This window comes from Cryptomeria japonica, chromosome 1 (genome assembly GCF_030272615.1).
Source record: "Cryptomeria japonica chromosome 1, Sugi_1.0, whole genome shotgun sequence".
In the NCBI taxonomy this organism is placed as follows: domain Eukaryota; kingdom Viridiplantae; phylum Streptophyta; class Pinopsida; order Cupressales; family Cupressaceae; genus Cryptomeria; species Cryptomeria japonica.
Window position 1 is genome coordinate 508,784,919 of NC_081405.1, and position 72,089 is coordinate 508,857,007.

Sequence of the window (72,089 nt, forward strand, 5' to 3'; positions counted from 1 at the left end):
TATTGGGATAAGTTCACCAAATTGCTTAAATATGTACCTATGTACCAGAAAGATGAAGAAGGCCAAGAAAGGAAGTTCATTTTGGGGCTAAATACCAACATAGGGGCAGAGGTTGACATGCATGGACCCAAAAACATGAACAAAGTACTTGAGAAGTCCCTAAGGCAAGAAAGAAAGATTCAAACATTAGCAGGGCGGAACTATAATGGGAACCACTCATTTAAAAGGAAGTAGGAATTCAATGGGAACACTAACTTCAACAAAGGTCAAAGAATAATTCTTTTGAAAGAAGGCCACCCCCTAATCAATATTAGAGGAATGGAAATAATAATAATAATAATAACCGACCAATAATAACAGAGGCAACTACAACAGGAATGACTAGCAGAGTAGGATAACTTATCCACCCAGGGCCAATGAAACAAGGAATGATCCTCCTAGGAACCAAGGCATGAGAGGTCCTCCAATTGGATGCTTCAAGTGTGGGGGAAACCATTTTGCTAGAGAGTGTCCCAGGATGCAAGGTCGGACTAGGGCCAATCAACCCCAACAAGGACCCCAACAAAGGATTCATGCAGCATTTAGGAATCGAAGAGGAAGATACCAAAATGTTCCCGTGGAAACTATAGGTACACTATTTGAACAACCAATTTCAATTCTAATTGACACTGGGTCATCTGAATGTTTCATCTCACCTGAATTAGTAAGCAAATATGCATTAAATGCTAATCAAATGCAGTCATCATGGACTGTTCAATATGGGGATAAGGCAACTAGGGAAGTAACTAAGTGTTTGCCAAGGGCAAGGGTACAATTTCTTGAGTTTGAAACAAGGGTGGATCTCTATGTGGCACCCCTAGGATTATATGATGTAATTATTGGAATGAGTTGGTTAACAGACCATCAAGCTAATGTAGATTTCTATAATAAAGTTGTTGAATGTTTGGATGATGGGGGAAAAAGGGTCAAAATCCAAGGAAAGTTTAACCCCATTAGTATAGAAACCATATCAGCCGCAATCAAAGAAGGAAAGAAGAAGAGGAGGCCTAATCTATATGGTTGAAATTGATGAAGGAAAAGAGGAAAATACCCCAACCTTTGAAAATACCCCTTTCTTAGAAGAATTCAAGGATGTATTTCTAGAAGAATTACCCGGCTTACCCCCCAAAAGGAAGTTTGACTTTTCTATTGACGTACTACCAAGAGATGAACCAGTATCATGGGCACCTTACCAAATGAACACAACTGAATTGCAAGAACTCAAGATGCAATTAGAGGAACTCTTAGCTAAGGGATTAATAAGGCCAAGTGTATCGCCATGGGGAGCACCAGTCTTGTTTCTTAAGAAGAAGGATGGAACCTTAAAACTATAAATCGACTATAGGATGTTGAACAAGGTCACAATAAAGAATATGTATTCCTTACCTCGCATAGAGGATCTTTTGACCAAATGAAAGGAGCAGCAATTTTCTCAAAGATAGACCTCCGGTCAGGGTACCATCAACTTATAATTAAGGAGGAAGACATTCCGAAAACAACTTTCAGGACTAGATATGGGCATTATGAATTCATAGTAGTTCCTTTTGGTGTAACCAATGCCCCAGCTGCATTTATGAACCTAATGAATAGTGTACTCCATGACTACTTGGATAAATTTGTTTTGGTATTTCTGGATGACATATTGATTTACTCTAGGAATGAGGAGGAACATTTAGTACACCTAAAAATTGTTTTGCAAAGGTTGAGAGAACATAAGTTATATGGGAAACTATCAAAATGTGCCTTCTTCGAGGAAAAGATTCACTACCTTGGGCATATAATATCTAAGGAAGGAATAGCAGTTGATCCAGATAAGATAAAGGCAATAGTAGAATGGTCAATCCCTAAAAAATTTTCAGAGGTAAGAAGCTTTATGGGGCTAGCAGGTTACTATAGGAGGTTTGTGGAAGGGTTCTCTAAAATAGCAAACCCCATCACCTCATTACAAAGGAAGGGTAAAAGGTTTGTGTGGACCGAACAAAGTGATAAGGCATTCCAAATCTTGAAGGGAAAAATAACCTCAACACCCATTCTAAAAGTACCAGATCTGAATGGACACTTCATAGTCATAATTGATGCTTCTATTGAAGGTTTAGAAGGAGTACTTGTCCAAGATGAAGGGGTAGTAGCTTATGAATCCAGAAAGCTAAAGAATCATGAAGTTAATTATGCACCCCATGACTTAGAGTTAGCAGTGATTGTGCATGCCCTACAGAAATGGAGACACTTCTTACTAGGGAAGCCCTTTGAGTTGAAGTCAGATAACCAAGGACTAAAGTACATCTTTACCCAACCCCACTTAAATGCTAGACAAAGAAGGTGGTTAGAGTTTCTAAGTGAATATGATTTTGAAATTGAATATATTAAGGGGAAGGAAAATAGGGTGGCAAATGCTTTGAGTAGGAGGAGACACTTGATGACTATAACAACATTCAAAACTTCTTTCAAAAAGCAAGTAATGGATGAGTAGAGTCACAAACCATGGTATGAGCAAGTCAAATTGACATTAGAACATGATCCAACCGATCCTAAGATTGAAGGGTATACATTAGACGAAGATGAGTTGCTCAGATACAATAATAGAATCTATATTCCTAATTCTAGAGACTTAAGGGAAGTAGTCTTGTCAGAGGCTCACAATGCCCCTTATTCAGGGCACCCGAGGGTTAACGAACTTTATGCAAATCTAAAGAAGTTATACTTTTGGCAAGGGATCAAGAATGACGTAGTCAAATATGTGGCTAAATGTTTGGAGTGTTAAAGAGTATAGGCAAAACATAGACATCGAGTTGGATTGTTACAATTACATGATGTAACTCAACACAAGTGGCAAGTTATTAGCATGGATTTTGTGCAAGGGTTACCCACGTCACCTTCTAGACATGATACAATAATGGTGGTTATTGACAAACTCACTAAGTTGGCAAACTTTATACCAGGGAACTTGATAGATGATGCACCTACCTTGGCTAGGCGTTTTGTTAAGGAAATAATTAGGTTGCATGGAATACCAGAGAAAATCATATCAGATAGAGATGCTAGATTCACTTCAAGGTTTTGGACCACCCTTCAATCAGCTCTGGGAACTCAACTAAATTTTAGCACTGCATACCATCCTAAAACCGACGGTTAGACAGAAAGGACAAATTAGATTATGGAAGACCTACTTCGCATGTACTGCATGGACCAATAGAAGAAATGGGAAGAGTACCTACCTCTGGTAGAATTTTCTTACAATAATACATATCAAACATCTTTGGGAATGGCACCTTTCGAAGCATTGTATGGTAGACCATGTCAAACACCTTTGAGTTGGGATAGTCTTGAAGATAGAGTAATTGTTGGACCAGATATGTTGAAAGAATTGGAAAGGAAAACTAAGGAAATTAGGCAGAGATTGAAGGAAGCCTCGGATAGCTAGAAGAGTTATGCAGACAAAAACAGGACACCAAGGAAGTTTGAGGTGGGAGAGAAAGTCTTCCTAAGGGTTAGGCCACACAAGAGTTCCATAAGGTTTGGGAAAAAGACCAAGCTTGCACCTCGTTATGTTGGGCCTTTTGAAATATTGGGAAGGATTAATCCAGTTGCATACCAGTTGGCCTTACCTCCCCAGTTCAGTCAAATCCATGATTTCTTGCATGTATCTCTTCTTAAAAAGTATGTACCTGATGAGAAACACATTTTGAATTGGGATGCTTTACGGGTCTAGGAAATGGGAGGAATAATGATAGATCCATTCAAAATCTTGGAGAGGCGCCAGTGCCAATTGTGCAATAGAGAGGTTGATCAATGCAAAGTACAATGGAACCAGTATGATGAGAAGAATGCCACATGGGAAGATACTAGAGAGATGCAACAGTTGTTTCCTTTTTTGTTTTAATCATGAACTATAGACTCTTTTGGATGTGTTCAATAAGTGCATCGGTACGATGCACAAATTAAGGGGGGGAGGATGTCACAACCCTCCTCTAACACTTTTTGATTTAAATACAATTCTATTATGTTTTTGCTTAAATTACTTAAAATGATTGAATAAATGTTATAAAAGAATAAAATGAACACACACACACACACACACTTCGAGAATATAATTATTTTTATTTATTTTCCACTCCCAATTATGGCACATGTTGTAGGAAGAATAAGAAGTTTCTAGAGGAATCTCCACCACTTTGCATGTAACTCCCCCACTAAGTTTAATCAATTTGCATGAATCCAATATTGGAAAAGAATCTCCTTTTTAATAAAAAATTTCTAGATAGTGGAAGGGAGGGATTTTTCTTATAAAATGATATCCAAGTTTGAAAGTAGGGAGTTGATTATGTTTTGAAGGAAATTTCCCAAGTTTTTCTTTGGTAGTCTCATTTTTGTTGTAGGATTTTTAAGTTGTTGTTTGAAGGATCTCTCTCAAGTTGCAAGGAAGGATCAAAGGATAGCTAGAAGATTCAACATCAAGCTTCAGTAAACTAGGTTCTCTCCTTTTGTCATATGAGGAATTTGTATTTATCAAAAAATATATATAGTTTTTAGATTCTTTAGTTGAATATAGTTTTCTGAAAGAAATCATTTTTTTATTTGCTAGATAGGAAGAAAATCTATTTGTTTTGTTTAAAGAATTGCAGTGATATAATTCTTTCTCTTTTTAAATACAAATGCAGACTTCTCTTGCATATTTTATTTAATCTATTTAAAAGGTAGAAAATCAGATTTCTGCTTTTCTGTTTTCTCTTGAAAACTAGACATGATATTGAATATAAAAATAAATAAATCTCTCTCTCTCTTTGTCAATGAATAAATAAATCTCTTCTTCTTATTTAGGAATAAAAGGTAGCTCTATTATTTATTTTATTTAGGAAATATTCACATAATCTTGCTTTTTGTTTTTCCAAAGATTGTAGATCTGTGCAAAAATCATATTTCCTTTATTTTTAAATCTCTTTTTTGAGATTAAAACTCTTCCCTATATGATTTGAATCTTAATCCTTATTTCTTCCCTCAAAATAATTTCTTTCGCTCTTCGAATAGAAATTTGAAAGAAAATTTGTTTGTGAATATCAGTTGAAATTGAAGAATATATCTCCCAGTGAATAAACCTTTGTGTTATTCATCCCTGTGAATGAATCTCTACTCTCATTTGATTTCATGATTATTTTTATATGTAGAAATAAACCTCTTTGTGAATAAGGAAATAAATCCCTCTCTGTAAATATTAGCTCCAGAAATCCTTCCTTTGAAAGCTTTGTTTAACTCAGCATAGTCATCTATTTTTCAATTATCTCTACATTGCTGGGAACAAATTAATCTCCTTGGGTTGTTTTTCATCTCTGTGATTAAATTCATATTCACATAAAATATTCCTTTTGTTATATTTATATCTCTCTTATATTGTAAATAGACTGGAAATAAAACAGAAATATATAACCACATTTAATTATATATATATATATATATATATATATATATATATACATATACACATGTATGTATACATATTATTTCCAGTCTATTTACAATCTAAGAGAGATATAAATATAACAAATACATACATATGCATATATATATATTATTAAATTTATATCAAATGAAAATGAACATATTAAACATTGCAAGAAATTTTAATTTTGAAATCACGTCATTCAGAATTTATGAGTATCGGGTAGCGTGCAAGTTAGTGGAGGTGGTTTAGTAACCGTCGGGGAAGTGGTACCCTCCACTTCCCCTGCGGTCACTGTCACGACGGTGGCCGCAGGGTAGTGGAGGGGACCATGGGGTCCCCTCACCACTGTGGGCTTGCTTCCGTAGTACCCACAGTGGTGATGGGACACATGGGTCTCACTCCCACTTCCTCACTTTCATCTTTTTTTTTCTCAAATGCCATTTCAATTAAATTCGTGGCAATTTGTATAATGTTAATTTTTTTTTATATATAAATTTTAGTTTAATAAAAATTTTAAACTTAGGTAAATTTTTTAGATTTATAATTAGTTTTAGCAAATTTATAAATTGTAAATTAAATTATACCTTCTTAAGATCCACTTAGCAATTTATCCATGTCAATATGATTTGAAGCTAAATTCTATTTTTGGGACTAGTGACTTTATAGGTGATATTGTTGCATGTAACTTACACTACCTTCACCTCATGCAATTTCCTTACATTGATTACATTTATTGGCGTTTCCATCTCCATGCAAGTTACACGTTTAATTATTATTATGCAAGTTATAATTCAAGTTTTGAATAATAAATAATTTTAGTTATGGTTTTTATTCCATGTAATTCATCAAGTAGTTAATTCAATTAATTGAGCTTTGCAATGTCTAATTATATGTGTTCAATTCATAATTATTTCCAAGTATGATGTTTATCATAAGTTAGAAACTTAAATAAAAGATGTTGGGAAACCAAAACCTAGCAGCGTTCGATATATACAGTGCCTCTGGGTCACGCTTATAGGCAATGCCATCATGTTGAACTACTGCACTTATCGCCTAATAAAGCTGCAACAACGATGTTTGTGGCATCGTCCCTATAAATTGTCGAGGAGTAATAAGGGACACTTGGAAGTTAAAATCCAAGGGTTGGGTAATCCCCGTTGGATCAATAATTTAATAAGATAATTTTGAAATGATCTTTCATCCGCTGAGTTAACCATAGTAAACCCCTGTTAGGGTTGATTGAATGGAATGCTTTTATTAAATTGATTTAAGTTCAAAGAATTGTTGTTGATTGACAATTGGTTAAGGGTGATGCTTATGATAATAATTAGGATCTAGTTGTTTTAGGCCACAAGCAATAGGCCATCTTAAGCCTCTGCTTAAGTGCTACCATCATGGGTAGCAACTACAGAGAAACTGTCTAGGACATTGTCCCTAGAAAGGGTTGCGTACCCACTAATCAGTTTACATCAAACCTTAGAGTAGAAAATAGAACTACATATTCTATGCCTTGATACCGTGCCGAAATGGGTATGTAGGCAGTCTTGGAACGGAGTTGTCCCTAGTACTCAGGCATTCATGGGTTGGGTCTAGGTTTGGTAAAAAGAAGGATTGAGTAAGAATCCCAATTTGAAAGATAAGTATAATAAAATGGAAAAAGTAATTCAATGCATACTCAAAAGGAATCCCATATGGATTTGCTTGACTTCCCGAGGCTTTAAGCCAAATTCCAAAGCGGAATTCAAGCTTGAATTATGTTATTTAATTACTCCTAAGGACGGTGACCTTGGTGCACTTCTGTTAGAAGAGTGTAGTACTTAGTGAGTGGCTCAGGACCCAAATGGTCCTGATGAGTCTAAGTCTCTGGCCAGAGCACCTCCTATCCCAATTGGATAGATGCCTACCCCGTATGTGCAGATGCCTATCCTGTATTGGATAGATGAAATCTTATGTCTCGTATGGACCGATGCCTAACCCATATGGTTAGATGCTCATCCCGGATGGATGAATGCCTAATCCAAATGGATGGATGCCCAGAGTATGCAATTAAATCAAACACAATGATTAAATTAAATTAAAAAAAATGGTCAATTTTGTTGAGTTAATTTATGGTGGGTTATTACAGTGTGTCAAAAAAAATTTATATGTGCATAGAGGTTTTCAATGGTGTTTGGTATTTTTTCTTCAACATTTTTTTAATGAATACAGTTGTAAGGCCTTGGCTACAGTGACACATCATAATATTGAAGACAAAATATCAAAAACTTGGATGCCTTCTTAATCTTTGATCATGAAATCTCATCAAGTGCAATGCATACTCATGCATTTGTACTTCTCTCATTCATGGTTTCATTTGTAGTGTATTTCCATCTGGGAAGAGAGTTGGAAATGCCATATCAAGAAAACCCTCAATATTGTATTCATTTATTGGCAATGAGTCTATTTCAGGCCAATAGATAATGTTATTTGTGTTGTCCTCAAGTTGTAGGGTTTGCATAATAATTTATAATTCACAACATCTACATGGAAATTTAGACATAAATGATGATGTGTAGGCTGTGCTATTTTCAATTTGGTCTTCATTTAAGTCCATTTCATTATTTGGTATCACTATGTCTTCATCTGTTTCAATGGTGTGAAGCATGCTTGAAATATCCATTCTTGTTTCATGAATTTGTGCTAAATATCAAACATTTATGGCAACATCATTTTATATGGGTCATATTTGACTTTGTATTGCAATGCATCTATAACATGACTTCTACTCACACAACAATCATAATAATAACCTTGTGTATGCAATCTTCAAGCTATGAGCATGTCTAATTGTTATATTCTACATGGAAGCACCTTTTCAATTCTCTTAATGTCTTGTGCGAAACTTATTGTGTGACCATTGTATTTATATTGGCCTCTAAGAGAATGGGTTAGTTGTAATACTGTGTTCACTCTAGCAATGAGCATTTCTTCCACCTAGGAGAGCCGTTTTAACACAATAAGTTGTTCCCCTAGGTCCATGTTGTTCAATGATGATAATCGATGTGTTCCTTTCTCGTGGAAGCATCTCTTGCAAGTAGAATTACTATTTAATGAATGAACAAGCATGCCTAGGTAACATTCCTTGCTTATAATGCATGTTTGTAGGTTCAAAAGTGCATCTATTCATTTCCAAAATTTTCTCAATGTTGTTATGAAGTCAGGATTGTTACTGAATGGCATTGAATGTTCTATTTGTTGGTTTTTTGGGGTACATTGACTTTGGGATGTTTGTCTATCTAAGTTTCTAGCATGTCACTTTGCATTTATTTCCTCTTTATGGTGAGCATAATAGGCTTTGCTTCTCTTACAATGTTGTAGCAATTGTGCTTTGATTTGTTGTAACTTTTTAAGATGCATATGGGTAGCTATTTCCTCTTTATGACGGGCATAATAATCTCAACTTCTTTTTCAACTTTCAAATCTTTTATGCTCTATTTGTTGGACATCAACTTGAATTTTTTTAGTACAAGCGTCTGACATCTGTATTTTGGAAATGTTAGGCCAAATAACTAATAATCATATGACAAAATTATAAAAAACAAATATAGATGCCATCAATGCAATATAAGTGAAACATGCAATTTTGAAAGAAGACATCCAATATTGCAACCAGATAACTTAATATTTTATAACACAAATTCTTTAGTGCAAAAAAATTTTAAATCATTGATTGTTACAAATTTAAAAATTTAAGGTAATTATTTTTAAATATTATAAATATTAAATGAATCATTTAAATATAAAGTTTTCTAATAACAAATATGAATTTAAAAATTAAAACTTGATTTTAATATTTCTAATCCTATATAATATAATACGAATGCATATAGCCTAGATTAGAGTTAAAAACGTCATATTAAATGACAAGAACTAACATAGAATAATATTCTATTATACTATATCAATGTAAGATAATAGAAAATAATAAATAAAAAATACCATATAATAAATATTAATACAATTTAGTTTGAATAAATAATTGTTCTTACTTTGATCTTTTGTCTACAATAAATTTAATATTTTTTTAAGTAAAATTTTGGTTTTGATTTATCATTTATTTAGCAATCACATTTTCAAATAAATATTAAGATTCAAATTATGTAGGTGACTTGGAAGATGGAAAATCTATATTTACTTTCTTAATACATCTTGGGTCTATTGTCATTTCTTGGAAATCTAAAAAGCAACTAGTACCAACCCTATACTCTGTAGAAGCTATATATATGGTAGCCTCTGAGGCAACTTAGGAAATCTTATGGCTACAAATAATTTTTGAGTATTTTTAAGAACAACAAGTTTCTTCTACGCTATCGTTTCTTGAGAATTAATTTGCAATCTAAAAATCCAACCTCTCACAATCGAACCAAACACATCAACACCGAGTTTCATTTGATTTGGCACCATGTGAACAGGGTTATTTGTTAGTCTCTATTTTTAGTTTTGTCTTTCAATTTCGGCAATAATTTTGGTAGTTTTGTTTAATAGTTGAACTATTTATTGTTGCATTCTCTTTTTTTATGTATGCTTCTTTTACATTGAATAAACATATAATTTAGTTTTTTTCCATTTCTATTTTCATTAGAAATCTTTGTTTAACACTTTATATCTATCTTTATCTCCTCAACCACCTCTCTCTCTCTCTCTCTCTCTCTCTCTCTCTCTCTCTCTCTCTCTCTCTCTCTTTCTCTCTCTCTCTCTCTCTCTCTCTCTCTCTCTCTCTCTCTCTCTCTCTATCTCTCTCTCTCTATCTCTCTCTCTCTCTTCACCCCTTCTATATCCCCCTCTTTATATCCCTTTCTCTCCCTCTCCCCCTCTTTCTGTCTCCTTCTCTCCGTCTCTCTTCTTATTTCAAACATAACATGAGCCTATTCATAATGGAGCTTAAATTATATTCTTGATTTAGATGTTTTATTTTGTTCATATTTGGATCCCTATATGTGGATGCATAGTTGATTTGAAATTATTACTTCTCTAAAAAGACCTTTGTTGCAAAAACAACATCATTTTTTAAATGGCCTACCAATTGACATCACATTCTAAACAAATGTATGAAAACAATAGAACAAATTTTTCCCCTATTGACATACCACACATCTTTGATGTACCCATTGCACACTAGAATGTGATTGCTAGTTTGTATTTACTTACATTTTATGATAACAATTGACATCAACTTTATTATCTAAACTAATTATTACTTCAATAATTTCATTTATTTAATTAATTTACTCAAAATAATTAATTAAGATGATTACACCCTTACAAATATAATGCACAAATAATTGTATCATTATTTATCATAGCACTTAGTAATATAATATTTTAATTGATATTATATCATAATTGGTAATCTTGATGGATGACATTAACATATAATCACCATTATCAATTGTACTTGTACTCAACTAATAGAAATACCATCCAACTTAAAGGTGCATATACCTGAGTGCGTGGATGCTGGATAGACCAGGGGGGAGATATTTCCGTAGATATTTTGACACACAAGTAATCCGATTTAAGTATGGGGGAGATATTTCCGTAGATATTTCCGTAGAAATTTCTATGCAGGTCGAAATCGGTTGACAGAAGATCGAACTATTTCAAAAACTTCAGTGAAAAGCTTGAGTGAAAACCAAGAGGATTAGGTATGGTTTATTAGCAATTCTAAATCAGCAAACTGCGTTTTCAGGTGATTCCATCCATGGATGAGACATCTACAAGTAATCCGATTTAAGTATAGAGTGTCAGTAAATTTTGAGTGATTAGCATTTTTAAATCTAGAAATCAAAGTCTAGTGTGTAATTTAAGTCATCCGTGATAACACTATTTAGTCCATTTCAAATTTTTTTTGTCTTGATATTGTAATTGACAAGTTGAAGATATTTTTAATTAACTAATTGGATGGGATGCCTAAAAGTTATAAGCTTTAATTGATCTTAATACCATTATGAATAATGGTTTTTTAAATGTTCTTTATTGAGAAAATGTTTGAATTTGTTGAAGAAAGTATTTAACACTAGCAATTGCACCTTGGTGTGCAATGGGTATGCCGAATAGAAGAATATTAGTCAAAATAATAAACATTGGAAAATTGAAGAATATTGGGAAAAAAAGAATTGATAAAGTGACATATTGTAAATCGTAAATTTTTAATAAGTTCAACGAGTTTAATAATTCATCATATAGAGATAATTCATTTATCACCAATAAAAGGTCATTGAAATAAAGGATAAGAAGAATCATACGTTAGAACTTGGTAGTATATATAAACTTGAAAAAATGATCAATGGTTAATAGTGTTACAAGCAAGTATGCACACTATAATAACAAACACCATGAAATTGAATACATGGTTTACATTATCTTTGCTTGAATATAATCATTTGGAATGTCCTTGGAACCTCTCAAGCAAATGCAAAATCAACATGTGTAGAGAAGGTCCTAATTTTTTTTGCATATCTTCACCATTCAAAGGTTTTGTTTCAATTGTATTTTGATTCTTGCAAGACATTACATAGTTGCATAGTTGATTGCAAACTATAAAGAAGAATAATAGCCAAAACAATAATTGATAAAGTGATGTAATGCACATTTTAATTTTTTGATGAGTAACCTATAGAGATCATTCAATTATCACCAATATCGGGTCTTTGAAATTAAGGATAAATCAAGGATAGAAAGATTCATATTTTAGAATTTTTTCGTTTGTAAAATATGATTAGAACCAAAGCCATTCTTTTAAACACTTAATACATGGTTAAAAAACACCAAAAAATTGTCATATATCTAGTTCGATAAAACATCTTTCATATAATTACAAATACTATGGAATTGAATATATGGCTTACATTATTTTATATTGAATATAAGCATTTGTTTTATCAATTGTGTAAATGATCTAATTGCAAGAAAATTATATGACATAAATTAAAGAGAAAAAATGAAGTTTTAAAAGGATAAGAAACATCAATTTATTTGATCTATTAAAAAAATTCAAATCCAATTTCTTGGTATGGTGGTAACATTTAAAGGGAATAAAATAATCATTAAAATATTTTCTATTGAAAATTTCCCATTTGCATAGAAAATTTTAGATGTGCACAAAACTGATCATTAAGAAAGGAAGGCTAATTTAAGGGCTGCCAATACTCTCCAAGGCATTGATGAAATCGATTTCCAATTTTGATCTCCAAATATTGACTTGCAAACAACGCATTTATTAGTAAAACAAAATAATGTTTCAATGCAAGAAATTGAAACAATTGTGCAATATGCCCAAAATGGGTAGTAATATATATTCATCCTAAGGAACATCTGCTAATTTGCCATCATAAAATCTATGACAAAAGGAGGACCTACTGGTAGGGCATTGTTATGGAGTTATCTGCAATAGGAATAGTTGGTGATGATTTAGCAAATTGCTAGGTAATAGTTCTTTATGATAATTCTGTAACCATGACTATCAGTATTAAGAATATCATAGATTTTAGAATCGCTCGATCCCAGTATTTACCAAGAACTAGACTAAACCCTAGCATCAATTTTTAATTTTGGAACTTTATTGCTAGACATTTTTCTCAATAGTGACAACTATGCATTTTTTAACATCACACATTAGGAAGATAAATGCATACTCAAAATTTGTTCATTGAGTGTAAGAAGATTCTTTTGTCTTACAATTCAAACTTTATTTGATTTGATTTGTCCAAAGATCATTTAATAGTTACCCAAATGAATATGAAAAATATATATAATATTATCTAAAAACTGAATAGGGCATCATTCAGGCCTTGTATAAGGCTGACTATAGTTAGTCAAACCTATAGTTCATACGTAGTCCATTCGTATTGGCAAGAAATGTAGTTTTGGAATGAATTTAAATGATCTAGATTATATATAATTTTCTAAATAGGAAATAAAGAGTATTACAAGAGTGGCCTGCACATTGAATAATTTAGCCATGAGAGGAGCATGCAATAAGATTGTCGTTGTGTATGGAATAAATAAACATGAATTCATATGTACCAAAGATAATTTAAATGGAGGAATATAGTCAAAGTTCAATTCGGAGAAAATACCACTGAAGATGTCTTAATGCGGCATGGTCAAATGTCAAATGAATGAATGATGTTAATAATTTTTATAAATGTAAGTTTTGGCAATGAATTTGTGTTGTGAATTATAGGACTAAGGCTGAGCTTCATCTGAGTTAGTCCTAATCACCATCTGTACCGCATGTCCCTAGTCAAACTACAATGAGTTAGTTGCCATCTTTATTAAGCCTACAATGAGTTGGTAAGATGACTGCTTTCGTGTTCCAATCTGCACTGATTGTCCTTGAAGTGAAAGACAATGTTTCCACCAATGCGATGGGCCACTCTAATACCTATAATATATTTTTTCATTTAAATTTAAGCACATGATATTGTAGATTAAGAGTATGTATGTTCCCTGAAATCATGTCAAGGCCACACAATGTGAATGAAAATGTAGGAATGAAAACAAGGCAAAAACACATGAAAAAATAGGGTCTAAAAATTTCCTCTATGAAAGATTGAACACATTCATGCGGTACAACCAACATTAAATTACAATACAGTCACGTAGAACCAGCGAGTCAAAACCTCACCATCACGCACATACTTCTGCAGACTTTCACGTATAGCCAGCGAGCTAGGAAAATCAACGGTCGAAACTTGTTCAATCATCTTGCATTGCTTGTAAATAATTCTGAGTCATTGATTTGCAAAAGTTAGCTGGTGCATTCCATAGTAAGAGATGCCTTTGGCGTAATTAATATAGATATTAATATTTATGAAGGATTAAAGCTATGAGATTCGAAACGTTGATGGAAAAATATACACACAATCGAATCTAGAAAAAAATACACTAGAAATTTATGAAGGAATTATTTTATTTACTTAAAATTTATTTTAGTTTACTTTTGAACTATTTTATTCTATATCGATGAAGATATAAAATTATATGTTTATTTTGAAAATATAAAAAATATTAATTTTTTTTGTTAAATATTAATATTTATTGTTAAACATTAATATTTATTGTCAAATATTAATATTTATTGTCAAATATTAATATTTATTGTTAAATATTAATATTTATGGTTGTCAAATTTAAGATAAAGATAAGAGTTTCCACTACATATTCATTCAATTACACTCCATCTCTTATTGTAATTGTAGAATGTCTCTCGAAATTAATTAAAAAGTTTACTTGCATTTATAAGTTCTATTCATCCTATTTGATCTCTAAGAAATATTGTACATTAACACTTGTACTATTTGAAAGTGTAAGTAATGTGTGCATAATAAAATGGAGGTAATTTATTTAAATTCATTTTTTATTTTTATTAAAAACTAGCACTTGCATCTTAACGAGGTGCAATGGTTACACTGATAGTCAGATATGGTTTGGGTAATTTATTTAGAGGGTCAATAGGTCATATGAAATTAAAAATGTCCTTATTAGGACTAACTGTATACAATATAAGTAGAGTGAATTTGAAATGTGGACATAACTAGATTTGAATGTTTGACATCTATATTTTGGAAATGTTAGGTGAAATGTTGTAATTTTGAAAGAAGACATCCGATAATGCAACCAGTTTACTTTGTATTTTATAACACAAATTCTTAAGTGCAAAACAATTTTAAATCATTTTGATTTTAGAAATTAAAAAATTTAAAGTAATTATTTTTAAATATTATAATATTATTAAATGAATCATTTCAATATAAAGTTTTCTAATAAAAAATGTTAATTTAAAAATCAAAACTTGATTTTAATATTTATAATTCTATATAATATAATATGAATGCATATAGTCTAGATTAGAGTTAAAACCATCATATTAAATGATAAGAACTAACATAGAATATTATTATATTATACTATATTAATGTAAGATAATAGAAAATAATAAATAATAAATATCATATAATAAATATTAACACAATGTAGTTTGAATAAATAATTGTTCTTGCTTTGGTCTTTTGCCTACAATAAATTTTATATTTTTTAAAGTGAAATTTGGGTTTTGATTTATCATTTATTTAGCAATCGTATTTTCAAATAAATATTCAGATTCAAATTATGTAGGTGACTTGGAAGATGGAAAATCTACACTCGCTTTCTTAATACATCTTGGGTCTATTGTCATTTCTTGGACATCTAAAAAGAAATTAGTACCAGCCCCATACTCTATTGAAGCTAAATATATGGTAGCCTCTAAAGCAACTCAAGAAACCCTTATGGCTTTAGAGAATTTTTGAGTATTTATAAGAACAACAAGTTTCATCTAAAATACCATTTCTTGAGAATCAATCTACAATAAAAAAGGCTAAAAATCCAACCTTTAACAAATGAACCAAACACATCAACACCAAGTTTCATTTGATTCGACGCCATGTGAATGAGGTTATTAGTTAGTCTCTATTATCAGTTTTGTCTTTTAATTTCAGTAATAATTTTGGCAGTTTTGTTTAATAGTTGAACTATTCATTGTCAGCTTCTCTTTTTCATGTATGCTTCTTTTACATTGAATAAACATATAATTTACTTTTTTTCCATTTCTATTTTCATTTGAAATCTTTTTTTAATAGTTTATATCTATCTTTATCTCCTCAACCATCTCTCTCTCCCTCTTTCGCTCTTCACCCCTTCTATATCCCTATCTCTCCCTCTCCCTCTCCCTCTCTCTCCTCTCCCTCTCTCTTCTTATTTCAAGCATAACATGAGCGTATTCGTAATGGAGCTTAACTATCTTCTTGATTTAGATGTTTTATTTCGGTCATTTTTGGATCCAAGTGGATGGATGATTTATTTGAAACTATTACTTCTCTAATAAGACCTTTGTTGCACAAACAACATCATTTTCCAAATGGCCTATCAATTAACATCATATTCTACACAAATGTATGAAAATAATAGAACAAATTTTTCCCCTATTGACATACCACACATCTTCGACGTACCCATTGCACACCAAGGTGTGATTGCTAGTTTGTATTTACTTACACTTTATGGTAACAATTGACATTAACTTTACTATCTAAACTAATTATTACTTCAATAATTCCATTTATTTAATTAATTTACTCAAAAGAATTAATTATGATGATTAAACCCTTAAAAATATAATATACAAATAATTATAGTATTATATTTATCATAATATTTATTAATATAATATTTTAATTGATATTATACCATAATTTGATAGATGCGGTTAACATATAATCACCATTACCAATTTTAATCAACCAATAGAAATACCATCTAACATAAATGGGAACAAAAAAAAATAAAAAATGAATAGAGATATTTTCGTAAACATTTTGACATACAAGTAATCTGATTTAGATGAAGACATTTAAGACTAGCATATTTAGAATGTATATTATTCCACCTGTGCAGTTTTTATGTGCTTTTCGTTACTCATTTGTGTCCCAAAACATTGCACTTCAGTTTTCTTTGTTTTATGACAAAATTATAAAAACAAATCTCAATGCCATCAATACAATATAAGTGAAAAATGTAATTTTGAAAGAAGACATCCAATATTGCAACCAGTTAACTTAATATTTTATAACACAAATTCTTTAGTGTAAAACAATTTTAAATCATTTTGATTTTTACAAATTTAAAAATTTAAGGAAATTATTTTTAAATATTATAAATATTAAATGAATCATTTAAATATAAATTTTTCTAATAAAAAATGTTAATTTAAAAACCAAAACTTGATTTTAATATTTCTAATCCTATATAATATAATACAAATGCATATAGCCTAGATTAGAGTTAAAAACGTCATATTAAATGACAAGAACTAACATAGAATATTATTATATTATACTATATTAATGTAAGATAATAGAAAATAATAAATAATAAATATCATATAATAAATATTAATACAATGTAGTTTGAATAAATAATTGTTCTTGCTTTGGTCTTTTGCCTACAATAAATTTTATATTTTTTAAAGTGAAATTTGGGTTTTGATTTATCATTTATTTAGCAATCGTATTTTCAAATAAATATTCAAATTCAAATTATGTAGGTGACTTGGAAGATGGAAAATCTACATCTACTTTCATGGTACATCTTGGGTCTATTGTCATTTTTGGGAAATCTAAAAAGCAACTAGTACAAACCCTATACGCTATAAAAGCTAAGTATATAGTAGCCTCTGAGCCAACTTAGGAAAGCTTATGGCTTCAAATAATTTTTGAGTGTTTATAAGAACAACAAGTTTCTTGTACACTACTATTTCTTGAGAATCAATTTTCAATCTAAAAATCCAACCTCTCACAATCAAATTAAACACATCAACACTGAGTTTCATTTGATTCGACACCATGTGAATGGGGTTATTTGTTAGTCTCTATTTTTAGTTTTGTCTTTCGATTTTGGCAATACTTTTGGCAGTTTTGTTTAATAGTTGAACTATTTATTGTTGCATTCTCTTTTTTCTGTATGCTTGTTTTACATTGAATAAACATATAATTTAGTTTTTTTCCATTTCTATTTTCATTAGAAACCTTTGTTTAACACTTTATATCTATCTTTATCTCCTCAACCAAATCTCTCTCTCTCTCTCTCTCTCTCTCTCTCTCTCTCTCTCTCTCTCTCTCTCTCTCTCTCTCTCTCTCTCTCTCTCTCTCTCTCTCCCTCTCTCATTCTTCACCCCTTCTATATCCCCCTCTTTATATCCCTATCTCTCCCTCTCCCCCTCTTTCTCTCTCCTTCTCTCCTTCTCTCTTCTTATTTCAAACATAACATGAGCCTATTCATAATGGAGCTTAATTATATGCTTGATTTAGATGTTTTATTTCATTCATGTTTGGATCCCTATAAGTGGATGCATAGTTTATTTAAAATTATTACTTCTCTAATAAGACCTTTGTTGCACAAACAACATCATTTTTTAAATAAATGGCCTACCAATTGACATCATATTCTACACAAATGTATGAAAAGAATAGAACAAATTTTTCCCCTATTGACATACCACACATGTTCAACATACCCATTGCACACAAGGATGTGATTGCTAGTTTGTATTTACTTACATTTTATGATAACAATTGACATCAACTTTAATATCTAAATGAATTATTACTTCAATAATTACATTTATTTAATTAATTTACTCAAAAGAATTAATTAAGATGATTACACCCTTACAAATATAACGCACAAATAATTATATCATTATATTTATCATAACACTTAGTAATATAATATTTTAATTGATATTATACCATAATTGGTAATCTTGGTGGATGACCTTAACATATAATCACCATTACTGATTATTCTTTAACCAATAGAACTACCATCTACCTTAAGTGGGACAAGACATAAATGAGTAGAGATAAGTTAACATATGCGAAATCAGTTGACAGAAGATACAACTGTTTCAGAAACTTCAGTGAAAACCTTGAGTGAGAATCAAGAGGATCAGGTATGGTTTATTTCAAAATTTTAGCAATTCTAAATCAGCAAACTGCATTTTCAGGTGATGCCTAAAAGTTATAATTAACTAATTGGATGGGATGACTAAAAGTTATAAGCTTTAATTGATCTTACCATTATTAATAATGGTTTTTTAAATGTTCTTTATTGAGAAAATGTTTGAATTTGTTGAAGGAAGTATTTAACATTAGCAATTGCATCTTGGTGTGCAATGGGTATGCCGAATAGAAGAATATTAGTCAAAATAATAAACATTGGAAAATTGAAGAATATTGGGAAAAAAAGAATTGATAAAGTGACATATTGTAAATCATAAATTTTTAATAAGTTGAACAAATTTAATAATTCATCATATAGAGATAATTCATTTATCACCAATAAAAGGTCATTGAAATAAAGGATAAGAAGAATCATACGTTAGAACTTGGTAGTATATATAAACATGAAAAAATGATCAATGGTTAATAGTGTTACAAGCAAGTATGCACATTATAATAACAAACACCATGAAATTGAATACATAGTTTACATTATCTTTGCTTGAATATAATCATTTGAAATGTCCTTGGAACCTCTCAAGCAAATGCAAAATCAACATGTGTATAGAGTAGGTCCTAATTTTTTTTGCATATCTTCCCCATTCAGAGGTTTAATTTCAATTGTATTTTGATTCTTGCAAGAGATTACATAGTTGCATAGTTGATTTCAAACTATAGAGAAGAATAATAGCCAAAACAATTATTGATAAAGTGATATAATGCAAATTTTAATTTTTTGGTGATTAACCTATAGAGATCATTAATTTATCACCAATATCGGGTCTTTGAAATCAAGGATAAATCAAGGATAGGAAGATTCATATTTTAGAATTTGTCGTGCGTAAAATATGATTAGAACCAAAGCCATTCTTTTATAAACTTAATACATGGTTACAAAACACCAAAAAATTGTCATATATCTAGTTCGATTATTTTTTATTGAATATAAGCATTTGTTTTATCAATTGTGTAAATGATCTAATTGCAAGAAAATTATATGAAATAAATTAAAGAGAAAAAATGAAGTTTTAAAAGGATAAGAAACATCAATTTATTTGATCTATTAAAAAATTCAAACCCAATTTCTTGGTATGGTGGTAACATTTAAAGGGAATAAAACAATCATTAAAATATCTTCTATTGAAAATTTTCCATTTGCATAGAAAATTTTAGATGTGCACGAAACTAATCATTAAGAAAGGAAGGCTAATTTAAGGACCGTCAATACTCTCCAAGGCACGGATGAAATCAATTTCCAATTTTGATCTCCAAATATTGACTTGCAAACAACACATTTATCAGTAAAACAAAATAATGTTTCAACGCAAGAAATTGAAACAATTGTGCAATATGCCGAAAATGGATAGTAATATATATTCATCCTAAGGAACATCTGCTAATTTGCCATCATAAAATCTACGAGAAAAGGAGAACCTACTGGTGGGGCATTGTTTTGGAGTTATCTGCAATAGGAATAGCTGGTGATGATTTAGCAAATTGCTAGGTAACAGTTCTTTATGATAATTCTTTGACCATTACTATCATGTATTAAGCATATCATAGATTTTAGAATTGCTCGATCCCAATATTTACCAAGAACCAGACTAAACCCTAGCATCAATTTTTAATTTTGGAACTTTATTGGTAGACATTTTTCTCAATAGTGACAACTATGCATTTTTGAACATCACGCATTGGGAAGATAAATGCATACTCAAAATTTATTCATTGAGTGTAAGAAGATTATTTTGTATTACAATTCAAACTTTATTTGATTTGATTTGTCCATAGATCATTTAATAGATACCCAAATGAATATGAAAAATATATATAATATTATCTAAAAAATAAATAGGGCATCATTCAGGCCTTGTATAGGGCTGACTATAGTTACTCAAACCTATAGTTCATTAATCTAATTCTTATTTATTTTTTAGTTCATACATAGTCCATTCGTAATTGCAAGCAGTGTAGTTTTGGAATGAATTTAAATGATCTACATTATATATAATATTTTGAATAGGAAATAAAGAGTATTACCAGAGTGGCCTGCACATTGAATAATTTAGCCATGAGAGGAGTGTGCAATAAGATTGTAGTTGTTTATGGAATAAATAAACATGAATTCATATGTACCAAAGATAATTTAAATGGAGGAATATAGTCAAAGTTCATTTCGGATTAAATACCACTGAAGATGTCTTAATGTGGCATGGTCAAATGTCAAATGAATGAATGATGTTAATACTTTTTATAAATGTAATTTTTAGCAGTAAATTTCTGCTGTGAATTATAGGACTGAGGCCGAGCTTCATCCGAGTGAGTCCTAAGCACCATTTGTACCACATGTCTCTAGTCAAACTGCAATGAGTTAGTTTCCATCTTTGTTAAGCCTGCAATGAGTTGGTAAGATGATTGCTTTTGTGTTCCAATTTGCATTGACTGTTCTTGAAGTGAAAAACAATGTTGCCATCAATGCGATGGGCCGCTCTAATACCTATAATATTTTTTTTCATTTAAATTTAAGCACATGACAGTGCAGATTAATAATACGTATGTTCCTTGAAATCATGTCAGGGCCACACAATGTGAACGAAAATGTACGAATGAAAACAAGGCAAATGCGCGTGAAAAAAATAGGGTTTAAAAAATTCCTCTATGATAGAGTGGACAGATTCATGTGGTACAACCAACATTAAATTACAATATAGTCATGTACAACGAGCGAGTCAGAACCTCACCATCACGTACATACTTTTGCAAACTTTCACGTACAACCAGCGAGCTAGGAAAATCAACGGACGGAACTTGTTCAATCGTCTTGCATTGCTTGTAAATAATTCTGAGTCATTGATTAGGAAAAGTTAGTTGGTGCATTCCATAGTAAGAGATGCCTTCGGCATAATAATTAATATAGATATTTATATTTATGAAGCAATTATTTTATTTACTGAAAATTTATTTTAGTTTACTTTTGAATTTTTTTATTTTATATAGATGAAGATATAAATTTATATGTTTATTTTGAAAATATAATATTTTTTTGTTAAATATTAATATGTTTTGCTAAATATTAATATTTATTGTTGTCAAATTTAAGATAAAGATAAGAGTTTCCACTACATATTCATTCAATTACACTCCATCTCTTATTGTTATTGTAGAATGTCTCTCCAAATTAATAAAAAAGTTTACTTGCATTTATAAGTTCTATTCATCCTATTTGATCTCTAAGAAATATTGTACATTAACAATTGTACTATTTGAAAGTGTAAGTAATGTGTCCATAATAAAATGAAGGTAATTTATTTAAATTCATTTTTTATTTTTATTTAAAACTAGCACTTGCACCTTAACGAGGTGCAATGCTTACGCTAATAGTCAGATATTGTTTGGGTAATTTATTTAGAGGGTTGATAGGTCATATGAAGTAAAAAATGTCATTATTAGGACTAATTGTATACAATATAAGTAGAGTGAATTTGAAATGTGGACATAACTATCTATTTGAATGTTTTACAATGTATGAAAACAATTAACATAAGAGATCAAATTACATATAATACATTTGTTGTTGATTTTTGAGAGATCTTCTATATAGATAGCACAATTTAGGGAAAAATACAAAAGTATTATTAACTTCAAGGATATGTAGGAATGTTAATCCTTTGTCTTGTCCTCCAAATATATATTTTTTTCAAGATGTTGAGCAAATGCTTCATTATAATTCAGAATAAGTCTATTGTTAGGCAACACTATTGTTCCGTATTCAAGCAATTGATTGTCAAAAATGATGGTGATTAGTGTCCCCAAATAACCTTAAAGCATGTGTACAATAGGAGACCATGTTTGTCTAATAGTATGGCTAGAAAAGTAGCATTAATTTGACCAGATCTTGATTTTAGGATCCTGGGATTGTTAGAACTTTGCATATGCCAATGATTAAGTTAGGATATTATTAATGAAATAATTTTTCTTTTAATTATTCCTTAAAAAGATATGTAGATATAAATTAAAAGTTTGGTCACCTTTTCATGTATTCGTTGTTAGTCAATTGATGTGGTTTTTGTAGCATACAGTCTTGATATTGCCTCCTTGTAGATGAGTTTAACATGTATCGAAGTAGACTTTTGTGAGAGAGAAATGATTAAAAAATTAAAATTGGTACTTCATGAAAAATTGGAGAAATTATGATGGAGATAGTGCTAAGAGTTATGTATCTTACTTTTTTTAGAGAGATAGTTGTTGTAATCAGGGTTCCTCTTTTTTCCTCATATTTGTGTATGGATTGTTTTGCATTTAGAGTATCGGTCAAAGCAGAATGTTGGTTGAATGTGAAGGCCATTTAATAACTTGAATCTATATATAGTTGTAAATGTTTTCCAATATTGATCATTTCTTTTTGAAATATGAGACCTTGGGATTTGTGTATGGTAATAGCCCATGTCATTGTGAGTAGTATCTATCTTTGATTGCCAAGCGATACATGTATTATCAGTGTAATTTTTGGGTCTTCTTGATTCCATGGTGGCCCACTATAATTATGGATCCTTGCTACACTGTACATTGGAACATTTGGTGGTTTACATCTTGGACTATAAACGATTTCAACAACTTTGTCAAAAGATCCATTTACAAGTCTTGCTTCTATCCATATGTTGGGTGTGAGCATAATATATGATGAACCACTTAACTTAACCCAAAATTTAACTTCTTGAAAGGTAACTAAGTAATTCAAGATGGGTCTCGACTAGTAGGCCATGTTAGGTACCCATGTACAAATGCAAATGCACATAAACCAATGCAATCTCTCATAAAGCGAGGAAAGAGAGAAAAACCTAATGGGAAAAAACCCTCCCCTAAAATGAGAGATGAAAATTATATTAAAAAAACTCTTGTAGAAGCATGTGAAGGACAAAACCCCATGTTAGGAAAAAGTCCCCCCATATGAGAGAAGAAGAGAAGATAGGTATCCCCCCCAATGTAGAATCTGCACCAATGGTAGAAGCTCAAAGATCTATGAAGAAACTGCTCCATGAATGTCGAACAACATTCCTCCCCATGGGAAGAAATAAAACCAAAGATGTATCCATAAAATCTCCCCAATCATAAAGGGAAGATGTAGGAAAAAAGCTCATGATGAATGAAATCTCTGAAAAATTGCTCAAGTGTCCCCATGTCAATGCTGAAAGATACCCCCTCCAAAGGTGGTGAACTGCTCCATGCTGCTGAAAAAGGCACTCTAAGATATAGTGGAGAGTAATGTAGAACAATATCCAAAGACTCACATGTAGATCCTCAAATAATAAAAAGACCTCCTCCAATTGTTGTACAAAAGTATCCACAATCATGTCAACCTTTAAGGAATGATCATGTAGAGAATGCACAAGAGGGTCAAAGTGTTCCCTCACAACAATCGAAGAAGGATCATCTTCACCAAAGAGAAGATGAATGTCATCAATGATGTCTCCCAAATCTGCAATGTAGGAGTCCACAAACAAACCTGCAATGTCTGTCAAGTAGGCATCCCAATCAACTGAAGCTAGAAGACAAGGAATATCCTAGCTACATCATCAAGTGCAATAGGTGATATGATAGCAAGAGGAGGAGATGAAATACAAGATTCGAGAATGAGGTCACATGTGAGAATCCCTAAGTTCAAGTACCCAAAGTTCTCCTCAAAATCTGAATCATCAACATAGGAAGAATTAACCTCATCAATAGGACCAAAATGTGAAAAAGAGTAAAATCGAGATGCATGATCAACCATCCCAGTCGCAATGATAGCTCTAGTCTCCAATTCTCTAATGATAACTAAATAAGGTGTGAACTCCACAATTTTCTGAGTTGCCCTGTGTGTGATTTGATAGATGGAAAGAAGATTGTTTGTCAAATGGGGTACACACAACACATCATTGAAGGAGTTATCCCCAATGGCGATAGATCCTTTCCCAATCACATCCATGTATATATGACTGCCCATCAAAATTTGCGGCATGTGGCAAGGCTCAAATGAAGAGAACATAGACTATGAAGATGCCATATGATGAGAAGCCCATGAATCTAGAAGCCATCTCCCTGAATCATGACTTGTAGTAGCACAAAGAGCTTGTCCCTTTCCTTTATCTGTCCCAAAAGAGTGATCCTTTCCTTTATTCTTTAATTTGGAAGAAGAAGTCGATGTAGACATTCTAGAAGGTAGGTTGATTTTGTTCTTCTCAAAAAGATTTTTCAACTCATCAATATCCTTCTTGTAACAATGATGTTCATCATGTCCCGACTTCTTGCAATATGCACAAAAAAGATTATCCTTATATGATTTCCTCTTAGGTGAGTCACCTTGTTGTGGAGAGGAGGATTTGTGCTCCATCTTTTCGTGGTTTTGACTTAGGTTGATTTTGATTCTTGCCTTTCCCTTGATTGCTTTGATTCCCCTTATTAACCACCAAAGCTTGTGACTTTAAAGATTTGAGAATCCCCATCTTGGTCAACTTAGATTGCTCAAGAATCAACATCTCCGTGAATGCATCAAATGAGGGAGAAGTGTATGAGGAACCTTGAGCTAACCTATGGGTGTGAAAGCTAGATACAAAGGTTGCATACTTGGAAAGAAGCTTGTCCACCAAGTTATAAACCAATTGAGCATCCTTTTTGTCAATTCCACAATCCTTAAGCTTTGCTCTTAGCTTATTTTCTTTTGTGACATAATATTAGATTATATCAAAATCCTTGGGATCCAATGTTGTGAGTTCACTATCAAGCTTGTAGCCCTTAATCTCATCAACTTGGCCATACAATTTTTCATAAATATCCCAAGCCTCTTTGATTGTAGTACACTTATCAATGTGAAAAATGAGGTCATCTAATACATACTTTCTAGGAGTTCCAAGTGCCATAGTATTCTTAGTGAGCCATTAAATTTGAGCATTAGGATCAACCTTAGGATCAGGTGGTTTTGTAATTGTTCCATTTACATAATGAATGAGCCCTTTTTCCATTAGGTTACTTCATGCCTTTATCTTCCATGATGCATAATTATGAGGAGTTAAAAGTGGAAATTTTGGAGAACCCATGGCACCAAAATAAAAAAGTACAAGATAAAGAGAGGCACAATCACACAAGACACACCCCCAAATTAATCAATCAAGAACCCCCCCCAAAAATGATGATTTGGCACTTTATACTTAATGTGTATACAATGGGCCACTTGCAAAACAAGGCAAGGTGGACTTCTAATTTCAATCTTACAACTGCCTTAAATAGGTTATAAGAGACTCCAAACAATACTGCAAGTGATCTAAACTGAGATCCAAGAAAAATACAAGTACCAAATAGGCCAAAAATGACCAAATACTGAAAGTACAATTTATACTAAAAATCACTACAAACTAATAGCAGATTATGAAAGTAGATGCAAAATTATGCATTTTCAAGAAAAGTGGCACCTAAAAGAGGAGGTTGTACAAGCTCAAACGGAGTCTTGGAAGTTGTAGAAATGGGGATTGGATAGGTAGTCACCAAAAAATGATATTTATGAGATATTTGTCCATCAAAATAAGAAAATAATGCCACCAAGAGAAAGCACATGAAAAATTATCCCATTTCAAAACACATTGCACCAAAAAAGGAGCAAAAATGAGCAAGATATGGCCAGTTGAAGTTGAACTACAAAATCAAGAAGCTCAAGGGAAGGTGCCTGCCAAATTTTCAAAAAATGATAATTTTAGAAATTTGCGAGGTTAAATTTAATGGTTGTATAGCTGTCGCTAAAAATTTACCTCCCTACCTGCATGGCATCCATATAGTACAAACTGATGATGTGGCAACTATGTGGTGAATGGCGTGTCTATCCGTACTAGTTATATAGCGCTGACTAAGAGAATAGGTGGTAGTACGAAAGAGTACATGGCACAATACTTGGCAGATTACATGTCAATACATGTGGTCTACAATAGTGATGATTGCACAATGTGGCAGCTGCATGGCAATTGATGACTAGGTTCGGTGGTCTATGTGGTAGTGACTGGGAACTCCACGTGTACAGGGACTGGTAAAAAAGACTCGAAGATTTGGTGGAGGATCGATGATGTCGGAGTAGGAAGGGACATGTGGCGGCTCGGGGAGGGCGGATGGTGAAGGCAACGTCAGAGCAGAAGGATGACACGACACTGGAGGGAGGAGCAACTTGCTGGCGGGGAGAAGAAGCCAACCAGAGTGGTCACGTCATCGAAGGAGCCGGTGGTACAACTCGCGAGGAAGTATATGAGGCAGGCTACTAAAAAGAAGCTACCGAGAGAGGAGATGCAAGGGCGAGGACCGGTCGTCGTCGGGACGACAGGACACAACAGCAGTTGGCGGATGAAAAAGTCAAAGTAGAGCGGGGAGCTCGGACAACAGGGTCACCGGATCACTGAAAAGAGGAAGTCGATGGTGGATGGAGAACACTATGGTGGCGGAGCCTGCAACACACGCAGGCATGTACGACGACAGACAAAAAACCTGCAGATTCTGCAGCACATTTTCGACGGTACAGGGGTGGGGTCGGACCCCCCCCCACCCGATATAAAATTTATTTTTTTATTTTTTCAAATCAAAATTTTACAAATAAACTTTTTCAAATACATTCCAAAAAATGAAGAATTGTTTTTTTTGAAAGGATTATGAAATTAAAAATATTTCGCAGAAAATAAAAAATGATATTTTTTTTTTTCAAAAATCGTACCGTACCACCCTAATTGGGCAAATTTTTTCCAAAGCTCGAAATTGACTTTCACCCAATACAGGTGAATTTATAGTCAAAATTCATGAAAATGACCACTCAGATGCAATGGTAAGGTCAGATGTAGTCTAGGATGCCTCTAGAAGATGTTGCTACTTATATCTGCCTCTTGACATCACAATAAAATCTCTCCAAGACAAATCAATGACACTCTAATGGCTCTGATACCATGTGAGATTTTGCCAAGATCAAGATCTCGATGAAAAGTATAATAGAGAGACAAAATAGATGATAGGAATAAACTGTGTTCTATCAAGATGAAAATACTGATCAACTGGATCATCAATCAATTACATACAATGTAGATGAGCCTGCTTATATAGGCAAGGCTATATGGACATGTGGCTCAATAAGAATCAAGGGTAGGTAGGGATAAGTAGGGGTAGGTAGGAGAAACAATATAATATTCCACATGAGGTGGATCATACACCGAATATGGAATGTAACAACAAGATAATACCACAAAAGGTGGAAAATTCTCCTACACACACTATCCCAATGTGGCACAAACACCCAGGTGTCTCATACCCAAACTACTATGAAATGTATTATCCTAAGTAAAATTAAGTAAGGTGTAATAATATCCAACATGCTAAATATTCAACATTTATGGTGACATAATTATAATATGGGTCATATTTCACTTTGTATTGCAATGCATCTATAACATGACTTCTACTCACATAAGAGTCATAATAATTCCCTTGTGTATGCAATATTCAAACTATGAGCACATCTAATTCTTCTATTCTACATAAAAGCACTTTTGCAATGATCTTAATATTTTGGGTAAAACTTATTGTGTGAACACTATATTTATATTGGCCTCCAAGAGCATGGGTTACTTTTAATACTGGGTTCACTCTAACAATGAGCATTTCTTCCACTCGGGAGAACCTTTTCAACATAACACGTTATTCCTGTGGGTCCATGTTGTTCAATGGTGAGAAATGATGTATGCCTTTCTGATGGAAGCATCTCTTTCAAGTAGCATTAGTATTTGATGATTGAACAAGCATGCCTGGGTAACATTCCTTGCATATTATGCATGTTAGTAGGTTGGAAAGTGCATCTATTAATTTTCAAAAAAATTTCAATTTTGTCATGAATTCAGGATTGTTACTGAAAGGCATTGAATGTTCTATTTGTTGGTCTTTTTGGGTACATTGACTTTGGGATGTTTGTTTGTCTAAGTTTCTAGCATGTCTCTTTGCATTTATTTCCTCTTTATGGTGAGCATAATAGGCTTTGCAAGTATCTTACAATGTTGTAGCATTTGTGCTTATATTTGTTGGGGCTCAATTTGGCTTTGTTGTAATATTTTAAGATGCCTATGGGAAACTATTTCCTCTTTATGACAAGCATAGTAATCTTGGCTTCTTTTTCGACTTTCAAATATTTCATGCTCTATTTGTTGGACATCAACTTGAATTTTTTCAGCATGAATGTTTGACATCTATATTTTGGAAATGTTAGGCCAAATAACTAATAATCATATGACAAAATTATAAAAAACAAATCTAGATTCCATCAATAGAATATAAGTGAAATGTTGTAATTGTGAAAGAAGACATCTAATAATGCAACTTGTTAACTTTGTATTTTATAACACAAATTCTTTAGTTCAAAACAATTTTAAATCATTTTGATTTTAGAAATTTAAAAATTTAAAGTAATTATTTTTTAATTATTATAATATTATTAAATGAATCATTTAAATATAAAGTTTTCTAATAAAAATGTTAATTTAAAAATCAAAACTTGATTTTAATATTTCTAATCCTATATAATATATTATGAATGCATATAGTCTAATTTAGAGTTAAAAACATCATATTAAATGATAGGAACTAACATAGAATAATATTTTATTATACTTTATTAATGTAATATAATAGAAAAAAATTTAAAAAAATTCAATATAATAAATATATTATTTCAATGTGGTTTGAATTAATAACTGTTCTTGCTTTGGTCTTTTGCCTACAATAAATTTTATATTTTTTAAAGTAAAATTTAGGTTTTGATTTATCGTTTATTTAGCAATCACATTTTTAAACAAATATTCAAATTCAAATTATGTAGGTGACTTGGAAGATGGAAAATCTACACTTTCTTAATACATCTTGGGTCTATTCTCATTTCTTGGAAATCTAAAAAGAAATTAGCACCAGCCCTATACTCTATTGAAGCTAAATAAATGGCAACCTCTAAAGCAACTCAAGAAATCTTTATGGCTTCAAAGAATTTTTGAGTATTTATAAGAACAAGAAGTTTCATCTACAATATTGTTTCTTGAGAATCAATCTACAATAAAAAAGGGCTAAAAATCCAACCTTTCACAATTGAACCAAACACATGAACACCAAGTTTCATTTGATTCAACACCATGTGAACAAGGTTATTAGTTAGTCTCTATTATCAGTTTTGTCTTTTAATTTCAGCAATAATTTTGGCAGTTTTGTTTAATAGTTGAACTATTCATTGTCGGCTTCTCTTTTTTATGTATGCTTCTTTGACATTGAATAAACATATAATTTACTTTTTTGCCAATTCTATTTTCATTCCAAATCTTTGTTTAACAGTTTATATCTATCTTTATCTCCTCAACCATCTCTCTCTCTCCCTCTCTCGCTCTTCAGCCCTTCTATATCCCTATCTCTCCCTCTCCCTCTCTCTCCTCTCCCTCTCTCTTCTTATTTCAAACATGACATGATCCTATTCGTAATGGAGCTTAACTATCTTCTTGATTTAGATGTTTTATTTCAGTCATTTTTGGATCCAAGTGGATGGATAATTTATTTGAAACTATTACTTCTCTAATAAGACCTTTGTTGCACAAACAACATCATTTTCTAAATGGCCTACCAATTAACATCATATTATACACAAATGTATGAAAACAATAGAAAAAAATTTTCCCCTATTGACATACCACACATCTTCGACGTACACATTGCACACAAAGGTGTGATTGCTAGTTTGCATTTACTTACACTTTATGGTAACAATTGACACCAACTTTTACTATCTAAACTAATTATTACTTCAATAATTGAATTTATTTAATTAATTTACTCAAAAGAATTAATTAGGATGATTAAACCCTTAAAAATATAATATACAAATAATTATATTATTATATTTATCATAATATTTATTAATATAATATTTTAATTGATATTATACCATAATTTGATAGATGTCGTTAGCATATAATCACCATTATCAATTGTACTCAACCAATAGAACTACAATCTAACATAAGTGGGACCAAAAAAAATAAAAAATGAATAGAGATAAGTTAAGATATAAAGCTGCAATACCTGAGTGTATGGATGCTCGATAGACCGGGGGGAGATATTTTCATAGATATTTTGACACACAAGTAATCCGATTTAGATGAAGACATTTAAGACTGGCAGGGATTTTCATGGTAAAATCATTGGTTTTTTGGCATATTTATAGTGTATATTATTCCACTTGTGCAGTTTTTATGTGCTTTTCGTTACTCATTTTTGTCCCAAAACATTGCACTTCAGTTTTTTTTGTTTTACGATAAAATTATATAAACAAATCTAGATTCCATCAATACAATATAAGTGAATCATGTAATTTTGAAAGAACGCATCCAATAAATCAGTTAACTTAATATTTTATAACACAAATTCTTTATTGCAAAACAATTTTAAATCATTTTGATTTTTACAAATTTAAAAATTGAAGGTAATTATTTTTAAATATTATAAATATTAAATGAATCATTTAAATATAAAGTTTTCTAATAAAAAATGTTAATTTAAAAATCAAAACTTGATTTTAATATTTCTAATCCTATATAATATAATACAAATGCATACAACCTAGATTAGAGTTAAACACATCATATTAAATGACAAAAACTAACATAGAATATTATTCTATTATACTATATTAATATAATAGAATAGAATATAATAAATAAAAAATACCATATAATAAATATTAATACAATGTAGTTTGAATAAATAATTGTTCTTTCTTTGGTCTTTTGTCTACAATAAATTTAATATTTTTTAAATTAAAATTTAGATTTTGATTTATCATTTATTTAGCAATCACATTTTCAAATAAATATTCAGATTCAAACTATGTAGGTGACTTAAAAGATGGAAAATCTACATTTACTTTCTTAATACATCTTGGGTCTATTGTCATTTCTTGGAAATCTAAAAAGCAACTAGTAGCAACCCTATACTCTATAGAGGGTAAATATATGGTAGCCTCTGAAGCAACTTAGGAAATCTTATGGCCTCAAGTAATTTTTGATTATTTATAAGAAGAACAAGTTTCTTCTATACTATTGTTTCTTGAGAATCAATTTGCAATCTAAAAATCCAACCTCTCACAATCGAACCAAACGCATCAACACCAAGTTTCATTTGATTCGGCACCATGTGAATGGGGCTATTTGTTAGTCTCTATTTTTAGTTTTTTTCTTTCGATTTCAGCAGTAATTTTGGTAGTTTTGTTTAATAGTTGAACTATTTATTGTTGCATTCTTCTTTTTTATGTATGCTTCTTTTACATTGAATAAACATAAAATTTACTTTTTTTCCATTTCTATTTTCATTAGAAATCTTTGTTAACACTTTATATCTATCTTTATCTCCTCAACCATCTCTCTCTCTCTCTCTCTCTCTCTCTCTCTCTCTCTCTCTCTCTCTCTCTCTCTCTCTCTCTCTTCACACCTTCTATATGCCCCTCTTTATATCCCCATCTCTCCCTCTCCCCCTCTTTCTCTCTCCTTCTCTCCCTCTCTCTTCTTATTTCAAACATAACATGATCCTATTCATAATGGAGCGTAATTATATTCTTGATTTAGATGTTTTATTTCGCTCATGTTTGGATCCCTATAAGTGGATGCATAGTTTATTTGAAATTATTACTTCTCTAATAAGACCTTTGTTGCACAAACAACATCATTTTTTAAATGGACTACCAATTGATATCATATTCTACACAAATGTATGAAAACAATAGAATAATTTTTTCCCCTATTGACATACCACACATCTTCGATGTACCCATTGCACACTAGGATGTGATTGGTAGTTTGTATTTACTTACATTTTATGATATCTGACACAAGGTAAAAGGGGTACAAGGCACAAACACAAGTTCAAACGTTAAACTAAATACAAATGAACTCAAAAACCTTAAGATGTATACCAAGAGAGATATAAAGCAAACAATGAGAAGCATACATAAACGAAAGAGAGAAAGAAGACTTCCCAAGATGCTCCCAAAGAATCTCATAGATGTTTCTCCCTTTCTCCTCTCCTCTCCAAGTCCCACATGAGTGTAGCTCTTAGCTTTTAGCAATATCCATGGATGTCATATGAAGATTCAAGATGGTTGTAAAAATGAAAATAAATGCTTGTGCAAGTGTAAATGATGTGCTATGAGAAAGCTCCTAATTAATGTCTATGTGAATCTTAGTATAATAACAATGCAAAATGCTTCCTTTTTTTTCTTGAGAAATTAGGTCCTTTTATAGGAAAAAATGTTGATTGAATGACCAAGATTGAGTGAGCTTGTGAAGGGCTAGGATTGATGGGTTTGTGATCCATGTGATGACTTTCAAACCAATCCCATGATGACAAGTGTCAACATGAGATGGCTTGAGTGGAGAGGGAAGAAGCACTAAATGCCTCAGATGACATGAAGGTTACCCTAGGAGGGTTTGGTTAGGCCTGAGTTAGTGGATAAGGGTAAAATTACAAAGCCATGTCACACTTTTATAAAGGAAATGGTCAATGCTTCATTCAACAACTCTCCTATGGAGGGTAGGATTAGATTCATTCTAATAAATTCATTGATTACTCGAAGTGGAGGACCCATGTCAATAAACACTTTGGTATAGATTGTAGGAACCACAGCAGTGGAAACAGCTGTTGTTATGAAATTATCGTGTACCGTATACACCGATTGAACTAGGGATGGGTGGGATGGTAGTTCAGCTATAAAACTATTTCGTTGCCTCCGGTCCGGTAACAGTAGAACTATCCCTCGTCTAGTTGGATGGCTAAAACAAGGATGCTCTAGCTGAAGAACTTAATAGGCAACACCCACGGTAGCTCCTTCTTTCCGACCTGGGTTAGTGAGCCCAACAAAGAAGAATGATGTAAACTAATTAAATTTATATTCTTTTGTCTATTTTATGTTTGTAATTTTAACAAAATTTAAAAAAATTATTTGAATGTAGTTTTTTATAAAGTAAACACCATTATTTAGCTGTTGATAGAATGTTGAAATTGAAGATATACAAGCCACCACACTTTAATTAGTAAATTTTACTTTTTTTAATTATTTTTTTTTGTGTATATTGATAAATTGAAACTTTATTGCATGGATATATTGTTTACTATTTTTTATAGATATATATTTTTCAATAAATTTGAAAAGTTGTGTGTGCTCAAATATAACTCTTTCCAATTCGCACCGGTTTTTTTCTTAATTATTTATCCAAATTAGAAAAGAATTATATCATTTTGACATAGATTTCTTTCTCTATTGCATCATATTTTTTTTCAAAATTTTTAAATAAATTTAAGTGTTTTTCTTTGACAAGATAATCAACCTTATATTTTAGTGTTGATGACCTACTTTCAATAAAATAAAATATAAAATATAAAAAAGTAATTAAAATATTAAAAGACATATATTTTTGAAAATTCACTTATAGATCTATAAAAGGGTATTTTTACATTTCAAAAAAAAAGTATTTATAAGAGTAGGAGTTGTTTAAACATTGAGTTTTTTTTTGTTTTTTGGCAAGTAGACCCAAAGTGGTATAAAGTATACATTTAGTACACACTTCCAATTGGAAAAGTTGTGGTCCACATATAACTTAACTATAATGAATCTAAATAGATCATATAATTCGCTGAAATTAATTTTTAGTTAGAATTACTTAAATGATAAGTTACCCTGAAATGTGACACAGTTTTGTGCTTTTACCCATTAAGTTTTTATCCAAAGGTAATGCTTTTATCCAATGGATAAACTCTTGTGCAAGAGTTAATGGAGATAACCATGGTCAAAGCAATGAATTCTTGAAGAGACCCATGAGTTAAATGAGGGTTGAGTTAGAGGGAAAATCTATAACCATGTGGGTAAGTTGAGTTAACCATTAATGGTTATGGAAGAGCCATAAATGGTTTGGAAGACTTTGAGGGTTAACTTGTTGAGGACATAAGGCCTTTAATACATTTCAAAGACTTTGGAGGCTTTGAGAAGTGACTTCTCTTTGCTTAGGAATGTGACAATAATTAGGAGATGAATTAGGCTAAATTGGAAGTGATTAGAAAAATCTAAAAGGGGTTTAGGAGGCAAGTGGGAGATGTAGGATTTTAATTAAAATAAAATTCATTTATTTCAACTAAAATTGTGCAACTTGCATTTGTAAAAAAATGCAAGTGGGAGGACTTTAGAGATTTAAATAAATATTTATTTATTTTAAATGTGGAGAGGGGTTAATTAAACAAATATGCTTTATTCATTAGATTGAATACTTTATTTAATTAATAGGAAAATAGGTTCAATATGAATTAATTAAATATTAATTTAATTAATTGTTGATTGATTGTTTAAATAATCAAATAAATATTAAATATTCATTTAATTAAGTAGACAGATTTATGTGTCTACAATAACAATTTACATCAACTTTATTATCTAAAATAATTATTACTTCAATAATTGTATTTATTTAATTAATTTACTCAAAAAAATTAATTAAAATGATTACACACTTAAAAATATAATATATAAATAATTATATTATTATATTTATCATAATATTTATTAATATAATATTTTAATTGATATTATACGAGAATTTGATAGATGCCGTTATCATATAATCATCATTATCAATTGTACTCAACCAATAGAAATACCATCTAATCTAACATAAGTGGGACTAAAATAAATAAATGAATAGAGATAAGTTAAGATATTAAGGTGCATATCCCTGAGTGCGTGGATGCTGGATAGACCAGGGGGAGATATTTCCGTAGATATTTTGACGCACTTCAGTTTTCAACCTGTGCAGTTTTTATGTCCCAAAACAGTGCACTTCAGTTTTCTTTGTTTTACTTTTGCATTTTCATTGGCTGAAAATAGGATCCTGTTTCCACCGAGTGAATCAGATCAGATATTATTGAGCTTTAGGGGCTTTAGGGACTTTTGTACATTATTCCACCTGTGCAGTTTTCTTTGTTTTACTTTTGCATTTTCATTGGCTTAAAATAACACCGAGTGAATTAGATATTATTGAGCTTTAGGGACTTTTGTACATTAAATATCTAAGACTCAGCTGAAGAGGCACAAATGGATTCTATGACGTAGTTTTCTGGCATATATACAGTGTATATCATTCCACCTGCGCAGTTTTTCTGGCATATATACAGTGTATATTATTCGATACCGCTGAAAAGAGGCAAAAATGGATTCGATGCCGTACAACTGTTTATAAATGGTTGGATTGATAGTGGGAAAAGTTTTAATTTGAGCATTCAAGCTGTTATAACTTGCTGAGATCCATGATATGCGTAGGGAATGCCCAAAGCATGAAACAGAAGAATGAGCAACCAGGGATCCACTCACAACACGCCAACCTGGTAAAATAGAAGACTAGTGTTTTTATTGTATAGGTTTCCACATCTTGTCTATTTCTTTTTACAGAGGTGAACCAGTTTTTGCTACAACACTAGGTTTTCCTGTGAGTTTTATATGGTTGTATTAGTGTTCAGGTTAATTTATATTAACAGCAGGTATGTATTTACAGTTGTTGGAGGCTCCCACATCAGAATCATCATGGACCAATGAAAAACACAGCTTGCATCTCAATTCCATGGAGGAAGCCTTTGTCTCACGTCTTTATACATATCCCTGTAAAAGATGGCGAGCAGATAGAGGAGAAATAGCCTCTGTATTTAGACTCGATTTAAATGAGGTTTGCTTTTTGAGCATCATTATGTGCCCTATGGTTCCACTATATTTTCTTCTTCTTTGATTTTGGATCTGAACATAAGATAGTGCTAAAAGAGATTAGTTGTGGGTGCATAGGAAGTTGAGTCTGGATTTTCCAATGGTCAAGAACTGTTTGGGTTTGCTGAAAGTGAACCAGAGAAGCCTAGCCTATATCATGATGTTCAAAACAATTCAAAAGAGTGTGGATTGAAGGAGAAATGCAGCAGTAATGATACAACTCAGGAAAACGATAGAAATGGTTGGTTCTTTCCCCTTGAACAGATGATTTCGTTGAATCTAGGTTAACTTTTTTCATGGGTATTAGCAATTTTTTTATTTCATCTGTTACTTTGCCTAGTAGATCTTCGGTTTTATTCATATGTTGTTGTAGATGAATGGATATCATGCTGACATGAATGCCTGACAGGGAGAAGGAAGAAGAGGTAGTTACAACATCCAAACAGGGAAATAACAGATGTGTTCGAAGAAGTGCAGTCTAAATATAATGATGAACATGCAAGAAATTTCTATGCAGGGCGAGATCGGTTGACAGAAGATACAACTGTTTCAGAAACTTCAGTGAAAACCTTGAGTGACAACCAGGAGGATCAGGTACTATTTAGATCAGAACCATATTGAGCTTATTGAGACTCTTGAAAATATTCATACAAATTCTAATTCAGGAAACTGCATTTTCAGAGCATTCCATTAAACAATGAGACATCTCCCAAGGAAGATGGCAAGCCCTGATAAGACTCGAATTTTTCTGTCTTGATAATGTAATTGACTAGTTGGAGATATTTTAACCACTTAACTAATTGGAAGCTTTAATTGATCTTTATACCATTATGAACAAGAGCTGCAAGGCAGCGAAGTTCCTGCCAAGTCTGGAAGAACAATTTTGATTAGTTTTGATTTGTTTTTGTTTGTGAATACATGACATTCGCTTTGGCAGAACAATTTTGTTTTGTTTTTATAATACATAAATAGTGCCTCCAGTTTATTTTTGGTTGCTCTTCCCTTTGAAGTTGCATATATGCACTCATCTTCCCAACCGAATTTACAAGCGGATACAAGCAATATAACAGCAGACATATTGATCAGGTTAGAAGATTTTTTAACAAAATACATAAAATATTAGACAAAAAAAGGAGACATATTGATCAGGTTAGAAGACTTTTTAACAAAATACATAAAATATCAGACAAAAAATGGCTCACAACCAGTTAGAAGCAGTTTTGACATTCAAAACAACAGCAGAAATATTTCAGAACTGACGATTGCGTCAAAACATGAAGGAAGAGTAATCAAATAAAAAACCCTTATTGCCAACTGTTCAGTTGGTCTTGTGTTTGTTCTCTCGCACTCGCATGGGGAGCATGCAAAGCTTGTCTGACATCCCCCAACCCCAAACACAGCTGAAACCTGCTCCCTTCTGCAATCTTGCAGTGACGAGAAAACTAGCGAATAAGATAATTCTCGTCACGTGAAGGAGCCATATCACTCAAATAATTTGAGCCAATTGGGATACATAAAATTCTTTTAGTAATGCATTATGGTTAAAAATTGATTACTTTCAATAATCTACACATTGCAAAAAAAGAGACTGCATTTGATGAAATTTCTTGTATGAAACATGATTGGTTGGAGCAGCAAAAAATTATTCGGAAGTTAAAACTAGCCCTGGCCAATAGTTTCTAGAAAGGTAGGAACTAATAATGGTTTTTTAAATGTTCTTTATTGAGAAAATGTTTAGATTTGTTGAAAAAATGATTTAATTATCAATACAGATATTTATATTTATGGAGGAATTATTTTATTTACTTAAAATTTATTTTATATATATAAAGCTATAAATTTATATGTTTATTTTTAAAAAGATAATATTTAATATTATGGTTGTCAAATTTAAGATAAAGATAACATATTTTCTAACACATTCAAGTCAATACATTCTACTTCATGTTGTTAGTGTAGAGTGTCTTTCCACACTAACAAAAAGTTCAACTAAATTTTCAAGTTGCAACCATCCTATCTAAATATATTTTGACCTATGTATTTTATTTCTAAAGAATATTTTATATTAGTAGGTCTACTTATAGGAGGTATAAGTAATGCATTCATAAGAAATGAAGGTAATATCTAAATTTATTGTTTATTTTTTGAGTCATATTATTTTTATTAAAACTAATAAGTTATTATTGTTTATTTTTTTAGTCATATTATTTACGCAATGATATAATAATTATCAATAGCAAAAGATATATCAACTTCTTATACTTTTTTTAATCAATGAATTGTGGTCTTCCGGACAACTCCCATAAACTAAAAAGATAAAACAAAATACACCAAACCCATGAACATGGATAGAAAAAAAGAAGAAAAAACTTGTTGAGCATAAGAAAACCTCATTGGAAACCTCATGTTTTATCTTTTTGACCAAATTTGTATGCAAGTGTAGCCTTACTTTAAATCTATGTTATTGATAATTTTCACATTATTGCTTCTATTTATCACTACTATCCACTCTTTAAAGGTGATATTGGAAAGGATATATCTCAAAACATCAAAAAGGATGTGAATGAAGGTACTAAGTGAAATTAATGGTGTCTATATATTTTTCTAAAAAACATCCAAATATTTTTTGATGGCTTTAAAGAAAGAATCAAACTATAATTGTAATAGTAGGTTTGAGAGATAGACCCATATAGTCTTCACCTTGAATGATTCATTAAAAGGACTTTAAACTCAAGGTACTAAGGTTTTAATGGGAGTTTGTGCTACCCCCAAAACCAATGCTCATAGAGGATAGCATTTTGTTCATCCATGATTATAGGGAAAATATTTGAGATTACCTTTTGTTAAAGGTTTCCATGCATCAATAATCCACTTGTGTGGTTCCGAAAGGCTAGACAAAAAGAAATTAAATTTTATAATCCATTGTTGATGAAAAAAATATCACCTTCAATTACTTCATTTTTAACATCTTCCAAGAACTCAAGAACTAGGGAATAATCAATTTAATATTGTTCATGTAGTTTGCAATATTTTCCAAAGAATCCCAAGAAAACTTTGTACAATAAAGCATGAGCCCTAAGAAAAATATTTCATCCCCTTGTTAAAGGCATCCTAAGTAGTAATGTTTGAGAATGAGATACCTTGAGTTGTGCTAGACACCTCATCACCATTATTGAAATTATTAAAATCACTAATGTCATTCACAAAAGAGTTAAAAGGTTTAGGATGAATAGAGAAGATATGATTACTATAATAGGAAGAGGAACCATTCAAGGAAAATGACTTGGATATAGAAGCCTCATAAATACAAAAGCTTGGAGCTCTTTGAAGCATAATATTTTTTCTAATTCAATCTTAACTTCTTATGCTTGCTATATATATGAACATAGATAAATTTATTAAATATTAAAATAAAAATTCACATCATTTATTTATAAATTTTGGTGAATCTTCAAGTTTTTCCTTTGAAATTATAATAGTGACACTAAAGTTCTTATCACAATATTGAAACACAAAATATGGCCTTGGGAGAAAAAATAGCTTGGTATATGTATGCAAAATAAAAAACTAAATGTTGTGAGATCATACAAGAAAAGCATCCAAACTCCTATGATTCAAAACTAATTTCATCTATAGCAGACCCTCTCATTGGTTAAAAAATATGATGTTTCATTGTGCATGGTAGGGAAGTGATCATTCCTCACTTAACCTAGGTTATCCATATTCCTATAATGGTTACCCCCTCTCTCAAAAATTTTAGAGCTCTATGAGTTTATCTCTATTTTGAGAGAAGTTTGGGGAATTAAAATTAAGGATTACTTTGAGGTCACAAGTAAGGTGATGAAAAAATTAAAATGAATTTTTTTTTATAATTACCTCATTCCATAGGACTAATGTAATATACTTCACAAAATTATAGGGAAAAGGAGAACAATTTACTTAGAAAAACAAGATGAATTAATTTGGGTTGCATCAAAATAAAATCATTATTCAATCATTCAAGGATATCATGTTCTTACTCATTCAAAGACTAATAAGAAATAGCCTTCTAAATTGTGTTGGCAAAAAATTCACACTCCAAGAGAACAACCCTTTGTATTATTACTAAACAAAAGTGGTTACAGCACAATATTAGAGACAAGCTCATTCAAATGAGTCTTCAACAATGACAATGATTTTAGCAGCATAACAATATTTTCAAAGACTTAATATCACTACACAAAATGTATAATTTGTAGTGTCATAAATTGTATCTCTATAAAATTTCACACTCTATTTGAAACCTACTTAAGTTTGCTTTTTCCTAGATCATTTTAAGCCTATTTGGGCCCTATTCTACACTAAAACTTCATTGTTAATCCCACAATTTAAATGAAATAAAATTATTAAATTAGGACTAGATCTAAAATCACAAACCTTGACACTCGTGACTCCATTTTGGAGGAAAACAAGACACCTAGCTCTATAATCTCACTAAAATATCTTGAAATTGTAGCTAGTGCAAGTGTTTGCCTTCAAATTTTCAAATTCAGTTTGAATTTTCGTAGTTGATCATTTTGTGTCAATTTTTTTTTTGTCAAAAATATCTTGTGATATCTATTAGTGTAGGTTTTTATTTTTCCTTATGTTAGGTATTTTATTTTTCCTACACATTATTTAAGCTTGCTTAGGTTATTAGGAGTAGTTAATATGAGGACACATGGAGAAATACTTTAGCTACATGTGTAACTCTCTCCATCAAATAGGTAGTTGAGTTACATAGCCTATTTTGGCTTGTTATGCCACCTCACATAACCATTATGTATTCATTTTCTAAGTGGGTTGTGAGGTAGTTGGGTTTCTCACCTTTTTTTGACTTTGTGTCAAGTACCACAGTTAATTTCCTATCTTCATGTAAGGAGGTTATGCCACATGTTTTAGAATTTTACCAAGTAGGTAAAATCTTCCATTTTAAATTGGGATTAGGGGTTAATTCTATTATTTTTCTATATAATTAGCACTCTACTCTCACCTTCACTAGTTCAGTGATAGCTCAGTGAGAGTATTGAGAGTCTTCTCAAAATTCTCTTTTCTTGTCTTTATTTTTCTCTCATTTTAGATTTCTCTTCATCTAGTTGTTTTGATCTTTGATCAGCTACTCCTTGGAGTTGCATATGATTTATGACCAGCATTGGATCCTACCTCGGTTCTTACATCTCATAGAATCTAACATGATATCAAAGTCGTATATTGTCTAGTCTTTCTCATTATTATTAATTTTTTTTAAAGAGATTTGAGATAATTAGGTAGCTATTATTTTTCTTAGAAACTAAGTATGCTCTTTTCCTGCATTCTTGAGTGACCTAGAGAATCAGATCAGTTTAAAGGAAACTAAGCTTCTATTTAAACTGGTTTAAATATATATACATGTTCTTGTGAGATTTGGGTGATATAAGCTTTTTGGTAATATTGAAGGATATTTTAGTATTTACAAAGTGCCTAGAAGGCTTGAGAAAGTCAAAAGTGACTTTTATTTCACCAAAATTAGAGTTTGGAGAACATAGTAAAAATCAAAGTGATAATTTTAAAATTTCACTAGAGTTGTTTTCATTTTGGTTTCATAATTCTAGCTTCTACTCCTTCACAAGAAAATTAATTTATGGGTTTGGTTCCCAACATCAAAAGACTATTTGGGTATCTCTTAATTTTTGCATAAAGTCAATTATTTTTGCATAGATTGACAGTGAACTAGGCATGAGCAATTTTGGCTAGCAGATTTAGCAACTTTTTTAAATAATTGCATAACCTTTTCCTAACATGTAAGATTTCCACAAATACGTACTTGATGGAAAGCTAGAAATGAAAAATTTTCATCCACATAAATTTTATTGTCATTTTATATTAAAGTTTTTTGGTTTAAGTTGCTTCACTTCTTCTCTTCAACAAGATATATCCTTTACCTCAGAATTTTTTTGTTTAAAAAATGAATTGGCATTGGAAAGGTATAGAAGAGTATTACACAACTATAAGAATTTTAAAAAAATATTTTTCATCAAACCAATTTGTATCATTTTTTTTCAAATTGGCCATTAGAGGCCTACGAAGCAATGTAATCCGAGAAAAGGGTTGGTAAATGCACTAATTATAAAGTGTTAACCATGTAATATTTGGGGGGTATTTTTTTGAGACTAGTGGAAAGGGAGTGGTGTCTCATGTGCCTTCTTTATTGCACTATTCCTCATTATTTGCAATCTTTTTTTCTACTATCATGGATAAATGATCTACAATTCCTATTTTAACATCATATAACTATTTTAAATGAAAATCTAAGATGATAATATATTTGAATAGAAATGGATATAATTGTATTACAATGAGACTTAAAATTGAACGTCAATATGATGCAAAAAGATAAAATATTTTAACAAATCTGATGAAGCATTTCGTACTATGTGTATGTTAGTCTCCCCTAACCTTCTTTTTTACATTGAATCTGCCACTACACTAGATGAAGTGTGGACCACTTTGGAAAACCTCTTTGGTAAGTATAATGAGTTAAGAGGTCATTAGTTGGAGAATAAACTCATAGGGTTGGGTCCAACCAATTTTGACACCGTACAAGACTTCTTCATAAAACTTAGATCTATAAGATTGTATTTCGAATAGTGTTGAATTAAAAAGGATGGTAAGCAATTGGTCTCGATAATTATTATAAGTTTATTCCTAAGTATTCAATGTTTGTTTCTACATTCTATGCTACAAAAAGTGCCCTAGGTTCCACATTCAAGATACATTCCTGATTAATTTTTCTACACTAGGGAGTATGAAAATTATTTCAAATGGGTACAATCAAACCCTCTAAGTCACATGACTTAGCTATAAATCAAGGAACAAAATAATATAAAGGGTCTAGTAGGAAAGATAAGAAACAAAAGAATCAAGGAGAGAAAAAGAAAGATCAAAAGTTTGCTACTTCAGAAGTAGATATTAAATATTTTCATCAAAAGGTGTGTAAACACTTAAATTAATCATTTTAATTAATTTAAGTCTCCCACATAGATAATTTATTTAATTATGTTAATCCTTATTCTTCCCAATATTAATTGAATTGAATTTAATTAATATTGTCACTATAGTCCAATGATTTATTTATTTAATAAATCAATTCTCCCCCATTCTTCTAAGGTATCCAAAATCAATTCTTCTTAAATCTCCCCTTTAATTAATTAATTAATTAACCCTTGTGATTCCTACAAATTACATTTTCCTAATCCATCATTAGCCTAATTAATTCTTCTAGAAGTCCTCTTAATCCTACTTACCATTATTCCTCTAATTTTTAATTGCCCTCACTCATTATCTCTCCTAGTCAAATCCTCTTACAAATTCCACTTCCTCTAATCCCACCTAATCCCTCTTCTAATCTCTCTTCTTATGGACCTTGATAGTGGATAATCCCCATGATTAGCCACAAATTCAACTCCTTATCCCCTCACTCAACCACCTTCCTTAAATGCTCTTTTCCTAGGTGAATGTGAGATTTTCAAAAATCTCACATCCCTCTAGGTATCCCTTTACCCAAGGAATTTTTAATTCCTTTTTATTTCTCCAATCCCCATGATTCTCTTTTTAGGGAATTTTTAATTATCCTTCTCACCATCCAAGGAATATTTTTATTCCTTTTGTCTTCCCTAGGTGCATTGGAAAGCCTTCCCAATGAACCTTGAGGAGTGTGGAGACAAGAAATGCCTTTATGACATATTTCTTGGACTCCACACTTGTCTTGTCAACTTCTCTTGATCCATGTGTGGGCTCACATGCAATCTTGACCCTCCATCTTGGATCAATCCTAGCCATCCATTTGCTCTCCCATTCTTCTATAAATTGGAGACGCCACTCCTTCATTTTCCATCTCCAAATTAAGTAAGTTCATGCTGCCCATTTGAGCCCAATCAATCATCCAAGCACCCAAACTATAGAAAAAATTTCTCTCATCCATCACTTAGCCATTTATCTTGCACACACATCCATTGCATCATCCACTCAACCATTTTGTGCACATTTGGAGATCCAATCACATCTCATCAAGGAGAAAATCCAATCAGGTTGGAGAAGAGCACCATTCCAACCCCATCATGCTCAATCCAAGGAACAAGTGAGGACTATGAAGGTATAATGGTACTTCTTGGGTTTATTTGAATGTTTAATATTTATTTCTATTCAAACAAACCATTTATCTTCATCCTATTTTTTCCTTGGTTCAAGGTAAACGACCTAAGAAGGAGAAGGTCAAGTGTAATTACGTAAGAGGCTTGGCCATGATGAGCATAAGTGTTTAAAGAAAAAATAGATGGCCTTTCACATCTTTTGGAAAAGAGAAATATCCAGGTTCTTAATTTAGTCAAACAATTAGAAGGATCTTATAAGGACATATCTATAAGAGTAAGGAGAAAGGAAAGCGTAAGGCCCAAGTTGTTGTCCCTTCACAACCAAATTCTTGGATCATTGACTCAAGTTCTTCACAACACATGGATTTTTGAAAATATGATTTTGACTCCTTAGAGCCATGTTCTATGCCTAACATACTAATGAGTGATGACACTCCTATTGAAGTGCATGGGAGAAGGTTTATTGATGTGGGAAAAGGAACATTTGAGGATGTCATTGGTGTTCCATCTTTATCAACTAATTTCCTATCTATTTATTAGATCATTCACACTAGTTTTGGCAAGCGAGTTGAGTTCACACAAGATACAGTTGTAGTCAGTGAAATGTATAATGGGTCTACTTTTGTTGTGGAAAAAGTAATTTATCGATCCAAATTCTATCAATTTTTTTCATTTTATTCTTGACTCTCCTTTGACATTCTTACTCATGCAAATGAGGTGAGTTGTTTGTGGCTTCAATAGTCTAGCCACTTGAACTACCATTACTTGCAATATCTTGGTCAATAGTACATGGATTTAGGGTTTCCTTCTATTCATTTTTTAATGGAGTTTGCCAACGATGCAAATGTTCTTGGTAAGCATTCTGAGTATATGTATGATAAAGGCATGGTATGGAAAGATACACAACTATTGGATTTGGTACCTAGTGACTTGGCAAGATCATTTACATAATCATATTTCAATAGGGATAAATATGTCTTGACACTCATTGATGACTTTTCTAGATGGGTTTACTTTTTTGGAAAAAATTATAATGTTTCAAAGATTTTTTAGAGAAATAATTTGGGAAGTTCATCAAGATTATGCATATAGATAACGGGATGAATATGTTAACAATTATTTTGAACAGTTTTTTTCTTTAGAAGGTATTAACATGTAACATATAATTCTAGACAACCCTTAATAGATGGTGTCTCAGAATGCAAGGACAAGTCCTTGAAAAAGAGATGGCCAATTGTATTATTCACTCCAAGTCTTTGACACCTCAATAATGGGTAGAGGTCATCAACTGTGTGTGTTACATACAAAACTAATTTACTCACAAAGTTTGAAGGGTGTAACTCCTTTCAAGCTTGGACTAGTCAAAAACCCATAATTAAGTTTAGAGTGTTTGGTTCTCTTGCATAGGTCCACATTCTAGCCGAGAAATGCAAGGATATGGATCCGTAGAACAAGCCTTGCATATTTGTTGGCTATCTAGATGATGTTAAAGGGTATAGACTTATCCATCCCTCCACTCATGAGTTTTTCATTGAGAGGAGTGTTCATTTTGAGGAGATTTCTTCACATACCTCTTCTCCATCCACTATCACATTGTAGAAATTGCATCGTGATAATATTTCTTCAGAGGATCTCAATCCTCCTAATTTTGATGAGGAGTCTTCTTCCTCCGCTTCAAGATGGTGATAGTGATGATGATGATTCACATTCCTCTCCTAGTCATCATTCAGAGGTTGATGATTCTCCCCCAAACTCTCCAACCTCAGTGCCTCTTTGGGATCAACAAACATTTGAGTCAACAGGTGATTGGCTTGGTAATGTAGGTGATTATGAGGCAAAAAGTGGCAATTTGAATTTGGTTTGTAAATACCAAACAAACAAAAAAATTGTTAGTAATGAATATCCATTAATATAATAAATATACATTTCCTAATGCCATCATTGTGATGTTATGTTTTAAAAAATGGATATCTATTTCCAAAATGGATATCTATTTTATTTAGCCTAAAAAGCATATTTTACTAAAATGGGCATAACTTTTGCATTTCTTATAAAAAAAAAATAATTTTTTATAGGCATTGGAAAGGTGATTCAAGGACCTACCAAATTGATAAGTTAATTTTATTATATTATACACCAACAACTTATTATAATAATTTAAAGTTAATCCTTCAATTTTAAAACTTTAAATACTCAATTTTTTGCATGCACAATCTTGTTCTTTCATTTTTTGACTCCCAAAGGAATTGAAATATTTAAAAAAGAATAAATAATAAACATTTAGATTTTATGTACTAATGAGACTAATTATTTTTTATATTTATCATCATTGAAGTTTTCCTTGTTGTCTTTGATCCTATGCACATCAATTCTCAAGTTGACCTAGGAGAAAATGTCTCTCTATACCTCTCTCCTCATCTCTCTATTTACTTAGCTATATTTCTCTCTCTCCCCCTCTCCATTTGTCTCCCTTTCAATCCATCTCTCCCTAAGTTTCCTTATTATACTTCTATCTATTTCTCTCCTCTTTCTCTTCCTTGTTTACCCATCTCACTCCATTTCTTACCCCATTTAGATCCTTCCCAAGTTATATCTATCTCTAGATATATCTTCCTCTTTCTATCCCTATCTCTCCCAATCCATCTCTCTTATTATATCTCCATATAGTAATATATCTCTTCCTCTATACATATTTAATCTATCTCTCTACATTTTTAATTGTGTTCCCTCTCTATGTATCTCTCTCTTTTTCTACCTCTATCTAAATATATATCCCTATCTCCCTCCCTCCATCCTACTCTATATCTCTTTATATCTCCCTCTTTATCTCTCCCTATCTATCTATATTTCTCTATTTATCACTCTATCAAACCACCTACATCTCTATATCTATCCACATTCCTCTTCCTTTATATATCTCTATCTCTTCATCTTTGTATCTCCCTCTATGGTCTGCTCTTTATCCCCACCTCCCTTTCTGTCTATATATTTATCTAGACATATTTAGCTCTTTCTATCTCTATATCTATTTGTCTCCCTCTCTCTTTATCTTCATTTCTATCTTGATCTTCCTATATAATTTAATATCTCTATATATGTCTTGGACCTCTTTCTATCCATCATTCTCTTTCCATCTCTCTCTCTCTCTCTCTCTCTCTCTCTCTCTCTCTCTCTCTCTCTGTGCGTAGACCTTAAAATTTATATCTATATCTATGTCTCTATCTCTTTTCTAGGTATTTTCATCTCTCTATATTGATAGTTCTGATACTTAATATAAGTACAGATCCAATAGCCAACAAGATGAGAGGGTGGTGCAGGAGCACCTAAGCACTTGAATGCTCAAATCCTAGCAGGTATAACATTTTATTGCAAATTAAGCATGTGTTTTTATTTTATGCTTCTAGTAGGTTTAATAGGTTTTCTTTGTGGTGTAATAAGGCTTGTAACTCATTTGTGTTTAAGAGTTTCCAAGATTTTTGTTTTTTTGCTCGGCAGGCTAAAAATTGTCAATTTTGGGTCCAAATGAGCATTTTTGAATTTTTGATGTTGGAAAGCCTTGAAAGGCATTGGATCATGTTTATTTAGTGTTTCTAGATGATTTTGAGTCATTGGTTTGAGTGCCAAGTCACCGGGAGTCAAAATGCAACTTTTTGAGCAACAAAAGTTGTCAAAAGTTGTCAAAAAGCTATCAAAAAGTGAAAAAATGATTTTTGGTGGTTTTGGTTAGTTCCATCCTATACCTGTCCATACAAAGGCTTCAACAAGTTGGAACATGTATAAAAACCATGTTCCAATCATTGTATGGGCAGTTTACATTGGAAAAATAAGAAAAATACTTGTTTTGCTCTTATTTTCTGTGAGTTTTAACTAGTTTTCTGCACTTTTTAGAGTACAGTTTGTACCATGTTTATTTAGTGTTTCTAGATGATTTTGAGTCATTGGTTTGAGTGCCAAGTCACCAGGAGTCAAAATGCAACTTTTTGAGCAACAAAAGTTGTCAAAAGTTGTCAAAAAGCTGTCAAAAAGTGAAAAAATGATTTTTGGTGGTTTTGGTTAGTTCCAGCCTGTACCTGTCCATACAAAGGCTTCAACAAGTTGGCACATGTATAAAAACCATGTTCCAATCATTGTATGGGCAGTTTACATTGGAAAAATAAGAAAAATACTTATTTTTCTCTTATTTTCTATGAGTTTTAACTAGTTTTCTGCACTTTTTAGAGTACAGTCCGTACCATGGCTCCATGAGTCCGTACTGCTCTTGTTTTTGGTTGATGTGATCTTCTTTGATGTTTTAGTAGTGATTGGAACAAGTTTTAGTTGAAGTGTTTTTCAGTAAAGCATTGTTTTGTGGTTCCAATGGAAGATCATTCCTGGTCCAACTGATTTCTTCAAAGTCTCTTCATCCATGGCTTTGAGGAAATTTGTTGGATCCTCTATACATATTGTACCATACATCTATTTTCTTTTTCTAGCAATGCACAAGTGTTTATAAGCCCATGGCAAGTGTGTGAAGTGAGCAACTTGGCTTGGGTATTCTTAAATTTGTTTGAATGGTACTTTGCTGTTCATAGCACTGTACTTTGAAGTGTTGAAGAAGAATCAAGTTGACAAGAGTCATCATTGTACTTTACCATCCTTGTCTCTCTCATGACTTGGTTGGTGGCAAGAAGCAAAGGTGTAATCAGATTGTAAAAACAGTGAGTCACTGTTTGATTAGATAAAACCTCATTGCCAACCTCCCAAATGGTTAGTGTGAAATGAGGGATTCCTCTTTTATGCAGAATGGAAATGTGTTTGCAAATAGTTTCAATGTGAAGAAGACAAATTACACATTTTCATTGTAAAGGACCTAAATAAGGATCCTAAAAACAGTGTATTCTTTGTCACAGTCACATAATGTTGTTATGATTTGTGTCATCCTTTAAGTACTCAACCCATTAAGATCTTTGAAGAGGTTATGTGCACTACTCTATCATGCCATTTATACCTTTTTGCAGGCAAGGGACAGCATGAAGAAACAGGTCAAAATAGAGAGATTAAAGTTGTCACAATTTCTAAGACTGTGAAAGTGCAGTAAGGCAGATAAGAGACCAACAGTCATAAAAAAGACCCTTTCCTACTTGTTTGAAGGTTACTCCAACTATTGTCAAGGCATTTTTGCATTCATATGTGATATATTTTCATTGTACTTACTTTATTAAAGTTAACAAAGTATACAAAACCTTGAAAACATCGCTGTCCCTATTTTAGACTGTTATTTCTGAGAAAATGCAGCAGTATGATAACTATTTGATAAAATGTCAATATTAGAAGATGAGGTTTAAGTCCTTGGAAGTATTGGGTATATGTGGAAGCAAGTTTTGAAGCATTTAAATTGGTCTATTATCATGAGGAAGACTTGTAAATTGCAAACCCTCACTTGAAACCTCAAAAACCCTTGAAAATTGCATATTTTGTGGGACAGTCCTCAAACAGTCTGTACAGTACTTGCCATAGCAAAAATCCTTGAGCTTTCAACATCAAATGACCATGTCTCCAAGGGTTTGTCATGAAGTTTATCAGGTTGAGCAAGGTGAACAATTTTCCTTAAAAACTAGGGCTAATTCTAGTAGCCTTTTTGGAGCAAATTTGACCAATTCATGAAATCGGTAAGGAAGGGGAAGCAATTGGTTGTTTCAAATCATCAAAATTGATGATTAAAGGCCTGAGACACCCTACTACAATATCCATAGCCTTGCATTAAGTCATTTGGTCAAAATGATCATTTGAACCTAGAAAGTTGCTTGAGTAATACAACGTTCTTTACATCCAATTTAGAAATTCTCATTCTTGAAAGGTGAAGTACAGTCCTCAAACTTTGTAGATGTGTCCAGATGCTCAATCAATAGGTTAATATGATTGAAATCCTTAAGGGTGCAATTAAGATTAGGTAAACCATGGTTCTCCAATAGTTGCCCATTCCCGGAAGAGAGGAGATTCAGCCGGTTGGACAACCAAACTTGTTCATTTTTGGTGACACACAAGAGGACCTCGTTTAAGAGTTGAATGCCTTAGCATGGAAGGTAAGGAGGAGTAATGTCCAATTCAATAGGGTGCAAGTAGTGTTGAATAGAGAGGAGGAGATAGGAGAAAGGTTTAGGAGAATCCCATTTGTGCCTAGGGATTGATTTGGGAAACACTTGGAGAACAAAAGCCCACCAATCTCAAATAGGAGACTAACTTCTATTTTTACCTCCTCATCATAGTGGTATCAGAGCCAATTCAGATTTGGGTTGAGAGATTAGCATATGTCTGGTAGTGAGTCAGTGGGAGACAACATCAACAACATGGTGACCAATGCAGAGTTAGCAAAGAGGATGGAGGATCAAGTTGAAGAAAATAGACTCCTTAGGGAAAGATTACAACAACTTGAAAGAAAATTGAACCAAGTAGAAGTCAAGACCGAAGAAGTCAGTGAGAGAGTAGAAAATGCTGAAGATAAGAAGGAAACCTTAGAGGAAGAAATCCCAGAACCAGATCCAATCTTGGATAAAGAACAAGAAACCTTTTTACAAGCTTTGAAAGCTTTGACTGGAAAGGCCCTAGATGGAGTGTCCCTTTTTAGTGGCAAGATGGAACCAAAAGCACTAATGGAGTGGATAGAGGGTCTAGAGAATCACTTTGAATGTGATGGCATTACTGAAGCACAGAAAGTGAAGGTAGCCAAATCTAGAATGAGAGGTGCAGCCTTGACCTGGTGGAAATTCATCCAAGAGGAAAGGGTGAAAGAGGGAAAGAAACCCATAACCACCTGGAAGACAATGGTAACTAAGATCAAAGACACCTACATGCCTAAAGATTATGAAATCCAGTTACATAGGAAGAGACAAAACTTGAGACAAAAGGACCTAGATGTCAGTAGTTACACTGAAGAATTCCAAAAACTAAGCCTTAGATCTAAGGTACAAGAAGATGAAAATGTCAGAGTAGCTAGATATCTCAATGGGTTAAGATGGAATATTCAGGAAGAGTTAAGCCTATGGTGTCCCAACACATTACAGAAGTGTTATCAGTTAGCATTGAAGGTAGAAGAGAGAAACAAGAAGAAACAAGAACATAATGGTAGAGGCAGAGGCAGAGGAAACAGAGGCAGTCATAGAGGCAGTTTTGGGGGAAGATACACAGATCATAGGTCCAAGGGAGAGTCTAAGCTTATTGAGCAAAGCGAGGATTCTCAGAGCAGACCCAACTATAGGGGTAGGGGATCAGGTAACCCAGGAAGGGGTAGATCTAATGGACCTGGAAGAGGTTCATACTTCTCCACCATGAAGTGTTACAACTTTCAGAAACTAGGCCATCCAGCATATAGATGCCCAGAAAAGCCAAGCTCATCTCAAGGAGGTGATAAGAGAGTCCATTTTGTGCAGGAAGAAACCACACCAAGTCAAAGGTGTCTACCATCAGAAGAAGGGGAAAACCTCATGATCAGGAGGATCCTCATGAAAGAGCCATCTCAGAAAGATATGTCTCAAAGGAAAGCTCTTTTTAGGATCAAATGTAAGATCCAAGGAAAGGTGTGCAAAGTTGTCATTGACTCAGGATCAACTGATAACATCATATCAGAAGAAGCTGCTACAAAACTTCATCTACCTAGAATACAGCACAATGAGCCCTACAAGGTCACATGGTTGGAAAAATGGCAGCATGTATTAGTGAGTGAACAAACATGGGTAGAGTTTAACATAGGTGAGTACCAAGATAAGATTTTGTGTGATATACTACCTATCGATGCTTGTCATTTGCTTTTAGGAAGACCTTGGCAATTTGACAGGAAAGCACAATATGATGGAGAAAAGAACTCATACTCATTTTTCAAGAATGGTATCAACTATAAAATTCAGTCCCTTAACGAAGAAAGTGAAGGCAGCAAACCACAAGTTCCAAAAACTTTGTTAGTTGGTGAAAAGGAGTTCATTCATACCTTAAAGGAAGGTGATGGCATAGGTTTTGCATTAGTAACTAAACCAGTTGATGAAAAGAAAGAAAAGAAGGTAGAAATCCCATATGAGGTGCAACAACTTCTGGATTAGTTTAAGTCAATTGTTAATGATGGCCAACCAACCTCTCTACCTCCTCAGAGAGCCATTAGCCACCAGATAGACTTCATCCCAGGTGCATCTTTACCAAACAAAGCTACTTACAAAATGACACCTGAACAAAATCAGGAAGTGGCAAGACAAATCCAAGAGCTATTAGACCAAGGATTGATTAGAAAAAGTATTAGTCCATGTGCAGTACCCACAGTGTTAGCACCTAAGAAAGGTGGGGCTTGGAGACTTTGTACAAATTCAAGAGCAATAAACAGGATCACAATCAGGTATAGATTCCCCATTCCTAGGATAGAAGATCTTATGGATTGTTTAGGGGGAGAAAAATATTTCCGTAAGATAGACCTAAAAAGTGGTTATCATCAAATCTGCATCAAAGAGGGAGATGAATGGAAAACAACTTTCAAGACAAATGAGGGGTTGTATGAATGGCTAGTCATGCCATTTGGGTTAACAAATGCACCCAGTACATTTATGAGATTGATGAATGAGGTGTTACATGACTTCATAGGCAGGTTTTTAGTTGTGTACCTTGATGACATCTTAATTTTCAGTCAAACCAAGGAAGAACACCTCCAACATTTGCAGATTGTCTTACAAAGATTGAATGATGAACAACTTACTATCAACCTAGAAAAATGTGATTTCCTTAAGCAAGAGCTGGTCTATTTGGGTTTTGTTGTTTCAGGGGGTGATTTGAAGATGGATCCAGATAAGGTAGAAGCCATAGTTAATTGGCCAACCCCTAAGAATGCTAGTGATGTCAGGAGTTTTCATGGACTTGCTCAATTTTATAGGAAGTTTATTAGAGGTTTCAGTGAAATATGTGCACCTATGTTAGAAACCATTAAGGGTGGTGTGAAAGTGAAATTTCAATGGACAGAAGCAGCCAATAGGGGATTTGAATTGTTGAAAGTCAGAGTTGCTACCCAACCAGTGTTGATTCTACCTAGTTTTGACAAATTGTTTACCTTAGAGTGTGATGCCAATAATATTGCTATTGGTGCTATTTTGAGTCAGGATAATAGACCTGTTGCATTTTTTAGTGAAAAGCTTAATGATGCTAAGAAGAAATATTCTTCATATGATCTTGAAATGTATGCTTTGGTTCAAGCACTTAGAAAATGGAGGCATTACCTTCTTCCTAAAGAATTTATGGTTTACACTGACAACCAGGCACTTAGTTTTCTCAATTCACAGGATAAGCTTAGTCACAGACATGTTAAATGGGTAGAGTCTTTGCAAGCATATACCTTTACTTTGAAGCATAAGAAAGGACAGTGCAATAAAGTAGTTGATGCATTGAGTAGAAGGTTACTTACTATTCAAGAAATTCAGATTAGAAGTATTGGTATAGAATGTTTTAAGGATTTATATCCACATGATTCTGATTTTGCTGATATTTACAAAGTTTGTCAAGATTTTCAGAATACTTTTCATAGTGAATATGCTGACTATACTTTGCAGAATGGGTTGTTATTCAGGGGTGGACAGCTGTGTGTGCCAAAAGGTTCAATGAGGGAGAATCTGATACAGGAAAAGCACAATGGTTGCTTGAGTGGTCACTTTGGTCTTAATAAGACTTTGGAATTGGTTCAGAGGCACTATTTTTGGCCTAAGATGCAGGCAGATGTCAGGAAATATGTTAAGCAATGCATGGTATGTCAGAAAGCCAAGGGTACTAGCACTAATGCTAGTTTGTATCAGCCTCTTCCCATACCTTCTAGGCCTTGGGATTGTATCAATATGGATTTTGTGGTAGGTTTGCCTAGGACTAAAGAAGGGTGTGATAGTAATTTTGTGGTTGTTGACAGATTCAGCAAAATGGCACATTTCATACCCTGCAAAACTACTAATGATGCTAGTCACATTGCTTTTCTTTTCTTTAAGGAAGTTGTAAGAATTCATGGTTTGCCATCCAATATTGTATCTGATAGAGATGCTAAGTTGTTGGGTCATTTTTGGAAAACTTTATGGAAGAAATTGGGTACTAACTTGTCTTTTGGTTCAGCTTACCATCCATAGATAGATGGCCAAATAGAAGTGGTGAATAGAACATTGGGTAATCTACTCAGATGTCTTACCAAAGAATATGGGCAAAGTTGGGATCAACTCATCCATCAGGCAGAGTTTGCATACAATGACAGTGTAAATAGATCCACTGGTAAGAGCCCATTTCAGATTGTTTATGGAATGCATCCTAGAGGTGTTTTTGAGTTAAATGATGTAACTAATTTGCAGCATGTGAGTGGTACAGCAGAAGATATGGCACAGTCTATGAAAGAAATTCATGAGCAGGTACAGAAGTCTTTACAGGAAACTACTCAAAAAGTTAAGGAGAGAGTTGATGCTTCAAAAAGAGATGTTCAATTTTCAGTGGGTGATTATGTGATGGTCCATCTCAACAAGTCACGATTACAGAAAGGAGTGCCTACTAAGTTGCAAATGAGAAGAGTAGGACCATGCAAAATCTTGGCTAAATATGGCCATAATGCTTACAAAGTTGATTTGCCTAATGAAGTTTCTATGTCTCCTATTTTCAATGTTGCAGATTTGGTGCCATTCAAAGGGGAGCTACCAATAGATTCACAAAGAGTTTTAGATCTTTCTCATTCCCTTTCTGATCTTTCTCTCCCCTCTTCTTCTACTCCCATTCCTCAGCAGGTACTAGATTCAAGAATCATCAAAAAGACAAGACACCATACCTACTTGGAGCATCTCATCAAGTGGAAGGATAAACCAGCTTTTGAAGCCACATGGATACCTGAAAGTGACTTTCTCAAAGCTGTAATTCCTTTTTCTTTACTACCCAAAGGAGTCACATGACTTCTTTGTCCTTAGGGGAGTATGGTGCAGGAGCACCTGAGCACCTGAATGCTCAAATCCTAGCAGGTATAACATTTTATTGCAAATTAAGAATGTGTGTTTATTTTATGCTTATAGTAGGTTTAATAGGTTTTTTTTGTGGTGTAATAAGGCTTGGAACTCATTTGTGTTTAAGAGTTTCCAAGATTTTTGTTTTTTTGCTTGGCAGGCTAAAAATTGTCAATTTTGGGTCCAAATGAGCATTTTTGAATTTTTTATGTTGGAAAGCCTTGAAAGGCATTAGAGCATGTTTATTTATTATTTATAGATTATTTTGAGTCATTGGTTTGAGTTCCAAGTCACCGGGAGTCAAAATGCAACTTTTTAAGCAACAAAAGTTGTCAAAAGTTGTCAAAAAGCTGTCAAAAAGTGAAAAAATGATTTTTGGTGGTTTTGGTTAGTTCCAGCCTATACCTGTTCATACAAAGGCTTCAACAAGTTGGCACATGTATAAAAACCATGTTCCAATCATTGTATGGGCAGTTTACATTGGAAAAATAAGAAAAATACTTGTTTTGCTCTTATTTTCTGTGAGTTTTAACTAGTTTTCTACACTTTTTAGAGTACAGTCCGTACCATGGCTCCATGAGTCCGTACTGCTCCTGTTTTTGGTTGATGTGATCTTCTTTGATGTTTTAGTAGTGATTGGAACAAGTTTTAGTTGAAGTGTTTTTGAGTAAAGCATTGTTTTGTGGTTCCAATAGAAGATCATTCCTGGTCCAACTGATTTCTTCAAAGTCTCTTCATCCATGGCTTTGAGGAAATTTGTTGGATCCTCTATACATACTGTACCATACATCTATTTTCTTTTTCTAGCAATGCACAAGTGTTTATAAGCCCATGGCAAGTGTGTGAAGTGAGCAACTTGGCTTGGGTATTCTTAAATTTGTTTGAATGGTACTTTGCTATTCATAGCACTGTACTTTGAAGTGTTGAAGAAGAATCAAGTTGACAAGAGTCATCATTGTACTTTACCATCCTTGTCTCTCTCATGACTTGTTTGGTGGCAAGAAGCAAAGGTGTAATCAGATTGTAAAAATAGTGAGTCACTGTTTCATTAGATAAAACCTCAATGCCAACCTCATAAATGGTTAGTGTGAAATGAGGGATTCTTCTTTTATGCAAAATGGAAATGTGTTTGCAAATAGTTTCAATGTGGAGAAGACAAATTACACATTTTGATTGTAAAGGACCTAAATAAGGATCCTAAAAATAGTGTATTCTTTGTCACAGTACCATAATGTTGTTATGATTTGTGTCATCCTTTAAGTACTCAACCCATTAAGATCTTTGAAGAGGTTATGTGCACTACTCTATCTTTCCATTTATACCTTCTTGCAGGCTAGGGACAGCATGAAGAAACAGGTCAAAACAGAGAGATTAAAGTTGTCACAGTTTCTAAGACTGTGAAAGTGCAGTAAGGCAGATAAGAGACCAACAGTCATAAAAAAGACCCTTTCCTACTTGTTTGCAGGTTACTCCAACTGTTGTCAAGGAATTTTTGCATTCATATGTGATAGATTTTCATTGTACTTACTTTATTAAAGTTAACAAAGTATACAAAACCTTGAAAACATCGTTGTCCCTGTTTTTAGACTATTATTTCTGAGAAAATGCAACAGTATGATAACTATTTGATAAAATGTCAATATTAGAAGACAAGGTTTAAGTCCTTGGAAGTGTTGGGTATATGTGGAAGAAATTTTTGAAGCATTTAAATTGGTCTATTATCATGAGGAAGACTTGTAAATTGCAAACCCTCACTTGAAACCTCAAAAACCCTTGAAAATTGCATATTTTGTGGGACAGTCCTCAAACAGTCCGTACAGTACTTGCCATAGCAAAAATCCTTAAGCTTTCAACATCAAATGACGATGTCTCCAAGGGTTTGTCATGAAGTTTATCAGGTTGAGCAGGGTGAACAATTTTCCTTAAAAACTAGGGCTAATTCTAGTAGCCTTTTTGGAGCAAATTTGACCAATTCATGAAATCGGTAAGGAAGGGGAAGCAATTGGTTGTTTCAAATCATCAAAATTGATGATTAAAGGCCTGAGACACCCTACTACAATATCCATAGCCTTGCATTAAGTCATTTGGTCAAAATGATCATTTGAACCTAGAAAGTTGCTTGAGTAATACAACGTTCTTTACATCCAATTTAGAAATTCTCATTCTTGAAAGGTGAAGTACAGTCCTCAATCTTTGTAGATCTGTCTAGATGCTCAATCAACAGGTTAATATGATTGAAATCCTTAAGGGTGCAATTAAGATTAGGTAAACCATGGTTCTCCAACAGTTGCCCATTCCCGGAAGAGAGGAGATTTAGCCAGTTGGACAACTAAACTTGTTCATTTTTGGTGACACACAAGAGGACCTCATTTCAGAGTTGAATGCCTTAGCATGGAAGGTAAGGAGGAGTAATGTCCAATTCAATAGGGTGCAAGTAGTGTTGAATAGAGAGGAGGAGATAGGAGAAAGGTTTAGGAGAATCACATTTGTGCCTAGGGATTGATTTGGGAAACACTTGGAGAACAAAAGCCCACCAATCTCAAAAAGGAGACTAACTTCTATTTTTACCTCCTCATCAGAGGGGAGGGGTGAATCATACAAACTTAATCATCCATAAAAAACATCAGATTCAACCTCGATAACATATATATCATTTATATAACCAAAAACTATCAAACATGCAAACTCAAAAGTATATGAACAATATAAACCTCATAACACTAGATTTAACGTGGAAACCCAAATAGGGAAAAACCACTATGGGATTTCAGACCCACTAAGAAATATACTCTTCTAGAATATGCTCGGTTAAAAGCAAATCCTATTAAAGATTACAAACACATTGATAGATGTGACCCGGTTAAGGGATTTCCCTCAGATCTATTCAGATCTTCACTTTGTTAGAAGTGACCTTGTCAAAGGATTTCCAACACTCAATCAGAATGTCACCTTGCTAGAGGATTTACATATAAGACTGTTAAGTCCGGTCGGTTAAGAGATTTTCTATCAGTTTCACAAAATAACAGTAATAAAAATCTATCTGCAACTTCACATCTAAAATGCTAAAGCAAATTCCTATTTGTTCAATACAATCTAGACATAGAACTAATCTTGTCTATCTGCTAGGCATCAATACTCTATTATTCTAACAGGTCTTCAAGCTTCTGTGCTCGGTAATCACTATGTAGCATCCCTGTGCATACACTTGCTCGCATACCTTGTTTATCAACAGTTTCCTATTTATAAACAATCTTCTAACTGCTTAATCTCCTTGATCACATTTCCCATGATCAATCATAGCCATCAGATCTTCAATCTTGTCCAGATTCATTGTATCTTTCGATCTGAAAATGTTTTACCCCACCTTGGAACTTGCATATTCACCTTCAAACTTGTGATAGGGTAATGCGGTTCAATCTGAGCTATAGATCTTCCTGCTGACTTTCCATTGCCTTAGATTTGTTAACAAACTTCTTCCACGACTTACCAATCATTGATCCACTCCAGCTCATCAGCTTCTTTCATTAAATATCACATGTAAACATTTAATGCATTCTGTTATAGCTCGGTTGTAACTTGATGAATACTAAACTTCACTCGGTAGACATTCTGCCTTCATTAACCAATAGCAATAACCTTAGAGTTTACCAACTAGGTTTCTTAGGGTTTACCGACTAGGTTCTTTGCTTGATAACATAGTATAGTATTAACCTTTACATTTTACAACATATGTATGATGTTAAAAGAATCTAAAACATCATGATCTCATCATTGTCTGACTTGGTAGTAGTTGCCCAATGAATAACTTATCCCCTTATTCATCATATTCTTTCCTGTGTCTTTTACCGACTTCTTTATAATCTTCATATCATACTTCTCAAGATATGGCAACATCATACTGAATTAGAAAATCAATTTCTTGACATCAATGACAAAAATAATAATATCAAGATAGTAAAACATCTTTAATCAGTTATGTCCATAATCATCAACAACCTTCTCAATATCCTTATTGAAATGTCAACAATCTTTCATTGTCTATTATAATGTAATATTGCCAACAATCTCCCCCTTTGGCATTGATGGCAAAACTAATTGATTTGACCTTTAAAAGATTTGGATTGTTGTGATTCTGAAATGCTTGAAATGCTCTCCCCCATACATTAGACTTCTCTTTTATTTTCAATCTTTATTTCAATCTGTAGTCTTCTCTTAGTCTTCTCCCATATATTAGTCTTTTCCCCCTTTGGTAGGTCTTCTCCCCCTTTGACAACAATGCCAAAAAAGAACTAAAACATAATTTCTTTCTGTAAGAAGTTATTTCTTGCTATTGTGTATCAACTGAGTCCCGGTCAGAGCATTTGTCTTCAATTCCTATTTTCTCTAACATTCTCTATATTATTAATTCCAGTATTACTTCCAGTACACTTTTAGAAAACATTCTAAAGTGTGTCACTCCAACATCAACTCCCCAAAAGATATTCAATGGAGTCATCGAATTGATGTTGTCACCAAACTCGGTCAGTGAGTAGAAGATAGGGGTAGGACCCCTATCTTACTTCTGAGATATTCAAAAGTGTCCTTTGGTAGTGGCTTGGTGAAGATATCTGCTATTTGCTCCTTTGTGCTAACATATTCCAACACCACTTTCTTCTCTTGAGCTTCTTCTCTAAGATAATGATATTTGATAGATATGTGCTTTGTCTTAGAGTGCATAATAGGATTTTTTGAAATATTAATGGCACTAGTATTGTCACAGAATATAGTTACTGGCTCGGTAACTTTCTTGTTTATACCTTCCAACAGTTATTTGATCCATGCAATGTTGGTACAATTTAGTGTTGTAGCAACATATTCAGCTTTGACTGTTGACTAAGAAACACATCCTTGTTTCTTACTAAGCCTACTAACTAGTCTTTCTCCTAAAAAGAAAGCTCCTCCACTTGTGCTTTTCCTATCATCAATGTTGCCAACCCAATCAACATCAGTATAAACTTTTAAATCAAAATCATTTCCTTTCTGATATACTAAGCCATAATCTTCAGTGCCTTTCAAGTATCTGAAAATTCTTTTGATTGTCGTCATGTGTGTTTCCTTAGGATCTGCAGAGAATCTTGCAACAATACCTACTGCATGTGCTATATCTGGCCTACTGTGAACAACATATTGTACTTTTCCAATCATAGATCGGTAAATTGTCTCATCAACAGATGCAGATTCATCATTCTTTGATAGTTTATAGTTAGTAGTCATAGGAGTACTTACTAGTTTTGAATCCTCCAATCCAAATTTCTTCAAGATTTCCTTTATGTACTTGGATTGGGTAATGAAAATCTCATTTTTCATTTGCAGTATCTGTAAGCCTATAAAATACTTTATCTCACCGATTAATGACATCTCAAATTCTTTGCTCATTTCATTTCCAAAGTTCTTGCATAAAGAGACATTTCCATAAAATATAATATCATCAACAAATATGGCTGAGATTAGCATTCCATTTTCATCATTCTTCATGTACATGTTGTTGTTCTCACTTGTCCTTATAAAACCAATCTTAATCAAATAAAAGTGCAATCCCTCATACCATTCTCTAGGTGCTTATTTCAGACCATATAAAGCTTTGTTCAATTTACATACCTGATCTTTATTATTGTCTTCAACAAATCCTTCAGGTTGTTCAATGAAAACTTCTTCTAATATTCCATTCAGAAATGCAGATTTGACATCCATTTGATATACCTTGAAGTTCTTGAAAGTAGCATATGCCAACAATGTTCTTACTCCTTCAAGTCTAGCAATAGGTGCAAAAGTCTCACCATAATCAATTCCTTCTTCTTGGGCATAACCTTTGCAAACTAGTCTTGCTTTATTCCGATGACCTCACCTTTTTCATTTAGCTTGTTTCTGAAGATCCACTTTGTACTATACACATTTTGTCCTTCGTTCTTGGGACCAATGTCCATATGTCATTCTTCTTGATTTGATCAATCTCTTCTATCATAGCATTTATCCAATCTTCACTGTTAAATGCCTCTTTCACTATTCTCGGTTCAAATTTAGATATCAAACATGTGTTCTGTCTCAGTTTGTTCCTTGTCATCATTGGATCATCCTTATCTCCTATAATCTGACTTGGTGCATGATGTCATATGACATACTTGGCTAATATAGGCTCGGTAGGCTCTGTATGGTCTTCTTCATCACTCGATAACTAGATATTTTCTTCATTTTCTTCAACAGTTATCTCGGTAGGACTTCTCAGTTGCACATAGAAAAATTCATCATAGTCTTCTGGTTCTTTGGAATTCCCTTCATCATTTCTTTCTGCAAATTCATCAATTTTCACATTTGCACTTTCTACTATTTTGTTAGATGATTTGATTAGACATTTAAATGCTTTGCTTCTAGAAGAATATCCTAGAAATGTTCCTTCTTCACTTTTCTGATCAAACTTGCCATTTCTATCATCTTTATGAACATAGCATTTACTTCCAAAGATCTTAAAATAACTTACATTAGGTTTCTTGCCATACTAGATTTCATAAGGTGTCTTCAAAGTACCTTTCTTCAATTGAACTCGGTTCAAGGTGTAAATAGCTATGCTTATTGCTTCTCTCCAAAATGTTTGTGGAACCTTGTTCTCAATCATCAGTGTTGTAGCACAATCCACAATAGATCTATTTCTTCTTTCAGCTATTCCATTCTATTGTGGAGTTCTCAGTGTAGAGACTTGTCTTTTTATACCATGATCATTGCAAAATAGGTTGAAATCATCAAATGTGAACTCTCCTCCTCTATTTGATCTAAGACATTTTAGTTGTCTTCCTGTTTCATTTTCAACTCTAGCCTTGTACCATTTAAACATTTGAAAAGCTTCTGATTTTTGTTTTAAAAACATTACTTACATCATCCTTGAATAGTCATCCACAAATAATATGAAATACTTATCACCATAATCACTTTGAACTTTCATAGGACCACAAAGATTAGTGTGCACAAGATTTAAAATTCCCCTAGAAGTGTAGGACTTACTCGTAAAGCTTGATCTTGTCATCTTGCCCATTTGGCATCCTCAGCACATAGCATTCACAGGTTTTTCAAGACTCGGTAGATCTCTTACTCGGTGCTTCTTACTTATTTTGATCATATTATCAAAATTAACATGACTAAACCTTTTATGCCATAACCAGGTATCATCAATCTTTGCATGCAAACACTTATTGTGAGCTGAGTCAAGGTGAAATGTATTACCTTTTGTTTTTGTCCTAGTAGTAGCTAACTTTCTATTCTTGTCATGAACTTTGACAATTCCTTTCTGAAATTCTATTCGGTAACCTATGTTGTTTAGCTATGCTACATTCAACAAAATGTATTTCAAACCTTCAACCCAACAAACATCATTGCATCTTGCATTATCAAGAAGTGTTATGGATCCTTTACCTCTTACCGGACATGGTGCATCATTACCAAATCTAACATAGCCTCAATCATAATCTTCTAACATAACAAACTTGTGTTTATCTCCTGTCATATGATGTGAGCATCCACTATCTATAATCCAAGAATCATTGGTGTTTATGTGAGATATTAGGGATTTTTCTTCATACCTTTCTTCATCTAATCCATCCTTGATAGCCACATAAACAACTTCCTCTATATTAGTCTCATCTGATTTATCATTGTTAGATTCTTCATCAGCAATTAAGCATGTCTTTCTATCTCTTCTTCTAAAGTCTCAATGTCCTCTGTAATGGTTATCTTTCTGTCTGTCATCTCGGTAATCTCTCTTTTTAGTAAAATCTTTGTCAGGACAGTTAGAAGCCATAAGTCAAATCTTATCACAATTGAAACATTTCAAAGGTAGTTTTCCTTTATACTTACCTTTGCCTCTCGGTAACCTTTTGGCCAATAGTGCTTCAAACTTTTCTTTCTTTCTGATTTCTTCATATAGTTTGTGTACCTCCTCCATGTTTTTCTGAAATCTTTCACTTGCTCCATTGTGATCTCCTTCAGAGTACTTATACTTTCTTTCATTGTAATCATTAGATTCATTCAGATGAAAAGAACTAAATGCAGATTCAACTTTATTTACTGATGACCCACTGTTATCAAAATTACTTAACTCAAAAGCATGTAGCTTACCAATAGTAGCATCCAAGGAAAGTAGCATACTAGGTACATACCTCAATTCATTGATTGCAGAGACTCGGATTGCATAGGCAGGTAGAAGGGTTCTTAACAACTTACTTGTTACATCCTTTTCTTCAATAGCTCCTCCTGCTCCTTTGATTTGATTTACAATCTCCTTTAGTCTAGTATTGTACTGAGTTATGTTCTCACCTTCATTCATCCTCATAGATTCAAGTTGTCCTCTTAAACTATCTACTTTTTCTCTTTGAACATGTTCATCTCCTCCATATACAGATATGAGCTTAGTCCACATTTCCTTTTCATCAGTACATCATTCCAGATCATTAAACTCTGAATCGGTCAATGTAGATGTTATTTCAATCATTGCTTGAATATGTTCTTGCTTTGCCTTTATCTCTTCCATAGTCAATGGATAGGTGCTCAGTGCAACAAAATCATCCTCCAGATAGTATATAGCATATTCTCCAACTCCTAATAGATGTAGCTTCATCCTTTTCTACCATGTAGAGAAACTTGACTTATTCAGCTTAGGTGCATCCCTCTTATACATCTTTGGATCTTTAACTGAAGTGCCTTTAAACTTTCCTTTCGGAGTCGAATGCTCTGATACCAATTGATAGTTCTGATACTTAATATAAGTATAGATCCAATAGCCAACAAGATGAGAGGGGGGGGGTGAATCATACAAACTTAATCATCCATAAAAACATCAAATTCAACCTCAGTAACATATATATATATGTCATATAACCAAAAACTGTCAAACATGCAAACTCAAAAGCATATGAACAATATAAACCTCATAACACCAGATTTAACGTGGAAACCCAAATAGGGAAAAACCACTATGGGATTTCGGATCCACTAAGAAATATACTCTTCTAGAGTATGCTCGGTTAAAAGCAAATCCTGTTAAAGATTACAAACACATTGCTAGATGTGACCCGGTTAAGGGATTTCCGTCAGATCTGTTAGGATCTTCACTTTGTTAGAAGTGACCTTGTCAAAGGATTTCAAACACTCAATTAGAATGTCACCTTGCTAGAGAATTTACATATAAGACTGTTAAGTCCACTCGGTTAAGAGATTTTCTGTCACTTTCACAAAATAATAGTAATAAAATCTATCTGCAACTTCACATCTAAAATGCTAAAGCAGATTCCTATTTGTTCAATACAATCTAGACATAGAACTAATCTTGTCTATCTACTGGGCATCAATACTCTGTAATTCTAATAGGTCTTCAAGCTTCTATGCTCGGTAATCACTATGTAGCATCCCCGTGCATACACTTGCCCACATACCTTGTTTATCAATAGTTTCCTATTTATAAACAATCTTCTAACCACTTAATCTCCTTGATCACATTTCCCATGATCAATCATAGCCATCAGATCTTCAATCTTGTCTTGATTCATTGTATCTTTCGATCTGAAAATGTTTTACCCCACCTTGGAACTTGCATATTCACCTTGGAATTTGTATTAGGATAATGCGGTTCAATCTGAGCTATAGATCTTCCTACCGACTTTCCATTGCCTTAGATTCATTAACAAACTTCTTACATGGCTTACCAATCTTTGATCCACTCCAGCTCATCAGCTTCTTTCATTAAATATCACATGTAAACATTTAATGCATTTTGTTATAGCTTGGTTGCAACTTGGTGAATACTAAACTTCACTCGGTAGACATTCTGCCTTCATTAACTGATAGCGATAACCTTAGGGTTTACCGACTAGGTTCTTTTCTTGATAAAATAGTATAGTATTAACCTTTACATTTTACAACATATGTATGATGTTAAAACAATCTAAAACATCATGATCTCATCATTGTCTGACTCGGTAGTAGTTGCCCATTGAATAGCTTATCGCCTTATTCATCATATTCTTTCCTCTGTCTTTTACCAACTTCTTTATAATCTTCATATCATACTTTTCAAGATATGGTAACATCATACTGAATTATAAAATCAATTTCTTGACATCAATGACAAAAATAATAATATCAAGATAGTAAAACATCTTTAATCAGTTATGTCCATAATCATCAACAACCTTCTCAATATCCTTATTGAAATGTCAACAATCTTTCATTGTCAGTTATAATGTAATATTGCCAACATATATTTCGCATTCTATCTCTCCCTCTCTTTATCTCTATCTACTTATCTCTCCATCTCTCTTTACCCTTATATCAAGCTCCTTATCTTAATTGTTATCTTTCTATATCCCTATCTCTCCATCTCTATCGCTATTTCAATCTATATATATCTTCCCTATTGGCGATGGAGCTTGATTATTATTCTAATTTATAAGTTTACTCAATAGATATATTTGGATCTGAGATCTTGATGAGGTGTGTGGAGTATATTTCTCCTCTGAGTAAAAGGGATATGTAGAGAGATAGATACCAAGGGTAAGAGATATATAAATAGAGGGAGAGACAATGAGAGAAATAGATAGATGATAAGTAAATAAATATATAGAGAGGGAATGATGGGTCTAAGAGAAGGATATAGAGGGAAAGATATGTAAACATAGAGAGATGGAGATAGAGATAAAGAGAGGGATATGGATATAGATAATATAGAGAGATTATAGAGATATAAGTGGTGAGAGAGAGGGATAGATAGGGTTAAAAAGAGGGATATATATATATATATATATATATATATATGAAGTGAAAAGATACATAGAGGGAGAGAAGAAGAGGGAGAGAGGGGGACTAAAATAATATAAGTGTAGACCTTGAGAGGAAGCTTGAGAGGGATCTTGAGAGGGAGAGGAGAGGGAGAGAAGGATCTTAGGGGAGAGAGAGTGAGATAGAGGAGGGCATGATGAAGAGGTAGAAACATAAGTGTAGAGATTGAGAGACAAAGAGAGAAGGAAGGATGGAAGGATTCAACAAGAATTACAGAGATTGGTCTAGAGAGATGTATAAAGAGGAACAAAAGAATATGAAGGAAGAAAAGGAGAGGTGGAGTGAAAGGTTTAGATCTTAGTAGAGAGAGAGACACAAAGAAAGGAATAGAGAGATATATGATGGTTTCTCAAAGTTTGTTACTCTCCTTAGTAAAATTCCTAAATTTATTATTATTAATTAATCATTTAATATTTCAAGTATTTTGAGATTATTGTTAAAAAAAATCATGAAAGAGGGAATTGATATGTAGAAGTTGTTAGATTTTGATAATTTTAAAATGAAGGAAAAATTTAAATTAATTATATAATTATTATTTAATATATAATATAGATACACTACCCATTCTATTATCTAGAGCTCTGAATTATCTTTCTAACGCCTATAAAAAATCAAAATTTTGATAATAAATATAAAAGTTATGCCCATTTTACTAAAATATGTTTCTCTAGGATTTTCAAAATGGATATCCATTTTTGAAATGGATATTTGTTTTAAAAACATTAAAAAAAAAAGAAGCTTGAGGAAATAGATATCTTTTTTTAAAATGTATATCCATTACTAATAGATATCCATTTCTAATGGATATCCGTTACTAATAAATATCCATTTCTAACGGACATCTATTACTAATAGATATCTGTTTTTTCTTACATAATATGTTTCCCTTGGGATTGATTTGGTATTTGGATTGGATGTACCAAACTTCAAAATTCAACATAAAACACATGTTTAGAAGTTTTCCTTAGTTTTCTAAACTCTGATCATGCAGTTGATGACTTTTTTTACCTGAATTTGATGAAATGTTTTTTTAAGGAAATTGTCTACTTTCCACAATATGAATTCTGCCTTATTTTGAAATTAATAAATAATAATTATTTATTTTTTACATACATTATGACTAAATTCCTTATTAATAGGCTGATTGGAAAACATCAATAAATTTTAAACGATTTCACATTTTTTGAATCTGAACGATGTGCCACACTCTATGCTTTGCATACGATAGAATTAAAAAACTGAATTTCATAAATCTTTGACCAAGTTATGGTGGTCAAACATACAAGTTTTTTTATTGTCAAAAAGTTTTGGTAAAAAATTCATACTAATTATTTAATTCTCAAAAAATTATAAAATAATATGCATCACATCCGAGCATGTGTCCTCTACTTATATTTAAAGTGGCATCCGAGCATTTGTCCTCTATTATGTTTTTATTGTACTTAGGTTGGTTAGACATACACCTTTTTGAATTTTTCGTAAAAAATAGTACTAGTGCATTGAAATTTTAAATCTTCATTGAATGGATCTAATTTTTTCTAAAAAATAACTAGTAGCTTAGAAACTAAATTCAATTTTCTACAAATTTTGTTCTTACATATTTTTGAAATTATATTGATAACCTATTCAAATTTTCAAGTCAAGTTGCCTAACTCTTTTTTTCTAATTTTTCATCACCACTTAAGGGCCTAGTTTGATCCCTCATTATCCTGCATATACTTATCCATTAGATACTAGAACAACACAATCACAATTCCATTAGGCTCCTTATCTCTTCATTGCTTCAAATTTTGATCTACAATCTTTTCAAGAACCTTTTGGTATTATTAAGTGGGATACTACAATGCAGGAAGAGTTCAATTCCTTGGAAAGGAATCACACATGGGATTTAGTCCCTCTTCCTAAGGGAAGGAAACCTATTCGATGCAAATGGATCTATCAAAAAAAATTTGCAACTTAGACAGATTAGTTGATAAGCATCAGGATCATTTGGTAGCAAAAGGATTTGTTTACAAAGACCAATTGCCACTACACCAAAAGTTCCAATTGTTAGTGAGAAAACCACTAGAGAGGCTAAGTTGTCGAGGAGAGTTGAGTGTCCCAAGCGAAAAAAATTTATCCATCTAGGCTAAGAGGTCCATACTAGACACAGTTGACCATGAGGCACGTAAGATACCATTGATGAGAGTCGAACTCTCTCCAATAGAGTCACCAAGAACTGTAGACTTCTCTATGATCGTCAGGTTTTTCCAACTTCATCATATGGGAGATAGTGGCAAATTTATTTATGTTGGTGAGCCTTGTAGGTATGTGAAGACTAGCTACATTTTCTTTCAAAGTTATCTATATACCTACCACACATTGCAGTTGTGGGGAGTTAATATGACAACACAAGATTCTACCAAAGAGATCTCGCCTAACTCCCATGTGTCACTCCTGACATGCCTGATAAGACCCTAAAACCAAAATTGTCTGATTAGCATTTTGTCCTCCAAATGATGGGATGAGTGACTATTAATATAGTTACCTACAAATGTCCATATAAAGCTCTTTATAACATCATGGTTCAAGGACAATGTTTTCCCAATAAGTAGAAAAATATTGTGCTACTTTTAGTGATAGTTGAAATCCATTTAGATGGAAAAGTATAACACCAACACTTGCATGCAAATAACACCAAATGCAACAACAATATCATAGAAGATAAAGGAAAGGGGAATTGCCAAACTTGGCCTCCTGGTTCATGAACATGAAGATTTCTAATGAAAAGGAACACCCCCCTGAACTATTGAACCCCATCCAAGATTGGCATTTTCCTTTTTCTTTTAGAGATATGTTCCTATTGCCCCATATTTAATGTCCTAAAACCATCTCACTCTATAAAGGTGGGCCTATAGTTTGGAGCACAAGCCACACCTATGAGAGTTAAGAGAAAGCCCCTCTATCTAACCTTCCACCAAAGACCCCTATCTTAGATGCGAAGCAAGATGAGCCAGCTGAAAGCATGTTGACCTTGACCAAAAGTCATGACGACCAACAACCTCTCGAGGTAGAAGCAAGATTACCAGAGCATTAAGCTAACAAAGTAGATGACATTGATTTCTAGGATGATTTGGAATTTTTTGGCTCCTCGCTTGATGATAAGTGCGAACCAAAGAAGATTAAACATTGTCAACCCATAAGAAGCGATATAAAAGAATAATTCAACTTTTACCTCAACTTGATGCAAAAATAAGATCAAACTTTTAAAAAACACACTACTCACAATGAACCTAGTGCTTGTTGCATTCAACCCTCACATGAACACCCGATTAGATACCTTGTGTGATGATAAATGGAGCAAGAGATCTCAATCATCACCTCTTCAACCCACAATTAGAGTTATCTCGAGGTAAGGTCCCCTATCGTTTCATCACTAGGGAATGTCATTTTTTCGTGTTTATGTATATTGTTACCCATAGTAGATGCAGGAATTTGTGTTGCATATTTCTATTACTCCTTCCCCTTCCCTTACAATCCCTAGAATATGAAAGAAATGGGATTTTAGGGCGAAAGAAAAATTTAAAAAGCCTCGTTAATGGTTTTATTTAATATGTAAATAATTGCTAATTAGAGTAGGTTAGGTTAGTAGTTTTTTCTTTCAAAGAAGCGCTACTATGTATTTTCCTATCCCTTTTGGATAAGCTATAAAACCTTGTTTTCCCCAAGTGCCTTGTGCACATGTTTTGTTTTGCAAAGGTGTTTGTCTTTTTCAAGGTAATTGAAGATATACCTAGAAATCCTTAATAGACTTCTTTAGGAAAAAAGAAAGTGATGTAAGATAGCATAAAAAAACCCAAAATTACCTTTAGAAGTGTTAAGGGTCAGTAAATAATCACTTGAAATAGGTGATAGGACAACACTGGGGCAAAGAATAAGAAAGATTTAACAATTTATAATGAATTTTAGTTTGGTCTATACGTGTCAATCCAAGGGTGTAAACTTGTGAAAGGTGTCTGAGCAATATGCCATCAAGGGGTCGAAGTCGGGAGAGGAGTGGGGATGAATGTAGATATGAAAAAAAAATCTCTTGCAAATCAAAATAAAGTTGGTGACAGGAAATGTCACTTCATGCTGACAAGAGCTGTTCTATTTTATTCAAGCAACAAGAATTTATGCAGAAATTACAATAAAATCTGAAGAAGAAACTCAACACAAATTGCGAAATTTATAAAATACAAAAATGATGTAGTGGAAATGGGGACAAGGAAACAACAAAGTTCAATGTTAATAAGTTATTTTCACCCATAAAACCAAAATAAAGAACTAAAAACCATTCCAAACATATCAAAGGAGATTTCAAAAATCATGGAAGAAGTTGAACAAAACAAAACAAAGAAGAAGAGCCTCCCAAAGATGCTTCCATGATGCCTTTTGATTCTTATCCCTTGTTTCTCCCCTCTCCAAGTCCCAAATGAGTGTATCTCTTAGCTTTTAGCACTGTCCCTGGACTCCATATGGAGATTCAAGATGGTTGGATATCATGAAAAATGCTATGCAAGTGTAGATAGTCATGCTATGAGAAAGCTCTATGCTAATATCAATATAGTAACAATACTCTAACGCTTCCTTCTTTTCTTAAGGAGAAGGGTTATATTTATAGAAGAAATGGGGAAATTAAAGGTTAAGATTGAGCAATCATAACAAGGGTTAGTATTGAAGGATATTCAATCCATGTGGGACTTTCAACCCAATCCAATATTGACAAGTGTCACCATGAGGAGGCTTGAGAAAAGAGATAAGGAGCATTAAATGCTTGAGGGGACATGATGGTTACCCTAGGGAGTTGGGTTAGGGTTAGCTTAATGGATATTCCTTTTATCCAAGGGATAAATGAATGTGCAAGGGTTAAATGGTTACCTTAGTCAAAGAGATAAATGCTTTGAAGAGACCCATGAGTCAAAATGATGGTTAAGTTAGACGAAAGTCTCTAACAAAAGGTCAAAGGTGAGTTAACCATAAATGGTTATTTAAGAGCTTTTAATGGTTTGGAAGACTTTAGAGGTTAACCATTTGAAGACATAAAGCCTTTAATGGTTATTGAAGACTTTGGAGGTTTTTGAGAAGTCACTTCCTTTTATTTAAGAGTGTGACAATGATTAGGATAGAATTAGGCTAAAGTGGAAGTTATTAGAAGAATCTAGAAGGGGTTTATGCATGCAAGTGGATTTTGTAGGAGAATGCAAGTGGGAGGAATTTTGGGATTTTCAATTA

At 32.7% G+C, this 72,089-nt stretch overlaps 1 protein-coding gene across 1 annotated transcript; it reads left to right on the forward strand.

The window, feature by feature from the left end:
• The first annotated feature begins 36,233 nt into the window (after positions 1–36,233).
• Positions 36,234–37,821, forward strand: LOC131052262 (uncharacterized). The gene is made up of 5 exons (XM_059219219.1): positions 36,234–36,501; positions 36,669–36,836; positions 36,950–37,112; positions 37,281–37,465; positions 37,553–37,821. Exons 1-4 carry the CDS (start codon positions 36,424–36,426, stop codon positions 37,298–37,300), a joined length of 429 nt encoding a protein of 142 aa, XP_059075202.1. The 5' UTR covers positions 36,234–36,423; the 3' UTR covers positions 37,301–37,465; positions 37,553–37,821.
• The last annotated feature ends 34,268 nt before the right edge of the window (positions 37,822–72,089 follow it).

Coding starts and splice junctions, on each gene's coding strand:
- LOC131052262 (XM_059219219.1), top strand. CDS start 36,424: ATGATATGCGTAGGGAATGCCCAAAGCATGAAACAGAAGAATGAGCAA. Junction 36,502..36,668: donor ACTCACAACACGCCAACCTG/GTAAAATAGAAG, acceptor ATGTATTTACAG/TTGTTGGAGGCTCCCACATC. Junction 36,837..36,949: donor TTAGACTCGATTTAAATGAG/GTTTGCTTTTTG, acceptor GTGGGTGCATAG/GAAGTTGAGTCTGGATTTTC.